Source organism: Cyprinodon tularosa, unplaced genomic scaffold (genome assembly GCF_016077235.1).
Source record: "Cyprinodon tularosa strain WSP-4 unplaced genomic scaffold, ASM1607723v1 ctg106, whole genome shotgun sequence".
Lineage (NCBI taxonomy): Eukaryota > Metazoa > Chordata > Actinopteri > Cyprinodontiformes > Cyprinodontidae > Cyprinodon > Cyprinodon tularosa.
Genome location: NW_024037849.1, coordinates 1688178 through 1749125, shown reverse-complemented (window position 1 = coordinate 1749125; position 60948 = coordinate 1688178). Strand labels below are relative to the sequence as shown.

Below are 60948 nucleotides of genomic sequence, written 5' to 3'. Positions count from 1 at the left end.
ATTATATTCTCTCTTTTCAACTTACATTATTCTTTTTGCATAAGAATAAGCACGGTTAAAATTCTTAACATGGTGTGTTGATAATAATTTGTAGAGTAATTGTAATTGTAAGTAAAAAAATAATCAAATGATTTTTTTAAACACATTTTGAAATGATTTTATTAAGATTTTAATATTATTTATATTTATAAAAGTATTATTTCTTTATGATAATAATTGCTTTTAATACCTATTTCGTCCTATTCTATTTGTTATGTCGTTAAGGCTTTTATTTTGGAAACAAACCCAAAGAATTTCAGCAGTCTTGATTCTTTCTTCTGTATGGCAGCCGAGCAGAGGAAGGAGGTGATGGAGCAGGGAGTAGGAGGAGGAAGAGGAGGGTTGGAGTGAAGCGACCAGTGGCAGGTCTGACGGTGATGGTGATGATGATGGGGATGTGAGTCAGACGGCTGAGGATTCGGGATGCTCACAGACGCTCCAGACTAAGCGAGCCCTCCACACACATCCAACCCGCAGATAATCTCAGAGGATCCGGCGGTGACACGCACGGTGAGTTCCGCAAACATCACACCCGCACCGCAGGACACGCACCAGAAAAACCCATCCATCATCCCCTGGCAGGTGGACTGACAGCAGCCGGGGACGGAGCTCCACACGTTGGGTTTTAAACACCGGCTTGTTGCTAATTTGGTTTTTTTGTGCTCGTCTTTGGGAGCGCGTGCGTGTTTATATAATAGCAGTAGGTGCACGTGTCCAGCTGTGCGCGTGCAAGAGCCATCCTTACTATAGAGCGCAGTCACAGAGATTAACATGATGTAAGGAGATAATGAGCCTGTGGAGCTGCAGCTGATTGAAACAGAGAACAAAGCAGCCTGTCAGTGTGCGCGCATGCGTGCGTGAGGGTGTGTGTTTGTGTGTGTGAAGGCAGTGACATTTTTAAAACCGTGGAATACCAGCAGTTTCCTGTAAATGTCCCTGTTAAAAGCGGAGAACAGGAAATGAAAATGTGCTATATTTGCAATGCTTAAAATGTTCTGTCAATTACACTGTTCTAATGACATCAATATGGAAGCAGGAGGCAGAAAACAAAACTATGAAAAAGCACAAAAAATTCTCTTTTAAACTTTTACATATCATTTATACACACACAAAAAAAAAAAAGCAAGAAAAACACCCATCTGGCCTAAAATCCTTTCTGTTGAAAGACAATAAAGCCTTTTAAATTCTCAGCAGCTGCTGATTTTCCCCACCTGCAAATTTCTATTGAGGGTGAAGTAGGAGTAAAGGCTTCTAATATGTTGCAGGCATCAGAGATCAAAACCTCCAAGTCAACCCAAGATCCATCTATCCTGTATTTTCCTTATATGCAATCTGGTTAGTTTTATCACAAGTCCAAAAGGAAGACCTTCTGGTGACACTAAGTCTTTCATTATAAACCTAGCGCGTTCTCAAGGCTAGAAAGAACATACATTTCTCCGAGTTCTGGATACTCCAAAGTCTCTTCCCAAACATCCTTGGAATGTTTCCAGGACGCATCATAATGCGATGCCTGAAGCACGTCCGTTGACTACCTTTGTTGGGGAGAGGCATCAGCATCTCTACTCTGCTACAACCTCCTTGATGAGGGACCTTCTCATCTTATTTCTAAAACTGAGCCCTGCCATCGCTGTAAGTCTCTACAAATAGAGAACCTACCTTTTTTGACTCAGCTCTTTCAACACTTCAACAGACTGGAGGAGAAGGCTAATTACTGCAGATGAAACCCAAATGTATCTGGACATCCCAACCAAGGTGCCAATATGCTTGAGCAACACTTCATGGAGGGAGTTGTCTACCTTTTTTTACAGTCCAGAATATGGTCCAATATGTATGATAGGGCCAGCATGTCAAGCTAAAAAGAATACCTTCAGGGTCTGGGTGCTGCTTTACACCTGACTGTAAATCTGGAAAGCCCATTAAACCTCAGACTGGTATCTCCACACCCCATTCCATGGAAATCTTTAGGGGACATGTTCATAAATTACCTCAAGATCCACAACACCCACATGGACTGGACATTTAAACCTTAATGGCATCTGTGTGCAAATCCATAAGAGTAAAGAACTGGGCCAATATGTATGATGAGCTGGAAAATCAATTGGAGAAGAATACCTTTAGGGTCTGGAGGCAGCTTTATTGAACCTTAGCAATTGGAAAAACAGAGCCAACCAGTGAGTCCCAACATGCTGCAGGGTAGGATGTAAAAAGTGACAAAGCAGGTTGGAGGAGGGGGTTTGATTTACAGCATCTGCAAACATTTGGACATAGGTACCACCATCTGATCTGATACTGGACTCAATGGTGAACAGTTACATGGTCACTGGATACTTTTAGATACCACTTATACCAGATACCACTATATAAAGGATACCCTTTATATATCACTTTATAATAGTATTACAGTTTTCTTGCTTTTAGAGCGTATTTGATCGTTAAAATATATACATCTAAAAAGGGCGATAGTGGCATTGGATGCAGGGGTTTGTCCTTTCTCTGTTGCTGTGTCCTTGGCCAAGACACCCCACTCGCTTTGCCCGCTGATGATGGTCAGAGGGCCCGGTTGCGCGTGTTTGCGGCAGCTTTGCTTCTGTCAGTGTGCCCCAGGGCAGCTGTGGCCACAATGTAGTTTGCCATCGTCAAAGTCAATTGAATTACTCTTTCTATATATATATATATATATATATTTAGAGTACATATATATATATAAGTACAGGTCATTTACCATTTATAAACCAAAATGTACTTAACCACATAGCAGGGAATAAAAACATTAAATATGTAAATTGTTGTAATAATGGGGAGGCACCCTACTGTATGTGCAGTTTTCATTAGTTTCATTAGTTTTCATTAAATGGTTGTTTGTAGTTTGAAGAGTGTTCTTTGTTTACTTGATTATCTAGATTTTTTTGCCAATCTTTCAAATGCACACACACACACAAAAAAACAACTTCACACCGAAAAGTTTGGAGGTTACCTGAACTTAAGGTCTGTGGACTTAATACCTAAACCTAAATAAATGCCTGTAGTTTATCCTCTCCCCTGAGGGCTAACCCTAATCCTAACAAATGGAGAAACCCAAACATAAGGTAAGGGGATTAAATATGATTTTATTAAATTCCTATTGGACTGACTTCCGGGTTGCATTTCCAGTACAGTTCGTAAGAATGGCTGCACCCTGCTCTTGTAATACAGTACTCTTTTAGTAATGTGGTAGAACCAGAAGTACAACAACACTGCCTGGTGGAACTTTGGACTGTTTTCTCCAGAATTTCAAGGTTTTTAATAAACATTTAATCTGATGTCTGTGAAGATTTTCTTTTCAGAGAGGGAAAGGTTTAAAAAATGAATCAGCTAGAACTATTATCTCACCTTGGCTGACATTAAAGAGCTAAAATAAACCTCCAAACTGCATCATTTCAAAACACTACACACAAAAAGGGATGGAAGCTTCCACTTTCTGAGGGTGTGAACTATCTACTGCTTGTTTCCTGTTTCATGGTAGAGAGCTGGGATATTACATAACTTGTGCTAATTACTTGTACTAAAAATAAGCTGTGAATAAATTTCTTGTTAGATTGTTTTGATGAACTGAATATTATTTTTATTGTTTTTTAAACATTCATTTAAGTAAGAAATTTTGATAATGACATCAATTTGTAAGTCTAAGGTTTGAAATACACCATCCAAGTTCATAAAAGAATAGACTATACATACACCTAACTTTCAGATGAATAAAATCAAAATGACCATATTTTCTTTTCAGACAGTTTCTGTTGATAATTTTTTTTTTTTTAGAATAGAAACCCACATTCAACCAGAACTTTAGTGATGATTTTCCCCTGCATTCAATAATCAGAGGCAATGAGCCGTTTATTTGATTGGTTGAGGTTTTGTAGCACAAGGCGCTCTAGTAAATGGAACATTGAAAGGATAAAAAAATGTAAAAATTTAAATCTGGACTTGTCAGGTTAAGAAGCTGTGGAATGATCTGGAATTGGCTGTTCATCAGAAATCGTTAATGATGAATGAGATCATTTCTGCAACTTCTACATTTTTCTTAGGTTGTCTTCGTTGTAAGGTTGATGATCAAAAACATTTAATATGACAAGAAAATTGCAACCAGAAGAAATTTGTGAAGGGGGAATCATTCTTACCGTTTGTCGTTTTTGACAAAATCTTATAAGGTTGGATAAATGGATGAATTTGACTATGTGTTGATGGTGCAGACAAATTTGATACATATACAGAATACAGGATCTACAGTTGTATACAATATAAAACAAACAATATGCTATATACTATATATAGTATATAGCTATGTACCATAGCCATAGCTATGTATAGCTACATAAGAGACACTGAAAGGGCAGAGCTAATTGTTCGGATGCGCTGGGGTTTAGCAGGTGCATGGTCGACAGTGGCTGCTAGCATGGCCAAGCTTGGCCATGCCTTATTGAGTCATGCAAAGTGACCAGAGGGATGCTAATAGATATGCCATGGACAGATCTTTAGATGTGGACAATTCCTTCCCCTGCTTCACTTTGTTACGATGCCCACCCGCGGGGGCTACCGGGCAATCCACATTGGCTTCTTGTCAGCTTACTTTACACAACAATAAACTAGGGATGCACGATATAATCGGCCCCCTATCGGTATCAGCCTGTATCGGCCTTAAAACCGAATATCGGAGTTTCTAAAGTCTAAAAAAAAAAATACTACTTCTTCTTCCTCAAAAACTTCTTTTTTACAGACTTAAAAACTTCTAAAGACGAGGGAAAAAATATTGATACATTAAAATATCACAATATCTTCATATGCTGATATATTGCCATTTAAAAACACCATATCAATCTCTTTACTAATTAAATATTGCTATATGTCATCGTTATGCTACGAAATCCCCCGAAAATTCACGAAATTTTGCCATATTTTTATATGTTGATATATTGACGCGGTATCGATCTATTTTACTAACAAAATCTCACAATAATTTGCAAAATATCACGAGAGTTTGTAACAGAACGATGAAATTTCACGAGATTTTAAAAAGTAAAATAGATCGATACCGCATTTTTAAAAATCAATTTGACATCAGCATATGAAAATATATTTGAGTATATTATTTTTCAAATTGTCAGTAATGGATAACAAAACTGCGATTTTCAATGACTACTTATTTTTGTCCAGTTTTAACATCGGTATCGATATCGGTTATCGGCTACATGAGTTTTAAAATATCGGCATATCGGATATCGGCCAAAATCCCAATATCGTGCATCCCTACAATAAACACATAAACTGATTGAAAGTCATCAAACCCCAACATTTTTAAACTCTTAATGCTTTCCCTAATATTGCCAGACCAACAACATCTGTTGATGTCCGTTTTAGAATGCTGAGGCATCTCCAGTGTCTAGCAGCTTAGCAGGTCAGGCCTGCAGCAGGGAAACTATTGGTCTTTCCTTTCAGATACTCCACACGTCCAGTCTCTGGTACAGTTATAGTGTCCTATAAAATTAGAGAGACATGTTGCAGAATGTCTGATTTAGCAAGAATTAGTTCAGAGAGGTCTACGTACCCTTTGAGCGGTCTGTAGATTATGGTCCTTGGCTTGTATGCCCTTCATCGATGAGGTCTCTCTACAAAGTTAGCATCTACTGGAGGGAGATTTATGCCAAAGAGAATTGCATGTACCTGTTTAAGTGTCTTTTGATGATTTTGTGAGAGGAGGATCTGAAGCAATTTGAAAAGGAGACAAAACATTTTTTCTCCATCATTGTTCAAAGTTAACCAGCCTAGACATAGTTTCTCAATGTCCAAAATTAATATCATTGCTTATGTCATAGCAGTGCTGAATTAGCCATGCCCAAAGCTGGTGCTGCTGAGGTGGTGGAGGACAAGAGGACTCACTATGCAGCACTGTTGCCAACTTCTAAATAAGAAGAATCGATATTGGCTTCCTAAAATAGTTGCCGGAATTCAAAAGATAAACCCATCACCCAAATTTGCACATTTTGCTATGCCTTGATCCAGGCTTTAGGAGGAAATATCTGTGTTGGTAAGACAGAAAGTTATTAAAACATTCATTTAAAAGCACAAATGACTTCTATAAAATGTAAAGGATGATACTTTCCCTTAAACTAAACAACATAAACCAATTTTGTTACATTATCCCACATTGTAAGGCAGGGATCTGTGGCTATTTGCACATGTGTCAACGGAAAAACTGAGAGGAGTCGGTCACTTCTCTACTCTGAGAGCTGGCAAAGGGTTTACTCTCATGTTGTTGCCAAAGTCTCCAATAACAGAAAAAGTTGGTAGATTTGTCACCAGTCCTTTTTGTTTCCAGTCACTTTTAGAGGGGTCTAAAAAGTGGCTAAATATAGCAACATATGGGAAAGTTCATAACAGTGTTACGAAGATTGTTGAAGCTTTCAAGTTGTACTTATACATCCAAACACAGGTTAATATGATGTAAACCTGTATCAATGATGTAGGTATGTGCCAGCATGTAACGTTTTAACCAAATCGGAAATTCAACTGCAATAGCCACCGTTAAACCCCTTTAAGCATATTAATATTGGCAGGTTTGGTAGTAATATATATCACTAAAACTGTTACATAAAAAATGGACTGTAACTTTAAAATGTATACTTTTAATTTGAATGGTTTATTTTTTGACCTAGTTTTGTTTGTAAATGAGTGATCTTTTTTTCACTGCTTTATTCCATTGCTGCTTTGAATTTCTGTTATTATGGCCCTAATGTCCTTCTAAATAAACTTTTAATTCCCTCTTTCCTGCTTAAATCAAGTACAAAGGATAGATAAAGAAAATGTTTAATTACATACACAGATCCGTTAAAGCCAAATTGGATCCTATTTAAAGGATATTTCTGAAAGGTTGAAGCATTAAAATAAAGTAAATGTAAGGGTTAATTGGGATGTGCGTCTGTAGCTCCGGTTATGCTGGTTTAGTCGACGGTGTTTTCCCTGCCGCCTGCCTCCGCACAGGAAGTGACGTCACCCAATGTGGGCAGGCAGGTAGCCACGGCAACGGGGCCTGCTGGTGATGAAATGTCTGCGCTGTTCTCAGTGCATAAATCTCTCTGCAGTCCATCTCTGTCGCCTTCAGTGCCTCCTCAGAGGGCAGTAACCACGGCGACGGAGCTACCGTCTCCCTCTCTCTCTCTTACACACACACACACACACCACATTGTAATGCTGCCAGGACTGTAAACACTCAGGATGCTATCAGGGGCAGGTGTGTGTTTTTGTGTCTGCAGGGAATGATCACTGAGCTGCTGATTGGTGTGAGTCTGTGGAGCAGATAAGGAGGTTGGTGACGTCAGCAAGAGAGAATTCAGAGCCTGGCCTGACAGACGGCACCAAAGACTGCTCCCAACTTGACTTTAACCCATAGATTTCACTTAACCCCAAATGTGATTCCATTCTTTCTGTTCACCAACCATAACTTATGGATCTGTTTGTAGAAACATTTCATAGTTATTCAATCTGTCCAGCTCCTCTCCTCTCATCCTCACTGAGAGCCACCTTTGCAGACACTTGCAAAAGTGCTTTTACTTTAACACATACTTTAAGACTTAGCTTGATTTATGTTTGTACTTTATCCTGGCCAATATAACATACGAATTTGCTTTAAACTAAACATGAGGTCTTTAACAAGGGTCCTTGGAATCCCCTGTTCAGATATGGATCTGCTATAACACACCTCAAATTATTTAATTCTCTCCTCGGCTGACACAAGGGGCTGCAGAGGCTGTTTATCACCCTTTTATTCAAGTTCAGTGTGTGGATGTAGGGAACCAATTTAAACCTGCAGAACATTGGGTCCTTGAGAACTAGAATCGAGACCTCTTATCTAAACCATTCCGTTGTAGCTTCGTCTGTATGTTTAAGGCTGTTTGAAGGTTAACCTCCTCCCCAGTCTCAGCTTATTTGCAGCTAATAACAGATTTTGTTTAGGGATTTTTCAGTGTCTAGCTTCATTAATTTTCACATCACCTGTTCCTGGATACCCAAAGCATGACTCTGCCAGCACCAACTTCCCTCTTATAGATGACATGTTAAAGATAAAGATCCTCTTTGCATTTTTCTTTACATAACATACTGCACGTAAAACAAATAAATTGTGTAATTTTTGCAGAACCGCTTCTACAAGTTTACTCTCTCCTGCATGGCTTGTCGTGAAAAAAAAAACCTGCAATTCATTTCAATTCAACTCGGTTTATCCATATAGCGTGAATTCACAACACATGTCATCTCAATAGAGACTATTCAACCAGATTATACAGTCAGATTGATTCAAAGTTTTCTAAGGAAAACCAGCTGATTGCATCGACCCATTGACTCCAAGGCAATCCCTCACACTAAGCAGGCTTGTATTGGAGAGGACAGTGGAGAGGAAAAACTCCCTTTTAACAGGAAGAAACCTCCAGCAGAACCAGGCTCAGTGTGAGCAGCCATCTGCCAAGGCCGACTGGGGTTCAAGGAGACAGAAGCAGACATACAGAAAGAAGCATAGATAAAAACAGGACTTCTGATGGCTTTGACCTTTTTTACAAAAGCCAAATCTATAGAGTGTGTGACTGATAGCTGTTGAAGTATTCCCCCAACTAACCCATCAATCTTTGCAGGATCTCTTTAACCTATCACTGGCCTTCTGATAACGACTTCTAGTCCATATCATGTTACAGTAGGTCTGCATATGTTCCATCCTATCTCCATATGCAACTTATGTAAGGGATATTATTATATTACTGTATACCTATGACCTCACTGCATAAACGATCCAGAAATAAGTACAAAATGTCTTTCATATTTTAAATTAAGTGTATTTACCCTTAATTTGAGCAGGTAATAAAAATGATCTGCCAATGGAATAAGTTGTTTTTACTCTTGAAATAAGATAATTAGATGATATGCACTTCAAATAATACAATTAGATTTTTTTTTCTTATTTTAAGTGTAAATTGTCCAATGGCAAAGTGTCTCACTTACCTCCTAAATTCAAGACAAATTTCTTTTCAGTATTGGCTCTTTATGTTTTGGTCTTCATTACACTGTTTGTTTCCTGGGTGGTCATTGTTCACTCTCTTATTGATTCTGAAGGCAATCAGTTGCTCCAGGCTGTAATTGGAGTTAATCAAATAAGGGAGAGGAGAATAAATAAGCACAAAACAATAAAAAACATAAGACATTTTCCTCTTACGTTCGTGAGATGTTGAATTTAATTTGTGTGCATTAACTCATAATTAATTGCATTGAAGTCTGTTGGATGTGATGTAAAATAAAAAAACTTGTATAACTTTTCCAGGTTATTGTAAAATTTTAAAAAGCCCAGAAATTACGTTTTATGAAAAAAGTATCGAAGAATTACAAAAATATGAAATACCCTTGCTGAATAATCAGTTCTGTGTGTTTATCTTGGTTCTTTAGCATAAAGGTGACTGTTCCAGAGTGACAGGAGGACTTCAGAATGCCTGAGCAGAGTAACGACTACAGGGTGGTGGTGTTTGGAGCTGGTGGGGTTGGGAAGAGTTCGCTCGTTCTTCGATTTGTTAAAGGCACCTTCAGAGACACCTATATCCCCACAGTGGAGGACACCTACAGACAGGTGAGACACACGCAGCACATCTGGTTGTTTGCTCTAAAAATAGCTTAAATAGAACTCTGTCCCCTTGGAGGCAAATGTATAAAGACATGATGGCTCATTTTAAGCTAAACACAATAGTAATATAAACAGCATCACTTCCCTTATGATTAACTTCCTGATAATAAGTTAGGTTTCATTCTGATTGAGTCCACAGGGCTCAAAAAAATTGAAGATCTGCAAAAACCTAATGTGACAAAGAGATGGTGTATATTTCAAAAGGGACAACACGCTGTAAAGAACATGTCAGTATTGTTTATTTAGTGCCATAGTGCCTTAGGCTACCACATAAAATACTATAAATATAAATGCATAGAAATTTGCAAGATACTACAAGCACAAAATTAACATTTTAAAACCAGATTATACAAAACATACTAGGTAGCATACTGAAAAATACTAAAAATGTCATAAAACACAGTAAGAACAGTTTATTGAAATACAGTGAAATACAATACGTTACAAAGCAGATATAAGAATCCCATAATAAGTGGCTGTACAACTGAATATCCTGGAGTCATGAATTAAAGCCACTGGAGAATGATTTGAAAGACAAATACTGTATGTTCTTATGATTTCTGGTATTTCCATCCAGTCATGAGAGGCTTTCGCTGAAAATTAGTTCTGACATAATGTACTTGATCTAAGAGATTTTCAGGACCAGACAGAGTTTTGAATCATGATCATTTTTACCCAACTACACAGATGATGTTTGGTTAGAATATTGCAGTACTTATATCATACATGTTTTTTTTTTTTACTTACTCAAGATCTTTATCATTTGTTTGTGCAATATCTCTATCGACTTCAGGGTCTATGAGTTAGCTGAGTACGTTTTAATGCTTGACCTAAATGAAACAGATTTCTGTCACCTCTGCAGGTGATAAGCTGTGACAAGAGCGTCTGCACGCTGCAGATCACAGACACCACAGGAAGTCACCAGTTCCCCGCCATGCAGCGACTGTCAATCTCCAAAGGCCACGCCTTCATCCTGGTCTTCTCCATCACCAGTCGCCAGTCCCTGGAGGAGCTCAAACCCATCTACCAACAGGTCTGAGATACGAGTTTATTCTGCAAGTACAGTCAGCACATTTTAAAGGGATTTAGTTGTCAAGGAAAATCTTTTCAGCAAGATTTAATTAACCATATTATGATGTTTTCTTAGTGACCTCCACAACAATTGCCATGAGTCCCAGATTATAACAAAAGCATAATTAATTAATTCACCAGATTGCATTCTTAGAATAAAATAAAATTATATTTTCATCCTTTATTCAGACTTGTTAATATTTGCATATTTGATTCTACTTTCTCCAAATCATTGAAATAGTTAAAAATATAAATTGCACAGATTTGGTGATTTGGAAACTCTTTTTCTTGTTATTAATTAAAAAATCTTTTTTACAAAAACATCAAGAGTAATGGTAGAAGATGCCTTAATGAATAATCAGGGGTCAGCAGATTCCTACAACCAGTTTTAATAGTTTTTCAATTTCTTTCCCTAAGAGATTTTTTTTTTTTTTTATCGATAAAATGTAACATTAAAGATTAGAAATACTTTCAATAAGGTTTTTAGATCAAAAAAAGTTTTCACTTACAGATTAACTATGTCTATACCAACTGTAATATAATTTATGAAGCATATCACAGATTCATCTGAGAGCAGCAACAGTTTCAGAGAACAGATAACAAAGAAAACCACAAAGTTTGAAGTTTGTGTTTGATTATCCCTGTTATACTCTCTCTGCAGATTCTGGCAATCAAAGGGAGCGTGGATTCTATTCCTATCATGCTCGTGGGCAACAAAAGCGATGAAACAGCCCAGCGCGAGGTGGAGACGAAGGTGGGTGAGGCTCAGGCCACATCCTGGAAGTGTGCCTTCATGGAGACGTCGGCGAAGACAAACACCAACGTCAAAGAACTCTTCCAAGAGCTGCTGGCGCTGGAGAAGAAGCGGGACATGAGCCTGAGCATTGACGGGAAACGCTCAGGGAAACAGAAACGAGCCGACAAGCTGAAGGGAAAGTGCAGCGTCATGTAGAGCAAGAGAGCAGCAGTGGATGCAGAGGACTCGCTGTGGATAGATCTACAGATTAGGCAGTCCACATTACATGTTCCTGAACCAGGAAGCCCAGATAAACAAAATGCCTGTAACCTACTGAGGCAGTACAACCTGGAACTTTTACACCAGGCCAGAACTTGACTGTATTTGTGGTCTGTACATATTCCTGTAAAGCCTGATTAGCTCCACTGTAAACAACAACTGTAAATAACCTTGAGACTAATTTTATTTTGAAATCTGGACTTTAAAATCTCGTAACACTAGAGTTTCGATGGTTTCTAAATTGTGCTGGACCTGGAAATACTTTAGGATGATTTAATTTGGTGTTTGTCCTTCCTTCTGATAGTAATGATTTGGTAGATCGGATATAAAGCATGCACTATTATCAAGGCTTAAACTGCACTCTGGGCTGAAAGCTGCTTCTAAGTCATTACTGACCGTAACTCATTTGTATGCTTTTATCTCTTCTCTGGTGGCTTGCAGCACTGGAAGAAAAAGGGAGTTCAGATGCAACACAGAAACTCTTTCTGGGGAAAACTCAGCACCATAAACGGGACCAGATGTTTAAAGTTGGGTCTCTAGTTTGGAACACCAAAGGCCACAATAGAACATTTATAACCTGTTTTTTCATTCCTGGGAAAATGGAAAAAGTAGTTTATTTACAGTAGGGTTGGTCATCATTTCAATTTAAATTATTCCGATTCCTTGTTTTGATTCCAGTTCCTATCGATTCTGGATTCTTAGTCCTTAGAAGAAGAGTCATAAAGGTTTACATGTTATAGATTAGTAACCTACGGTAACTAAATGGAATGAAATGGTATGAACTTCTCAATGAAATTTAATGATTGAACATCTAACTTAGTTATTTTCAGCCAATATAAAAATATCAGACCTATAAACTATAAAATAAATCTTCCCAATTTAACTTAGTTAAATTATCACATGGAGCTTTATTGTTGAAAACATCAATCTACTCAACTGGATGAGGAAGTAGTGATGTTTTACACAGGAAGGATCAAATTTCACACTCCATCATTAAGTTAGGGGGATTTGTTATATAAAAGAGATTCCAAATAAACTAAAATAAGCAATCAAATTTATGATTTAAATCATTTAGAAGATTGGCAGCTCTAGATTAAAGGGGTTTTCATTATTTTGAGAATAAGTATGAAACAAAGCGGGTATGTTTTTTAAGATTTAATGTAAAGTATAAAATAGGATCCACTCTCTCCCTGCAGAAGATACGCCATAAATTAAGAGGAGGAACAAATTCTGCCAGGGACCTTACTTTAAAAACCTGTCGCAGCAAGTCAATGGCGAGTATGGCTGTGTTTAATCGTGTCAGTTGTGCGCCCTTCTTTGGATAATATAATCCCATCGCCCCTGTCACACATAGCCGACTGGTCATTTCTTTAAACCACAGTTTCGAATGCTGCTACACAAACAGGTGAATGTACATGCACTGCACACACTTCTTTGCTGATATTAGCCTGCTTTTATTTCCAGGCGGTGGACTGGGCATCAAAACTGGGAATCGAAAAAGAGAAAAAAGAAAATTTTAATGATTCAGGGAGAATTGAAATGTTAAAACTTGTACTGTTCTCATGTCTCAGCCCAAATCTAATTTTAGGAAACACCTGCTGATTCATTGTTGATGCTTCTGATGTTCTCTCAGGTGGAAGACGGACATTCTTCTACTTTAGCCATGTCTCTGTTCCTCACACCTAACAATAAAAACCTACTGTCCTCTTCTGCATGAATTTGCACTCTGCAAAGCCTTGCTAATGAAGTAAATGTTTGATTTTGGTGTGCAAAAACAAAGATGCATTTCAAAGTTTAGAACATTTTGGATTCCCCCCTTTTTATGTATGAAGTCATATGTTATTAAATTCTACCAGATTTTTGTTAAAAATTAAACAAAGTGCATTAAATAGCTGCTACTTAGTTTTTTGATGTTTACAGACTACAGAAAAAGTTAAGTTCGTTTTTTTTTATGTGCTGGTGAAGATTCTCAGTTATCCAGGTCTGAGACGTTCCGGAGAGTTGAAAAGCAATCCACTGGACTTTTTTTTCCAAGTTTGAAGACGTTTAGCTTTTTCCCAAATAGTGTTAAATCTGAGGCTTTATAGAGCAGCCTTGTTTTTGTTTAAAGCCTTATTTTTCTAAACAAAAAGGCTTTGTTGGGCCACTCTATAAAGCCTCAAATTCAACACTATGTCTGGCAATTTGAATTGAAAAAGCTTCCTGGATGAGAAGCAAACGTCTTCAAATTCGGAGACAAAGTCCAGTGGATTGCTTTTTTAAACTTTTTTGGAATCTTTTTTTCTTTATGGTTTCAATAAAGTAAAACCTTTTCTGTATCTGACGTACTCATCATTACGATTCATTTGATCAAGGAGATGTTATAAATGCTTGTTGATGCAATCTATATTCATGATTTCCCCTCCTAAATTTCATTTTGTTTTCCAGAAGGACAGAATGAGATATTAACTTTGTGCTTCAGAGGGAATTTGGAAATATGCTGTTTGATGCAGAATGAACCGATTGCCATGTTGGTTCTGTTAAGTGAAAACATTAAAAAGGTAATTCAATAAGGAATGGTGCAGTTTGAATTCGTTCACAGTAGTAGTGTTACATTTATGGAAGGATGTTTCAAACCAAAGCTGAATTGTAGTTTTAGCAGTGTGTTATTTAAGCATCTGAGTGTCAAACATCAAGCCTGACCGAGGCTCAGTTATGCTTGACTCATGTGTTTTATTTTAAGGCTGTAGTTCAGGTTTTGGCTTACATCATCCATGCACATGTCATCCTAAAGTGTCACGTTTTAACCTGAGTGATACCTTTTAGACTTAGACTAATTTTATTGTCATCTTATACACAGAATGTATACAAACAAACAAAATTTTGATGCATACAGCTTTTTAACAGTGAGTCAGCTTAGCAGAGAGATGAACATTTCCATGTCTAAAGTGGAGCAGTGATCAGAATGTAAACAGTGTAGGAGAAAAGGAAAACCATTTTAAAGTCATGGTGCAAAAGGCATTATATGGAAATGTTCAGTGCAGTGCAAAAAAATAAATAAGGTGCAAAATGTAGTTGAACATTGAGCTGTGTCCTATTTAGAGGGATTATAAAGAAATTTGCCACATTGGTAGTGTTGGTAGTGTGCTGGGGAAGATTCTCAGTCATCTAGGTCATTGTCATTCCAAAAAAGATAAAGCCAAAACAAGACTTGTTTAGGCTACTCTATAAAGCTTGGAACCCAACGATATTTCTGACATTTTGAAATGAAAAAGCTTCCTGGATGGGAACCAAAGCCTCTTCAAATTTCCAAATTTTTTGAATCACATTCGTAGTGGAAATATGAGGTTTTCAAGTGTGATGCAGAGTCTTAATTAGAGTTTCAACAGTTCAATTGTCTGATGGCATTGGGTAAAAAGCTGTTGCAGAATCTGCTGGGCCTGCAACGACTGCTGAGAAGCCTCTTCCCAGAGGGCAGCAGGGAGAACAGTCCATGGTGGGGGTGTGAGGGGTTGCTTTCAGTGGTTGGAAAGAATAATTGTAATCACATAGGTCACTAATGGGGTATAAAACCTAAATGCTGTGATGTTCTCCACAAATCCTAGTCTAAAATATATTACTAAGTTTCAGTTTATCCAATCTTTTTTATCTTGAGTGGAAACAAATATTCTAGAATGAGTCATCCACAACTGGACTGTTCTTTAAACAACAGAACAATGTATTGTGTAATCAATAGCTGTCCTTCACTTCCACAGCCTTTGCTACCGCTTTACAGATTTTCTATTTTATCTAATATAAAAACTTATTGAAGCACAAATAAAAGGATACTCTTGATCTTGGACAACTCTTCAGGCAAACATATGTATCCATACTGTCTACATCATATTGTGTTTGAAGTATTCTGCCTTTAGCCATATTAAAAATGGCCTCCATTTAAGAAGCGGGAACTATGAGTTTCAATTTCTTTTCAGTCCTATCAGAAGTTTTGTTGCCAATTTTAATATTAACTCTAAATTTCTTTATAAACACACAGACATTCACTAATTAAGAATGTGATGTGTTTACTGGAATCCAACTGGGTTGAAGACTCTGTAAAGCAATCATCGTGTTGAAAATAGACTGATACAGCTGATCACGTAATTTTTATCTGTATGTTATGGCCATAAAAATTATCCAGGAGCAATACGGAACATTATTAAATTTAAATCAGTTCTGAATATAGAAAGCTTCTCAGTCCACCTTTGCACCAAGAAACAGACCAATACATAATTTTGCTGCCATCTTGTGGATAAAACATCACATTACAGCTTTCCTTTGATCTGTCAAAGAAACAGACCATCACTGACTTCCAAAAAATCCTGGAAAGTGGACCTTATCAATAGCTCTCCAGGGTTTCTATAACTTTTCTGCTGATGTAGTTAAAGTTCTGATTTTAATTCAGTTTATCTTTAATATTGAATTATTCTCAGTACTGACATCTGCTATTTTTCCACCCTTGAAATAAATGTTATTGCAATATTTGAATATATAAGAGGAGACCACAAACTATTTTCTTTTCACTATTGTTTTTTCTTACTGTTTATTAGGGCTTATGTGTAATGTTTTTTCCCTTTTTTTCAACCTTTTTTCACATCAATTTTTTTTCTACAAAACAGTCTTTATTGTTAACATTATTCATAGTTAAATGTTTGACAAATGGTATTGTATATTTATGGTTAACAATAGTGTATTTTTCCCACTATTTTCTTTTGAACAATTATTTGCTTCACAAATCATTGGACTGTATAATGTTAGAATTGCACAGATTGTTTTTAATGGTCTGATCTCTTTTACTTAAGATGCATATCATCATTTTAATTAGAGTGATAGGTTTGGATTACAGTGAAACATGGGAATTTAAAGTTATCTTGTTTACCTTCTTCCAATTTGGCATTTTTTCCAGTAAAACTGAAAACGAAACAGATCTCAACTAAAAGCTTTTTTCTGTCTGAGCGAATTACGAAAAAAATAAAAATAAAAAAAATAAAAAAAACAGACATAAAAACACCCTTTTAAAGTTGAAGTTTTATAACCTTTTTTATTTTGATTGATTTAATAATTTTTTAATTAATTATTTCTGGGTTTGTGAAGTATGTTTGACACCCTCAGAGGACCAAACAGGAAATGCGTGTTTGGGGCAGAACAGGATAGGAAATAATGCAAAACGGCATCCATAAATCCATAAATGCTAATCCTAAACAATAAACAATACATCAACATTTATATGTTTTTTACAGATACTTCATTCAGTAATAACCAACTTGCAGTTTGTTTAATTCCCATGATAAAGGGAGATTAAATCTCCTTTCAATTTTACAGTTTTAACTGTTTTCTTACATATCTTATGTTTTTAGGGTAAACAGATTTTTTACACTCGATCTAGATCTAAATAATTGTGGAACCTGTTAAAGATTGCATTATTATTAATTGCTTTGAGAGAAAACCAGTTTCCTAGTCTTGGAGATCATGGAAATAAAACCATGAAGCGATCAGCAGACAGGTGGCAGTTTAGCAGTGGAACCATGTGTTCAAAGAACAGAAGACAATCTATGAAAAAAGATCACAATAAAATGTGTCTCTGTTCAGGTGAATTAGGTCAGAATAAACATGGGACATCACCTGCATGGTCACAAAACACACGGCTGGACACAAACTGTGCCCAGGGGACGCTGACGTGAAAGTGACGGATCCATCCTGCAGAGATGATGCAACACCTGCAGGTAGATAACAGGGTCTGCAAGCATGAGTGGGTGTGATTCATGTTTGTCCTTGTTTGTGTTCAGATGGTTGTCCAGGACACTGAACTCAAACAAATCCTGGACAAAACAGAGAGACGGTGTACATGATCAACAGACTGAGTCACACAGAAGAGAGAGAGGTTAACTCAGAGCAAACCCCAGCAGCAGGTAGGTTTCCAGAGGTAACAATACTTGAGAACTCTGACTTTCCATTATTTGGTATCCTAATTTCAAGACCCCTCCAGAGCCCAACAAAGAAGTTTGAGCAGGTTTTGACAATGCAACAAATGCCTAAATTGTCTGTTTTTTTTTTTTGTAAGTTGCTGTTTGACATAAATGACTGAAACAGGCAGAGGTAACCATGATTAGCTGGATATTTGAAGATAATATTTTCTCCCCCTAATGGTGTTTTGGGCATATGCGGGTATGTGAAAAAGTCAGCAAGAAATTGAGAAAAATAGGAAAAAGAGAAACAGTGATTTAGTGGTGAGAATAACAACTTGGACAAACCAAACAAGGTAAGGAAATGTCCTGGGGTCACCAAGGCTTCTTCAGGTGTGTATTTAAACAACAAGAACATTCTAGGTTAAAGTCCCAGCAGGGATCTTTCTGTGTGGATTATATGTGTTCTACTGGTACATTTCTACTCCAGCCTGCTCCTCCTGTGAAAACATGGGTGTATGTTTACTTGGATATGTCCTCCTGTCTAGCTGTATGCAGTAGTTTTAAGGATGAAGTAAGTATAAAATCACAGCAAGGATCTAAAACAGAGCAGAACCCTTCTAAATAATGGTTTTCATTTTTTTCAAATGATAAAATATTGAAGTAAATTCCTATTATGGAAAAAGAAAGTGGTTTGGCATTTTGCAAGAATAATTTATACTTTTCTCTACCCACTAATATCTAGTTTACTCTGCCCCTTTGGCTGAGGAAGTCGGTATGGTGCTTCTTATTGGTTTCTTTTAGCCTCAAGCATCTTTTTTGAGGAAAGATTTCGCTACTTCTTATCAGAAGAAAGATGTTTGAGGGGTTTCTAGCAATTAAAGCCTGTTCCAGGTAACCTTACAGCAATCGCTGAGAGTTTTCAGTGAGTCCTTGGTCAGACTTAAAACGGTTTTTGTGTATTATCATCTTCCAGCATGAGTTTTTGCCACAGCTTCATTATTTTAACAAATACATCCTGACCCCTTCAGCCTCTGATCTAAAGCAGAAGTCATAACTGATTCTATGACGGTGAGCTGGTCAGATCCTACTGCAACATGCCCCAAGTCATGACATTTCCACCTCCATGCTTCACAGTTGGTTCTTTACCTAGAAAACTGCATTTAGTTTACGTCAAACATGCCCTCCTTTCAGGATTTAATAAGCCAGTTTTAGATTCCCATATTCAACATTATTCTGGAAGTCCTGGTATTTGTCTAAACTCTATACCTGATTTATAAATGTGAGCATTCTCTTTTTAATTGTATGAGCATCCACTCTTATATCAACAGAGAGAAGTGCCTGCTGTAATCCTCATACTGTCGGTATGACCATGGGGCCCACTCTCACTTCAACCATCAGAAGCTCTAAACTTAATATCTGAGGATAAAAAAAAAAAAACTCCTTAAAAATGTTGATTGAGGATGTTATAGTTATGAGCAACTGATATGGTGCACCTGCGTGTCATTTTATGAATTTCAGGTGGGAATTAATGCTGCAAATAATGTATTCATCATTGAATTATGATAGAATTCAAATGTATTATTATTTAATACTATCTTTAGTTTTGAGGAGCAATAAATAATGATGACATTGAGCGCATAGCAGCTAAGTTTACAGTACATTTCTTACTTATTGCTCTTTTTAACTCTAGTTAAGATATCCCTTAGACATATATATGCAGTGCTTTGTCAAAGTATTCAGCCCCCTTGAACTGCCTTTATTAGCATCTAAAGGTTCAGGTCTGAATCCATCATGATACCAAGATTTTTGCCAAAATCTGTGGTTTCTACTGATTGGTTTCTGTATTGGCTGCAGCTAAGTGCTAACTCTCCATTTCTCTTTCTTTGATTGTAAGATTGGTACCTCAGTTTTTTGGTTCCATTGGAGAAAATCATGCCACATTCACATGTTGATCTGTTCTAAGCATCTATCCAACACTCTGATTGGTTCATAGTCACCTGGTAACATTGTGATGTATAGCTGTGTTTCATCTGAACAGTTATGGTAACTGATGTTGTTGTTTGCTATAATCTGAGCTAAGGGGGCAGGTAGATATTGAATCAGAGGGGCCCCAGAATTGAGCTTTGAGGATCCCTGCTTGGGATTTTTCTTGTGTCTGAGTTAACGTTTCCTAACAATAAGATTGATCCTAGTCAAGTGCTGCACCAGAGAGGTCGATTTTATAGACTATTTTATAAAATTAAGTGATCAGCTCTGTGAAATGCTGCACTGAGGTCCAAAAGTACCAGCACTGTTGTTCAGCCACAGTCTTGTGAAGAGCCACAAGTGTCCCTCCTCGTCTGACCGTTTTTACCATCTACTTACGACCCCTTAGACTGCACATTATTACAGTTGTTATGATTATGATGATGATTATTATCATTATTATTATCATCATTACTATTATTATGAATGAACAAACACAGAGTAATAAGGGCTTGACTTTGTTCTCTGTACACAAATGCTGGATATATATCCTGTTTGTCCTTTTTATAATTATTCTTTTTTTCCCAACTCCAATTCGACCAATGTTTCTTTAACCAATAGTTATTTACAATTTAATTCTTTATTTAAACCAACCTCCTGGTCAGTATGTAGCATCCATGACACTAAGAAAATAGGAACAGATAAACGTAAAATAAAAAATCCACAGATGAATGCAATACAAAATCTATACATATATATCGTTACATGTATTAAAACAAAAAACACACATCTTGTATTATTGATTACATGGTGTAAACATAAAAGAAGAGAGGAAATAAATGTATCAAATTTTAGGGAATCCTGTAGGACCAAAACACGGTACAGGTTTTACAAAAGAAGTGAGAAAAAATATCCTCTGTTATGTGAATGCAAATGTGATGCAATGCCATTTATACAAAAAGGAATAGTGGCAAAGCCTAAAAACATAGAACATGATAATCTAAATTTAGTCAAAGACATTGTCTGGAGAATTTCTGTCACACAGTCTAAAATATGTGTCAATTAATGATGTTCCTCATGGTATATTTCTCCTCTTAAAAAATCTTTTTTGTAACATTCAAAATTTTTAAATAATCAATTTACGTACATGGAGAAAAGAAACAGAAACCTGCAATGGCAAAGGGATGCAAACAGCATGCACATGCACATTAAGCAAAAATTAGAATAGAAAACCAAAAAATGCAGCAAAGGCAAAATTAAAATAATACAGAAAACACATGCAAAATAAATAAAAAAAAAGTCTTGCAAAGGAGAAATGTTGTAATCACAGTTAAGTGGAAATGCCTGGTAAACACAGAATGGACAAAAACAGAGATGTGAAAAAGATCTAAGAGCTGTGTCCAAATTCATCCCAACATCAAACACTCTTTTGATGTTTAACAGATTAGGGTTCTGGGGCTTTTTCAGCTGAATCAATTAAACTGTTTATTCAAATCTAACATTTATTTGCTGAGAGTAAAACCCTCTGCATAACTTCCCTCCACTGAGATAGTGACTCATACATCAAACTGTACAGTTCTTCCATTAACAAACTTGTTTTTCAGATCCAGGTTAGCATTAGGATAAATATTAGGCATCATGGGTTTAGTGGAATTTGCTATCCAGGGTCAGAATATCAGGTTAGCAACTCTTCATTTGGTAACACAAACAAACACAGTCTTCATTACCCACATTAAAACTATCTGCTTTCATTGCACTTTACACAAACACACTGTGTCCTTCTGCCTCACACCCATTACAGGAATTCTGCATCCTTCTCATTTTCCCATCGCCTGATACATCAAAGAGCTCCTCTGATTGGTCCTCTGCTCAGGCTCCCCTGCAGCTAATCAGCTTGCGCTGTGGTGGTGGGACGCAGTATCTTGCCATGTGTCTGACTGCCGGGAAGCGTAAGGGATATACGAGCATCATCTCCTCCTCCTCTCTGTTTCCGGGAAGTGTATATGTGTGTGTGTCTTCCCTGCAGCATCACGATTCATCACATTGTTTTTGCTGTCAGCTGCTGAGTCATAATCTCATGATTTTATTGTGACTCTTCTTCTGAATTATTTTTTTTATTGCAGTTGACCTTAAAGCAGATGAAGAGACAAACCCACATCAGGGCTGCAGCAGTTGATGAGAATATGATTGATTATTAGATGTGTCATGCTTTGGTGATTACATCTGATAATTGGCAACACAGATTTAATAACCACATGCTTGCTGCCAAAGTTCTGTGCATTTCTGTTTCCATGTGCAAAGTGGGATTTGTCAACTTTTGGAAGATGTTACAGTTCCACCATCCATCTTCCATATCTGCCTTAAACAGTGTTGAAAAGTAACAAAGTACATTGACTTGAGTACTTACGTACTATTTTTTGAGTATCTTTGCTTTACTTGAGTTATCTTTTCTTTCTTTCTTTTTTTGGGGGTGGGGGGGACTTATAAGTTTCACTTCACTACATTTCAAAGTCAAATATTGTACTTTCTAATCACCTGGTTACTTGTTACTTTTTACTCAGTGAGTATAGTACTCACTGAGCTAAACTTCGGTAGACGTTTGACCCAGTTGTAGTTGTAGTTGAGTAAGATTTGACCACCAGTATCAATACTTTTACTGAAGTACTACTGTTGAATACTTTTAAGACCTGCCCTGGACAACCTGCTGCCAAGAGGGAACACTTATTAAAAGCGTGCAAGAGCGTGCACAAGCCCATTTCTCCTCGTGCATGCTCTGTTAAATGTTGCTGTTTGCATCGCTCATACAAGGTTACTTTCCAAAAGAAGATTTGCAGTTTTTCTACTATGTCAGACTCACCACCAGTAAGTGAAAATAGGAATGAGCACTTAGAACGGCCTTACGTAAACATATCACCAGAATATTGACAATTAGGGGGACCCCTTATTTTGTTGATCCACCCAGAAAAAGAACATCCCAGAAGTCAGTCCTCTCCTTTCCCTGAATTCTGACCAATTTCCTGCTTTTCTCCTTTTGGCAGAAACCCTTGTATCATTTATGCTCAGTTGACGCCTCCCAAGGTTATGATCTCCTTTCTGATATTATAGGTTTGGATCTTATTGCTCCCTCACCTGACTGTCCACCTTCCAAAATTTTCCTGTTCCTCAAACACAATCTCAGGGTCCACAGACTTTGATTTACTGACCTCTTTCTGGACCTCCTTCTTATCAATTTACTACTATATCTTTGTTTATTTCCTATCTTCTTATCTCTTCTCGTCATTACCAAACAGAGCAAGACCAGAAACTTAGAAGACCCATTAGCTATATTTGGATTTTTATAAAGCTTTATGTTATGCCCTGAATTTTTGCCACTTTCGAGTCCATTTACAAATTCCTTCATAATAATATATACGTTATAATTGTCATGATGGGTTCACTGGTGTGACCCAATAATGCAGAACACCACTGAGACGGAAACTGGAGTAAAAGGTTTAACAGAGTTTATTGTCACAAGCACGGAGAGAATGACTGGTTCTGGTTCAGGCCTGGGAAACTGGTTCACCGGAGTCTGCGTGAGAGACAGTTCAGTTAGTGTTGCGCATAGGAGTTTGATTCTCGACAGTTTCAGATTTGTACCTTGAGAGTTCTTGGTTAAAGCCTTGAGAGGGAAACTGTTGGGTCCGGAGATGGTTTGTTCAGCAGAGTCCGTAAGCTGCTTCAGCGTCTTACTTCTTAAGAGTGAGCAAACCTTGACTTTGAGTTTCCAGCTCTTGGTCCAGAGCTGCATGGAAGTTCAGAGAGAGGCTTCAGGTTTGGCTCAGAGGGCAGGCTCGGCAGGATAAGCTCTTCCTGAGCTTCACAGGAGAAAAACTGGTTTCCTGGAAGACAGAGACAAAAGTTAAAATCCAGTCTGGATTCAAAAGTCAACAAAGGTTCACAGAAATACTAGGCTTAGGTGCTAACCAACTGGATCAACACTGCGGCGTTGAGGCAAGGTCTGAAGACAGCTTAAAGGAGAATTCCGGTTTTGAACACTTTTAGCCCATTTTCTGTAGTGTCCAGGATGAAATCGAATGATCGACACCAAAATGTTGAGGCGGCGTTGTACTCCGACGTCGAGGTGCTAACGTCTCTGTTAAACACTTTAAAAAACTCTGAAAATGGAATACGAAAGGTGGATTCTTGATTCTCGACGTCGGAGTACACAGAGTGAAGCGAAAAGACTACAACTGTGTAAACAGGCCCCATTTCCGTTTCCGGTGGCAGGGGAATATTGACTATTCCAACAGAACTCAATGGGATTTACAAAATGCTAAATAAAACACTACAGGAACGTTTTTTCTTTACGAAACTTTTTTTGGAACGTCATTGAACAGCGCTGACGACCTGGTGAGTAGCATATTTTAAAAAAAGAACGTTTAAGGTTGTTTTAAGGACATTATCGGACATGCACAATGGAAGCCAATCTAAAGCAGCCAGGGGGGATTCTGCATGAGCCAAAAAGCAGAGACAGGACCAATTGTCAAAATTTTGGTGTCGATCATTCGATTTCATCCTGGACACTACAGAAAATGGGCTAAAAGTGTTAAAAACCGGAATTCTCCTTTAAGTACTGTGGATCCTCTAATGATGGAATGAGCTCCAGCTGTGCAGGAGGCTCGACTCAGGAGGATCCACGGCGGACTCTGCTGGAGGAAGGTGGTACTTCTCCAGCTCCCAACAATAATCATCTGATTAATAGATAAAGCAACTGTTTAACATATCAAAATTACAATCCAGAATTCTCTATAATTTCATGAGTTCTTACAACAATAACTGGTAAACTTTGTTATGATCTAATTCAAGCGTGATTAACATAAAATAAATTAGACCAGAAATTCCATGCCCATTAATACAAATAATGACCCAGCTTAGTTTAGTTGAACCCAAAACAAAAAAACTGTCCCATTTTACTAAATTTGATTGAGCTCGTTATTAATAGTCCATTAAAAAGTCCAGTTTAACTCAATTCATTCCCAAAATACAGAATAAGCTCATCAAGCCCAACTTATTCTTATTGAAGTGTAACCCAAGTTCAGTTAGGTTTACAAATAATTAATATAAATCAATAAATTTACAGAATATTTATGATTAGGTTTGGTTTAGCACCAATTTGACTTTAATCAGATCAAAAAAAAGTTTTATTTTCACTTTCATCCAGGTACTGTTTAGTTCAACCAATATCTGACCCAGTTTGGTAAAATTTTTGATGAGAAATTGAAGAAAGATGTGTCAAAAGAAATCTTTTTCTGTTGTATTCTCCAGATAATAAGGGTTTATAACAAAAATTTAAAGAAAACAAGGCTGGCATAACATTGATTTTCCAATTTAAATGTATATTTTAACCATGCTCTTATGTATGGAAGCCCGTTTCCGGCTTCCATAGTATGGAAGCCCGTTTCCGCCACTCTGTAAAAAAAAAAAAAAAAAAAAAACTATCTCAATATAATGAGATAGTAACTCAATATAATGAGATAGTATCTCATTATAATGAGATAGTATCTCAATATAATGAGATAGTATCTCAATATAATGAGATAGTATCTCAATATAATGAGATAGTATCTCAATATAATGAGATAGTAACTCAATATAATGAGATAGTAACTCAATATATTGAGATAGTTTTTTTTTATTTTTTACCAATTTTTTAAGTTAAAATTGAGTATTTTTGGTCAATAGCTCCCAGGTCATGTGACCTATTGATGCAAAATCAGTGTGAAATTGTTCTACTAGTCTCTGTAGATGGGGCACACTCATTTGATTTTCATTTTAACTCTTTTTTTTATTTTTTAAGCAATTTTTTAAGTTAAAATTGAGTATTTTTGGTCAATAGCTCCCAGATCATGTGACCTATTGACGCAAAATCACTTGGAAATTGTTCTACTAGTCTCTGTAGATGGGGCACACTCATTTGATTTTCATTTTAACTCTTTTTTTTTATTTTTTACCAATTTTTTAAGTTAAAATTGAGTATTTTTCGTCGATAGCTCCCAGGTCATGTGACCTATTGACCCAAAATCAGTGTGAAATTGTTCTACTAGTCTCTGTAGATGGGGCACACTCATTTATATTTTCTTTGTATCTTTGTATCACACAAACTACATACTACAATCTCAAGGGAATACAGGAAGGTCAGGCTCAGTACTGCCAGTAATTATTTCACGTCTGTTAATCTCAGCTCATGGCACCCAGTGCAGGAATCTATTTAGGCTAAAAAATGAATTAATGATCTGAACGGAACATTGGTGAATATTACCTTATTTTTCTAATTATTAAACATTGTGTTACATTGTTATTTACTATAAGGTGACTATGCCCTTTTAATAAAGCAAATTATTTTTTAGAGATGTTGCTTTGAGGGCTGCACGGTGGTGCAGTTTGTAGCACTGTTGCCTTGCAGCAACAAGTTTATGGGTTCAATTCCAGACCAAGGGTCCTTCTGCATGGAGCTTGCAGTTTCTCCTGGTGCAGGTGTGGGTTCTCTCTGGGGACTCTGGCTTCCTCCCACAGTCTAAACATATGACTGTTAGGTTAATTGTCATCTCTAAATTATCCTTAGGTGTGAGTGGATGTTTCTGTGATGGACTGGCGCCCTGTAGGATGTGCCCCACCTTTTGCCCATAGAGTGCTGGTTATAAGCACTAGCCCAACCATGACCCTGATGGAGTAAGCAGAAGAAGATGGATAGATAGATAGATAGATAGATAGATAGATAGATAGATAGATAGATAGATAGATAGATAGATAGATAGATAGATAGATAGATGATAGTCTAATCAACCTAAATTATGTCAATATTAATTTAGAAAATAGATTCTCATTTGTCCTAATCAAAGTATTGACTTATATCCAATTAAGATGCTGCGTGACCTTAAAAACTCTGTGAATGAATTGATATAACTCAAAAACAATGTATTATCGTTGTTTTCTGTATTTTTTAGATTATCTTGGTCTTATATAAATAGAAGGGGAAAAAAATGCAATAAGAGACTATTATTTTTCAAAGTATATTCTGTATTGGAGTTTTGTTATTCCAGAGACATTATAAGACCAACCTCTTTTTTTCTGTAAAGTTCAGTTTGGGCTGCTGTTGCCAGCGCTGCTGTTTTTAATTAAAATGAGATAGTAACTCAATATATTGAGATCGTTTTTTTTTTATTTTTTACCAATTTTTTAAGTTAAAATTGAGTATTTTTGGTCAATAGCTCCCAGGTCATGTGACCTATTGACCCAAAATCAGTGTGAAATTGTTCTACTAGTCTCTGTAGATGGGGCACACTCATTTATTTTTCATTTTAACTCTTTTTTTATTTTTTACCAATTTTTTAAGTTAAAATTGAGTATTTTTCGTCGATAGCTCCCAGGTCATGTGACCTATTGACCCAAAATCAGTGTGAAATTGTTCTACTAGTCTCTGTAGATGGGGCACACTCATTTATTTTTCATTTTAACTCTTTTTTTATTTTTTACCAATTTTTTTAAGTTAAAATTTAGTATTTTTGGTCAATAGCTCCCAGGTCATGTGACCTATTGACCCAAAATCAGTGTGAATTGTTGGGTCCCCCCTTACATGGGCCCACCACCCGCGAGAGGGGCCATAAGGGTCGTATGCAATGTGTGTTGGCCGGGGGAGGGGACCCTGGTGGTCCGATCCTCGGCTGCAGAAGCTGGCTCTTGGGATGTGGAATGTCACCTCGCTGGTGGGAAGGGACCGGAGCTAGTGTGTGAGGCTGAGAGGTTCCGGCTAGAAATAGTCTGTCTCACCTCGACGTATGGTTCTGGTTCTGGAACCAGTGTCCTTGAGAGGGGCTGGACATACTTCCACTCTGGAGTTGCCCACAGTGAGAGGCGCTGGGCAGGAGTGGGTATACTTGTTGCCCCCCATCTCGGCGCCTGTACGTTGGGGTTCATCCCGGTGAACGAGAGGGCTCCGCCTAAGGGTGGGGGGACGGGTTCTGACTGTTGTCTGTGCTAACGGGCCGAACAACAGTTCAGATTACCCACCCTTCTTGGAGTCCTTAGAGGGAGAACTGGAGGGTGCCCCTCCTGGGGACTCCCTTGTTCTGCTGGGAGACTTCAACGCTCATGTGGGCAATGACAGTGAGACCTGGAGGGGCATGGTTGGGAGGAATGGTCGCCCCGATCTGAACTCGAGTGGTGTTCTGTTGTTGGACTTCTGTGCTCGTCATGGATTGTCCATAACGAACACCATGTTCAAGCATAAGGGTGTCCATATGTGGTAAAAAATAAAAAAAGAGTTAAAATGCAAAACAAATGAGTGTGCCCCATCTACAGAGACTAGTAGAACAATTTCACACTGATTTTGGGTCAATAGGTCACATGACCTGGGAGCTATTGACCAAAAATACTCAATTTTAACTTAAAAAATTGGTAAAAAATAAAAAAAGAGTTAAAATGAAAAACAAATGAGTGTGCCCCATCTACAGAGACTAGTAGAACAATTTCAAACAGATTTTGGGTCAATAGGTCACATGACCTGGGAGCTATTGACCAAAAATACTCAATTTTAACTTAAAAAATTGGTAAAAAAAAAAAACTATCTCAATATAATGAGATACTATCTCATTATATTGAGTTACTATCTCATTATATTGAGATACTATCTCATTATAATGAGATACTATCTCATTATAATGAGATACTATCTCATTATATTGAGTTACTATCTCATTATATTGAGATAGTTTTTTTTTTTTTTTTTACAGAGTGGCGGAAACGGGCTTCCATACTTATGTAGACAGGTCTTCCCCAGCCAAAAAAACAAAAAACAAACAACAAATTTCTTTACAACTAATTTAAAAAATCAATAAGGCAAGATTTTATTCAAAAATAATAATAAAAAAAAGATTATATCAGAAACAAAATCAAGAAACAAATCTGTTATGAGCTAGAAGATGATTTCCTGTAAGTGACCACCAGATGACATCAAAGATCAACAATATGATCTGTTTCCTTAGAGCTGGAGGTGCAGCTGAGTGAGCAGCAGTTGTTTTGTAGACGTTACATGAGTCACAGACAGACAGCCAAACCCGACTCACGTGTCTGCTTCACTGACCTCCTCACTGTCTGTAAATCTCAGCCTTTCTCTCATCGTGTTTTTAGTCACTGCTCAGTTTTAGACCTTGATGTTTCCAAATGACACGTCTTGTTTTCCCCAAGACAATCCCTTGACTCATACAGTGTATTTTTAGAACTTTTGCACTATTTGGAGAACATTTATAGAAAATAGGGACTGTATATGCCACATGATTAAGAATACATACACTGCAGGCCTGGAAAGATTTTTTTTTTAATTTAAGATGGAAAACCTATGATGACTTCTAGGAACAAGATAATTTGGTTTCAGTTTAGCAGTGTTTATGACTCAAATGTTTTTTTCTATATATAAAATGGACTGGAAGCTGGCATTTGAGCCTCACCTGCAGTGAGTGCATAACATAGTGCACATTAAAGTCAAACCACTGTGATTATGTAGTGTGTAAGAAGGATATTTTTTTTACAGTCTTCCAATCAGAGAATGTTTTATGCACATGTGTTGTCTGGGGGTGATAGATATATGCTGAGTCATGCTGTTGTCCAACTCTCTTTTTCCAGAACCACTTGCTGACTTTTACCCCATTTTTTTTGCTCTCAGAGGCTTTTTGGTTTGTCATCTCCGTTGTTTTTCTCTAATTTCCCTGGTCTCAGCACCTTTTACTACTACTTTATTTGAGTAAATCAGCAGTTCAGACGAATACTTATTTTACCACCTGTTATTTTGCTCTGTTAGCAGCAGATAAAACAACCTTTTTTTGTCCAACTTGCAGTGATTCATCACATAAAAAAACAGGAGTACTTCCTTCCGTTGCCTGGCTGGAGTAGAGTGCTCTGTTAACCTTGATGTTTGCCACTCTAGCTGGGTTTATGCTTATGCATCTATCATGCAAGCATACCAGACAATCCAGCCTGTAAAAATGCATGAGGGGTGTGTGAGTCATACCAACATAGACTGTAGGTGTCAGTGCTGCAAAACTGGCACCTCTGCAATGCAGTTTAATGCTTTTAAAAACAGGTATTTAACTCCAGCCCCGTAGTCTCATAATTAGGTCATTAGAAGGATTCTTGTGAAATTTAGTGGATGGGGAGGTGATTCTGTCAATCTACCTCCAGTTTATGTACTCTGTATGTAAAAGCATAATCCCTGTTTACTTTCTAGATTAAAATCCCGGATCTTGAATGCCAGTGATGCAAAATGATTTTAGCATTAACTCAGGAGGCTCTGACTGTTGACACATTAAAATCCAGCTTAAATATGAATAGAGGCACATACGTCAGTGAGATTTGTAGATCAAAGGACACTAAACGGACTGTTAAGCACGTTAGTGTCAGCATCATGCTGTGGAATTGTTTCATTACCACTGGTGCATTGCCCAGTTTCCCATCATATCAATAGCTAGATGGCTGAAACTTTAACCCGGTTAACTGATACCGAAAAGAAAGTGCAAGCAAATTTCTCAAATGATAAAACAAGCTAATGTTAAGCTTCTCAGATAGCACCAACAATACATGGATTGAAAATTTGTGAACATTGCTCAAAAGCTGTATTTTCAACAAGCAACCAGCTTCTTTAAATAAACTTATAATTGTGCAAAGAAATACATCCAACTGCTTGAAACTTTCTAATGGCTACCAAAACTAACCAGAGAGCTTGTATCTTCCTTGGACACTGCCAGGAAGGACGTTCTCATTTCACCATATCAGATTATCGATAACTTCATGCACCGAGTGATGGTTTTACCTAAAAACAATAACATTTTGTTTTTAATGTTAATCTGAATGACATGGTCCTGGAAGTACATTTAGATCCATTGGAACATCTCTGCAAAATATGAATCTAGCTGAGGAATGCAAATCAGGGCATTTCAGGAATTGTGTTTTGCCCCACAAAAGATGAATATTATTTGTTGTTCATCTGATTTTATAATAGATGATAAGTGTGGAACCAAGAAGACTGAATATTAAATTGAATAAAAACACCCTTATTCTCTACAATTCATGCCTGAATGGATGTTAGTTTGCTAGTTAAACTGAGCAGGAAATGGTACAGTAAAACCTAGAAAAGTTTAGAAATGATTACAAATGATCTCTCTTCAACATGTAAGTTGCCTTATATTTAATCAGGACTGTTTATAACTTTAAAACTGTATTTCACCTTTTAATGTATCGTTTCTAACTGTACATGGACAAAAGTAATCAAAGAGTTTTTCAAATTGTATTTTTATTTGTAAAAAAAAACTAAACAAAAAAAAAAACTGTAAAAAGTTGTTGCTGAATCTAAGTTGTTCTCAGAAGATAGACTAAATAAACTAAATCTTTGCAAGAAGTGATATGAGTCAGATAAAAAAGGAACATCTGAGAACAACATGCCACATCAGGATTATAGTTTTTATACATAAAAGCACTTCCAGAAAGACAATGTGAAACTGCAATGAAGATATGAAAGAGAACAAACAAAACTCCAGGAAGAAAAGTTCTGAGCAGAACAAAAAAAGAAACAAGATTATGCATTTTTATATTTGGAATGAGTCACTTTAAGGGAAAATCAAAGAAAACAAAATGTAGGAAGACAACTCCAACAGACATAACTGTAACTGAATTTACAGTATGAGTTTATAATTTATTATCACATTTTTTATTTTGAGAAGATTGATCAGAAGCAGCGCTAATCTCGTTGCTCCTGCTATTCTCTTGCAGGGGAACACTGATGTAGTCATGCTTCTCCTAAAAAAGGGCAGATTCAACTGCAGTAGTATCCTTTTTAGGCAGGGACATTTTGTGTTTCCTATGAAATCCAAGTGAAATCATGTTGCTGCTTTCCACTTGTCTTGGGAACAGTGAGTGAGATGTGATCTAATCTAGGATCATTCTGTGTGTGCATTAAGAGAAACAGTTGGAACTGCAGTAGTTCACTGAGCATAGAGTCTCTGATGTATCTGAACAGACCCCGGCGCAGTTCATGGGAGTCAAACAGAGCAGCGAGAGTTTCCCAGAACCCTGTGAAAGGAAGAAACTCTGTTGCTGCAGGGCAAAAACTTTCTGTTCTTTGAGTTCAGCAGAAACAACAAGTCATACAACCTGAACAATCCCAGAAGTGGTTGAACCTGTAATGGTAAACCAATGAACCTGAAAAACCTTAGACAGGGAGGCTAAGGCAGGAATACAGAGAAAAATAAACTACAAAATAGTGGAAAAGTAAACATTATTTGCATATTCTATCCTGCATATGTAATTCATTCATTGTCCTCCAGAATGTCTAAAGTGGGTTAATGAGCAGCTAAAGTTTATGATTTTATTGCCTGCACATTTTAACATCATACGTTGAAGCATGTATTTCCATCCCTTGTCCTCAGGACTCACTAAACTGCATGTTTGAGGTGTTTCCCTGCTTCCACACCTAAAGGAATGGATGACTAACAAGCTTTTGCATCACTTGATGTCATTCGGAGGTGTTTTACTTTTGGAACCAAAAGGCCATCGGTTGTGTGGCTGAAAACAAGACATTCTTTTCAAGCTACTAGACAAGAGTCTGTGTGAATGGAGAAAAACATCAAAGGTTAAAATGTCACCTCTTTGAGGCCTTTCATAGTCCAGTTCTCAAGAAACAGAGTCCTGCTACTTTGAGATATCTCCTTGCCTTACCCTTCCTAATTCAACCATTGAGGTCATAAGAACTGGACTACATAACAAGGAGGTTCCTTTTAGCCATTAGATCCAAGTGTCTGAACCCAGAGGAACATCCTAAAGGTGCAGCATAGCAGCTCTCAAGGAATAAAAAAAGAGATTCATCATAATTCATGAATTTTTAAAAGCTAAATAAACTTGACCAGAAGTCAGACAGAGGAACAGTAAAGTGGAACAAGAGCTTTCTGGATTGGCTCTTCATGGCATGGTGGGAATTACCAAACTGCCTACAAAGGTTTCTTTTTGCCAGTCTGTGTAACCTGATTTTTTTTTTAGACCAGGGGTGTCTTATTGTAAGTCAGTCCTGAAGGACCACTGTCCTGCAAGTTTTAGATGATTCTCTGCTTTATCACATCCAATTCAAATGGTTGCAGTTAAGCAAAAGCCTTTGAATCTGCCGTCAATGGAAATCAGATGTGTCAAAGTGAAGAAACATATAAAAAATACAGGACACCGACTGTTGAGGACGGACCTTGAATACCTTTGCTTGATAAATCTATTCTCTGAGACACCTGAAAGAGATAAATAAGTTGTTTTTAAACCTCTGTTGAGCTGAATGATCGTTGAGGTGTGTTAGAGAAGGGATGCATAATTTGATTTAACACACCTTGATCATACAAATGAATTACATCCTCAGTATACAGATCCTTCAGAGTTCTGATTATTATCTGTTTGATTCAAGTTTCTTAACGCAGGAACATCTCTAAAAGTGTCCCTCGGGGAGAACAGTTGCCAATTTCTTATCTAAAGTAGTAGATACTCTGTGCTACACAAGGGTTGAAGAAAGTTAAAGTTAGCCAACTACCTATAATCCTTCCTCTCTAAAATCCAGGAAGTCCATATGTAGGATAGCCACAACATTTCAATTAAATAGGATGAACTGCATGCTAAGAAATGTTGTATGTTTACACATGACAGCATGTAGCTATTTTGTTGAGTTAAAGTTGGTTCACTCTCAGAATTTACATAATATTAAAGCTCTGAATTGAACCCTCATATGATTTCTGAACTATTTATTTAAATTAAACTTAGTATTAACCTTCATGGTCTCCTGTTTTGCAGCTTTTTTTTAATGAAAAGCAAAGTATTATAATAACAACATAGATTTTCAGGTTTTCAGAGAGATGCTTTATGTTGCAAACGCACATGTCTTGTATAATTTGTAAGATTCATTTGAGCTGAAGAAAACAGTAGAGCAAATTCTCTGCAGATGAAAGGCCAAAATTAAGGGTTAGTTCCTGAGAAAAATACAGATACATCCACTCTGAGGCTTTTATAGTTCTCTATCCCTGATGTTAATGGGAGTATGCTCTTTGCTGTATTACAAGGGTCTATCTTACAAAAGAACCCGTAATAACTGCTCCCTCACATAAAGTTAGTTTCAATGTAAGCTTCAATTTTCAGCAGAATAAAAAAAGAAAACATACAGTCTGGGGGAAAAAAAACACAAATTCTCAAGAAAAATGCAAAATGAAGCCGAGATCTTTTGTTTTGTTTTTTACAGAAGTGTCTCTGTTCAGGATGTGAACGGTGGTGAAGAGTGGAGAAACCAGAAACATCTCGACTGAAACCTCAGAGGGGAAGCCCCGCCTGGCCTCCCACCACCACGTTCTTCTGCTGCTGTGGGAAAATAAAGACCACATGACTCAGAGAAACTGACGCAGAAACATCTTGCCATGATGGTAAAGCTAAGGGGATTGCATTTGAGTCAATGAGTCGATACAATCAACTGGTTTTCCTTAGATAGAAAACTTGAATCAATTTGACTGTATGATCTGGGGAACTGTAAAGTGTCTTGAGGTGACACGTGTTGTGAATTGGAGCTATATAAATAAACTGAACTGAATTGAATTAAAGCTGATAAAATCAGCTTTGTAAAATAAATCTTGTTTTAGCTGGCATTGCAACATCAAAATCAGGTTTTTGTTACTTTTATTTTAACCTTTAATGTTCACTTTGTTGTAGCTTTCTAATAAAATTGAAAAAGGCTTCAGATTTAGTGGAGGTTTTTCATTCACACTATGACAACAAAAAGCTGTTTGGTTTTCTTTAAGGTCATTGATATGTATAAATGTGACAACATTTCATTGCTTTTCAACAGCATTTTTGAGCTGAACACTGAAGGACCTTGGCTTATAGGTGATATAAAAAAAGAGAGCATTGGGTATTTATCTTGTCAAAAGAATAAGACTGACTCAGTTCAGCAAAATCATTAAGTGATTCTTGAAAAGAGCAAACTGTAGGGAACATAGCAAATCAAAACAACAGTAAACAGAATGCATTCATACCGACCCATGCATTTTTAGGGCTGCACCAGAACCAGAATCTATATGTGATACAACACCCTTAGATTATGAAGAAAAAGGACATGTTTTATAATAACCATGCTGATGATAATGTTCATTGACAGAATTTCATTTGGTCTTAAGCAGTGATGGAGCCTAGGTGGAGGTTCAACTGAAGAAACTGATTGCTCTCCTATATCCACCTATAACAACCAATCAGCTTGGAACCACACCTCCACGAAAGCCAATTGGAATCCAAAGTTCATCTTAAAAGGCCTCCAATACGCACTGTCTGCTCCTGTGCGCAGGCGGCAGATGCGCTGTGTGACTTCATTCAGATGACACCGATTCAACCCACCTCCAGCCCCTCCTCCACTATCGTAGCTAAAGCTTCATCAGAGTGTCATTCCTGCCAGACTTTTACTGTGTTTCCCGTCTCATCTTAACCGATCCGGCAGAAGACCGACATGTTGAGCCTGGTTTTGCCAGAGGTTTCTTTCCAACGGGGAATTTTTCCTCTCCACTGTTGCTTCATGCTTGCTCATCATGGACAGGTTCTCTAAACCTGTGTTATCCAACTGGACTTCCATCTTCCAGGTCCCTGAGTGAAGCTCTAGTATCAGCTTCTGCAATCCACTGGATCTCCCCATAAAGCTCAGCATACCGTCTCTCTAACCAGCAGTCTACAGACTGACCAACTGCATTTATCTCTACTCCACCACCAGTTTCAGGCCAGGGGGGAAACAGCCCTATTCTTTGCTCCTGTTCATGCATATCTATCAAAATTAAGCACTATGTTTCCTGCCGAGGTCTGAGTGCCAAAGACAAAGTAATTGTATCAATAAATTTCTCCTGATTGTCTTTTCTCTTGGTGTGCGTTTTTCAGATTGAATTATTTTCGTAAACGATGACGAAATTATTTTGTTGATGCTCTTTTTTTTTCATGATGACAACAAAAACTGAGGAGCTATGACGACTCCTAGGTGTGAGTTTTTGTCAACGAGACGAGACTACATATCAATGTTAGCGGTCGGTCTGTCAGACATTTAAAATGCATCATTGTGCTGTAATCTGCTAAGCAGTATCAGCCATGCTGCTGCGTCCTCTTTGGTCATGCAGCCCACCTGGCGTGCAGTTGTAAACATTCTGCATGACCACAGATGGACCATGGCAGCAGTGGCTGGGGTGAAAATAAACCGGAATGGTTCGTTACTGCATACTCAACTCTGAAAAACTCTGCTCTTCCAGCTGTGTTTGTGTAGAAATCCGTCTTTGCGTGCGCATAGCTCAGAGTCTGCACTTTATGCTCCACACTGATGGTTCACTCTCAGCAGTGCGACTCTTTCTGCTCTTGCTACTTAATAAACTAGATGATCATCCTTTGCCAAATGTAAAAAAACCTTTAGTCTAACTATCAAGATTTTATTTCTTCCAGCTCACAAGAGATCATGCAAAACTTTCTTTATTTCTACCAAAAGGAATCCCTAAATTATATCCAAAGAAAAATTTTTATTGCATAATGTTTATTTTTGGATAAAGACCCAGATGAAAAGGTACATAGCTCTTAGAAACAAGGACAATATGAGAGAAAAATTCAATCTATGTGAATATTTCAACATTTTAGTAACATATTGAAATTTAGGTCCGGGTTGCAATGGCATTACAAGGCAATTCTGAGGCTCTCTGTGTAATTTTGTTTTATATCAGTCTCCTGTGAATTCAAATCTACTTTGACCCCTCAGAAGTGGTAACCAAGTGACAAATTCTTAGAAATAAGGCCAAAATTACCAAAGAAGAAAGAAGAATGTTTATGTTCTTTGCTTTTTTGAAGCACTGAAGATTTTATTGATCTGTATGAAATGCATAATTCATAATATCAGGAAGTGTTTGCTTTCGGATGGAAAACATGTTTGTCCAAAATCATTCCTTTATTGTGCATTTTGTAAACTTGTCTGTCTGCTATATTAACCAATATGATGTGTTGAACTAGATATGCTAATTTCAAAACTTTTGTGAGACACTTTTTTATTTGAATTCTAAAAATTAAAGTTTTCTGTCCAACAGCAATTATGAACTGCATGGCAGCATTCTATACGTAGCAACTGTAGTATCTAGGCTAGAGCAGTCAGTCTGGTAAAGAACCTGGTTGTCATCCAAAATTATAAAGGTTAACTGTTTTATGAACTGCATTACAAAACTGACTAAAACTAATCTAAAACCTTTTTAAATTTAGTCGACTAAAAACCAACTAAAACTAAAAATAATTTTGGTCCTGAAGACTAAACCTAAGATGAAATCTAAGATGGCTGCAAAAAATAACACTGGTCCTAAACTGGGTTTTGCTTGATTCAAGTACAATCCCAAAATCACAACTAATCACAACTTCAGCAGCTTTTATACTCTATGTGGCATTACATGATCCTTCACCATCATGTAGCCTCCCGATGTCTTGTTATTCTGTTATATTTTCAGCACTGCAAATCATGACCGGCTGTGGAAATGTAAAACTGGAATCTTCCCATTTATTTAAGGAACAGTTCATTGGTTGTTCCTGACTGTCTGAACATGTTTCCTTCTTTCTGAAGGTGGGAGTCAAAGTAAGATGGTTGAAACTTGAATAGAATTGACAGCTCCAGCAAAGCAAAATTCCCTTAAAACACATTAAATGGTATTGTGGTAGGGACAACTCCGGAAATGTTCCAGTGAGCCCAAATGGAAATTTTTATTCGAGCCCTAAAAGTCGGGTGTGTGGCAGGAAACACCTGCTCTAAATAACTAACAATTCTGCCAAGAAGTCTGGTGTGACAATGGGCCAGAAATAAAGAATTTGCTCTTTCATGGCTCCTAAAGGGGAAATGAACAAAAATACCAGCACCATTAACACACGGGTGTCTAATCCAGGTTCAGAAAGCAAAAAGAATACACATAGATTAGTTTCAACTGTTTGCATTTCCAGCTCCACAGCATAGATGGGGACTAATGTTTAAACCAGTGGATCTCAAAGGGCTGCTTTCCAAATTTTATACGCCATTCTGCTTTGACAAACCTGAGTCAAATATGACTGCAAGTGACATAGTTTGGCCATTTGAATAAATGATGGAGGGCAAGGGACACATCTAAAGGGTTGCAGAACACGGAGCCTCCAGGATTTGAGTTGGAGGTGTTAGAATCACAGAGTTATGTGAACAAATGTTAACTTTTTGGAGCTGGATTTACCAACTTCAGCATTCACATGTGTTTGCATGACAGTAAGCATGATATCGATTCTAAAAAAACTTGCATTATACGTTTTTATTTTTTTGCTTGTAATTCTGTCTCCAAAAAAACGTCTTCAGATAAACTTGTAAAAGTCCCAAACTGCTAATGCTGCATTTAAGTACAAGCTTAGGAAATATGCCTTGAATTTTCCTGCTTTATTAAATTAATGAAATGTAATTTTGTACGAAAGTCTGTTTAATGAGCTGATAGGTGATTGTGTCATTTTCAGCCATTTTGGAAATTATTCCTTTATTTGTTTGAAGGTGCTGGCAGCAAGTGATGTATCTACAAAACCTGAACCAAGTCTTAGAGACATAAAGATGCAGCTGATAGCAACATGATAAGATGCATACAGTATGAGCCACTAAGAGGGTTACAGCTTTGAGATTTTCATTTCATATATTCTGCTTCTTTCCCACACGTTTTAGTAAGTCTCCCTCAGATCCTCCTCCTCCTCTGCGTGTGGGGATGTGAATCCCACACACTCCCTCTAAACATCTGAGTAACGTTGTTCATATAAATCCCTTACCACACACTCTCTCTTTCACACACACAAACACACATAGGATAACCTCTGCACTGTCATAGTACACTGAGTCATCTGTCTCATAATGGAGCAGTCATCATATGATGACGTAACACAAGGGAAACAAGACACTACAGTAATAGGAAAAAAGAGATATAATATAATAATGCAGCTAAGCACAAAAAATACAGAGAGCAACCAGTGTGCAAGCAGGATGAAGAAAACATGGATCTCTGACAGAAATACAACACTAGCTGCCATAATTGTAATTGGGAAAATAGGTTTGTTAAATGCTGAAAACGTTTTTAAACTTAGTTTGCAAAACTGCAATGAAAACACTTGCTTTTGTGAGCAGATCATCTTAAAGCAATGGATGCTCCCTTCAAACGTCCTTCTATATTTTCTCACTATAATTATCTTCATCTGCAACTCTTTTTTTGTGTCTGAGCTTTGGACCAAACTGACTGCAGAATCAGGTGCTGAACATTTTTTATTAATTTTCATTGTATTTTGTTGAGAGAGAACAAATTTCAAACAAATTCTTTTCGAGTTGAGTTGCATGACAGATTGTGTTTGCAAAAAGATTTTGTTGACACATTTCTAAAACATGATAAAAGCTCTGAAGTTAAAACAAGTGCTGCTTTTTTTTAAACAACAAGATTACCAAAGCCCTTGTATTATTTATCTATTGGGGAAAATGAGTGTTGAAGAAGATGGACATCAGAGTAAGAAGGTGGGTCAAGGTTGAGGAAGAAATTTCAATATCTATCGAAATGCTGCTAGAACTTTGTGCTTGGCAGAGTTCGTTAAAATACGTTGTTCACTCCTTTGTCAGTAATTACAGATAACTAGATAAGTGGTGTCAAAATTCAGTCTATCTCTAAAGACAGTTTACATTTAACGTAACAACAGAACACTACCCTTGAGGACAAGAGTTTAATTCCTGCAGGGAAGATCGTTTGGTTTGATTCATCATCTTCTTTCCCAATCAACACTTTATGCTTGCAATGTAGTTCTTTAGCTCCTCACATCTAAGTTCTTCAGCCACCGTGTCTGAGAATTTGCTGATTGACGCTTCATTATATAGTTGAATTTAGCAAAAAAAAAAAAAAAAAGAAGGAAAGAGTTCCCAAAAGAATTGCACTGTGGGGTAAAGAGGTTTGTCCTACACTGTGAGCATGTTGGATAGCAGGACTGTTACAAACGGGCGAGTTTCATTGTTCTGGAAGCCTAGAGTGGTAAATAATTTGGGCTACCCCATATTCTACTTTCTGTTGGATTATTTACTTATGCACCTGTAGCGGTCTTTAAAGTGCTGAATAAAAATTAAACTTTTACTGCTCGACGCGCCACATCAACCAATCGGAGAAGCTGATCTCTGAGCTGGCAGGGAGACAGACAGCACTGCTGATGCAGATCAATATGATCACTCCCCTGAAACTGTTTATTAACACCTAAATTAACTTAAAAAGTCAAAACCAGCTGGCAAAATATGTTCTATTTTATTAATCTGGTGCCTACAGTTTGAATTACGTATGTGAAAAACTCCTTCCAACCACCGCAAATGATAGTGGAAAACTGCAAAGAGGCAACCGGGCCAGAGGCTACCACTGAACGACATTCCTATTGACAGCACACCGCCGGTGTATGGGGTCTGAGCAGCTCTGACAGAGAGATAATATTTGAAGGCAAGATCATAATCTTGATGAACTCACTGCGCATGTGAAGGTTTAAGGTAAGCTCCTTCCAACTCTCATCAGACTAATTTTTGACCTTGCAGCTAGAGCAGCAAAGATGCAGAAGAAAGCATGCTTCAGACGCGCATCAGAGCTAAACTTGTAAAAGCATCAAAAAGTAAAAAGCACACGTGTTTTTGCTGCTCCTGCTGCTTGCGGTCTGAACATAGCATAAGATTTATCTCAGACTAGCTTTACACAGACTGTGTTCCATGTCCGACACATAATCTTTTGTAAAATTTACCAGATCCTCTTTACTCTCACACGACCTTCCTGTCTGGCTTATCTGTTTTCTATTTTTAGAAATGTACGCATTTTTCTCGAACATCCATAAAAAAAAATTCTTGATTCATATTTTTCAACAGAGGAGGGCTGTACATCATGCTATGGCATTGCAGAGCCTGTGGAGGTCATTGCATCGACTAGAATGGCTTCTATTTGCAATAAATAAAAATATGCAAAGATGATCTAGTCTATAAATGAGACTTTATACCAACTTGTGCTTTCACTCTTCCTTTCTCATCATTGAAATTAAGATAACTTTTGCGAGAAGAAAACCTGGATTCAACTTAAAAGGTTGAAAAAAAAACCCGAAATAGTTATCCCTAAAGCTAGTTTACTGCCCTGATGTGAATGTATTTGAACAATTTCTCACCGATGATGAATACTAATTGTTTTCTTAAACTAAATACGCCTGCCATTCATCTTGGTGAAAGTTTTTTTTAATACAAAACATTTAAACTCACAAAAGACATGTCTCAGATATCATTGAGAACCGTTCCTTCATCTTGTTTGCCACGGGATGATGCAAAACTATACAAGAAGCTGATCTCTGCAGAAACCACCTTAAAATCTTAAACCTTGTGATGTAGTGAAATGGTTTGTTTTATAAAGGATCTGGTTGGCACCAGAAACTCTGCACAGCTCAGATTACTTCAGGGTTCAGTCAGCATGTTAATGTGAGGAGAAGAGGAGAGGAGAGGAGAAAGCTGCTGTGCTGCACAGCAGAGACATTAAAAACAAATAGAGTCCATTCATTTATGCAAGGAAAGCATCTGACCTGCTCAACTGGGTGCGTTTAGGTCAGAACAAAAACCTGTGTCACTGTGTCCTCACCAAGTAGAAAAAAGATCATACTGATGTAATTACCATTTTCCCTCCTGCAGTAAGTGGTTTGGAAAAAGGTTTCACAGCGTCTAAGCTGCAAATAAAAAGTTGATCAGGCTTTACAAGTCAAGCTGGCCTGAACTGAGATAAATCGTTGCTGATGGTTTCTGTTTTGCAGATTCTGCACAGACATCTGATGGCTCAACAAAGAGAGCGTGACGTAAACAGGAATATTAAGTATGGAGCGTCTGCAGAGAACAAACTGTTGCTGTTCCCAAATGACCTTCTTCCTGTCTGAGCTACCCGGCCTGCTGGGTAGAAACATGTTCTGCTTAGCGAGGCACGCCTTTGTAAAGAACAATGAGACCAAAGGAACATACTATTTGTAACATCTGGAATTTGCAGAACTTCAGGCAGGAATAAAGCTGTCTCTGCCAGACCAAGCTTAACAAACCGGTAGTTCAATATGTTCCTACCAATCTAACCCATTTATGCAGAGCTTTTTTGTATTACTAATTTTAGCAGTATAAATAAGGTGATTCTCACTGAAGTGACCGGGTGATCATATACCAACTGCAGGATTACTCTCATGCTTTGTACTTTACATTCTTACATCTTTTAATTTGATCTCATATCCATTGCATTCATTGTTGTTTTGATTTTCTTATTATCTTATTGATTGATAGACATGATATCACTATTTAGAGGATCTGATAGCTGATTATTGCCTCCCTGGATGCAATCTTTGCAGTAGAAGCTAAACGTTATCATTGTAAAAAACTGCAGTTAAAGAGCCTGCAGGACAAAAATCATCAACCACTTAAGAAAACTGTGCACAGAGTCTAAGTGTCCTCAGAAAATGGGCTTGTTGAATTTAATTACAGGGGTTGGTGCTAATCAGGTGATCCAGATGTGAACTTCAGGACCCGGAATGACCTCTGCTGGATGAGCAGGAAAAGTGTCTCCATGTAAGGAAACCAGGCAGCGCATGACTGTGGCTCATGACTGCTGTGTTCTGCATTGTTTGAATTCTGTAGTAGGACTCGTGTTTATCAGTGTGATGTCATCTTACTCTACCGTGTGATTGTCCACGTACATGCTATTCTCTAACTGGTGGCCAGTAAGTGAACTAAATGGAGTAGAAGGAATTTTGAAAGGGAAAATAGACCAGACAGTGCATTTGAAACAGCTTGGATCATTTCGATTTTCTGAACATTTATTTACAAATCATTACAAAATATCAGATGCAATTTAACAACAAGTATTCTTTGGGGAACTCATATATGCAGGATTGTCAACTATATACTGATAGTGGAGTGGTGCTAAATACAAGATTTTAACTGCATTCATAAAGTGTTTTTGTCATATGAGTGCACATCTGACTTTTGAGCAGATTTCATATTTTGATGATAGTCTGCCTGTCAGTGAGACCCACAGGTTGGTCACTGAGTCTAACCAGCTTCGAGGCCTTGCAGACTGAGGATGTGCAGCTGATGTGCTACAGTTAGTTGCTGCTGAACAACAATGGAAAATATTTCTGGCATTTGAATGTTTCCACACTCCACTGACCTGACTGCACTCTGCTGTTTTCACTAGACTCGTAGTCATGCTGAGCAACCTTCGCTGGAAAAAGACAGAATCTGGAGTTGAACGCTGTTGGATGCCATGGAATTTTATTAACAAACATGTCCAACAGAAACTGTGGAAACTTTTAAGTTTCAGAGTTTTCAGTCAAAGGAAAGCGAAACTCCAGCTGCAGGGAAGTGAGAGGTGCATAGAACCCTGTCCCTCTCTCTGGGTCACCCTCAGTAGATGTTTGGATGTTTCCATCCTGTTCTTGAGCAGTCTAGAAAATAGAGAGGCCTTTTAAGTATAGAAACAGAAGGCAATAAAAACAAATAAAACAACAAAAAATAAAACTAATGAGCTATAAAAAATGCTCTTAAATTTGTGGTTATAGAGGTAATGCTAGGTTCAAGACACCATAATAACAATAATAAACCTGACACAGAAATATTACAAAAAATATAAAAAAATTAATTAGAAAACTAGGGGATTGGCAGGTCTGGTGTCAGGTTTTATTTGCATGGTTGGTCAAACGCTAATCTAATGCTGGTGTTCATGGGCCTAATTTAGAAGACATATCCTTTACAGAAGTAAATATGAAATATTTACTTTAAGTTTGCTAAGTCATCACTTTCAATTACATAAAAGATTGACTACAAAATAGCCCTTGGCGATTAAAACAATGGACACAGTCAAGCAATGAGAAGAAAGTCAAATCATTGGTAGTTCCTCTTTTAAAGCCTGTTAGTGTGAACAAAGCATTTGTGCAACCGACCAATTAATCAGTGAGTCAATCAATCAATCAATCAATCAATCAATCAATCAATCAATCAATCAATCAATCAATCAATCAATCAATCAATCAATCAATCAATCACACGACATGTGTGGAAACTGCATAACATGACTAATCAGCTTAATGCAAGACAAAATATCACCCTTTATGAACTCCATCCGCTACTATTTAAGCTGATACATGCTAAAACATCACATGCTCTGTGTTGGGATCTGATCTTGGAGTCAGAGACTCCAACAACTGCCTGATTTCATTATAACCATAAAATATTTCCATTGTCTGTCTGCAAGTTTACCAAGATATATCCTATCAGATCGTGTCCTCTAGGTGCTTAACTTACACACAGGAGATTGACGTAAACATCCTCCAACAAAAACATAAGCTTGTGTCACTTTAGGGGGAAATTGTTTACAGATTTCAGTTGCAAGTAAAGATAAATGGCTTCAATACTGGGAAAACTGAGGGAGGGATTTGTTGTGGATGTTTTTCTCATGTATTTCACTGGAAAAACTCAATGGGAAAATATAACTTCCCCAGAGGTCCACAGACTCAAATCCTTTCCAAACCTTTGGACAACTCTCCATCCCCTCCTCCACCTCCTCCCATCTCCCCACACAAACACACCTCCCGTGCTGCATGTTGGTTTCTTTCATGGCGTTAGATTTATTCCCACTAACGTCAGCAGCAGGAGGAGGAGGTCATCACAGTGTTTGCACAAAAGAGGGAGGAGAGGACATAAATGAAGGAAGCTATTAGTGAGAGAAGTGGTGGGAAACAGGAGTATAATGAGGAAATAAAAAAAAAAAAAAGATAAAGCGTGACGATGAGGAGGAGGTGATAAAAGATCCAGGAGAGCATTCATAGAAAGAAAATCAATGAGAATAAAAGAGACAAACATAAAGAAAAGAGCCTAAGGAAAGTCTGATCAAAAAGCAAAAAATAAATACAAAAAATAAAGAAACCTGACTCAGGAGGAAAACATTTCCTTCATTAAATTGCAAAAGGAAACTTTAAAAAACAAATTGTTGTACCATTAACAGGATGCATAGAAAAACAAATTCTATGACAAATGTTCAGTTCTTTCAAGCCTGTAAACAATAAAACCATTTTTTCTTATGCATAAATCATCAGATGCAAATAATTCACCAAAACATTCATGTCTCATACTCAGATGGGTTATGATGGCGGCCTCTCCCTGTTAAAACAGAGCATTGCTTTGCACCTTCACTGCACGCATGCTAAGTCTTAGGGGTTTCTAGGCAGCATGGTTAACCAAGAATCAAAAGGACCTCTGTCCTCACATGTCTTCTCTAACGGGTCGCAGCAGAAAGCACATTCATGTCCCTATATCCAGTGTTATGGAATCCTTTCACAAATGATGCAGATAACCACCAAAATTTAATTGGTTCTAAATTGGGCTAAAACATACCTGTGGTTTGAATTTTGAAGCAATCTGTCCATAACTTTTCTGTAATCTTGCTAATCAACAAACCGATGCTATCAAAATAATTTCTTCCTTGGTAGAGATAACCGAAATACACATATGTCATAAAAGCCCCTTAAAATAGTTCACTGTCATTTTAAGTTTTTTTTTCTAATTGGCATAGTGCGTTTGTCATCCTATGAGATTTTTTTTTAACATCTATGTATCTTTCTCGTGTCAGTCTGCTTTTCTGATATTTCTGCTACATATGAAAAGGCAGTTTAAAAAAAAAAGTTGGTGTCATTCGCATCTATTTCTTTATTTGATACTGGATAAGTATTAAAATTTTCTACTGTTGTTTTAGCACAACAAAATCCAACAAAATCTCAGCTCAGTTAAGAGGATTGCATTGCCTGAATGCTGTCTCCTTCACTCCCTCTGTGTCTTGGCTCTTGTTTGTGACATGGAGAACCAAACATGGCAGCACTCATAACACAGTGAGGTATGAGTCTTCTGATTTTGAAAAAAATTACCAGACAAAAACAAGTCCAGTCTTCAAGAGTGGAAATTACAGTTTTTCCATTTGTATGAAGCAGCCAAACAATTTAGAGCACCTGACCTATTGTGGCATTTCAGACACCAAGCTGGTTTGCATCTGGCATCAGAATAGACAGGTTGCATACATGTATTATAAACCTGTGTTTGTTTGCCCTGCAACCTTTTGCATTATTTGTATGGATGTAGGAGTGTCAGAATGATTCTTTGTTGGTTGGGGGGGGTGAGGCTTTTGGGTGTTCTTGGCTGGTATTTCATTATGTATTTCAGAGCTGTTGAGAATAATAGAGACCTGACTACTCACTACTAAAAGGCAGTGAATATCTTATCAGGTCCTGTAGGCTGCACACAGATAGAATAGCAACAGTAAGATCATTGCAAAACAATCCCACCACCACCTCCCATTGCCAATATCCTGCCTGCATCTCTGTCACCACCATCCCACCCAATGTAGACAGCCCACAGTAGACCAAGGAAGTGGGCAGTAGCCTCAGGACAGTAACATAGCCAGTGCTCCCTAACTAACACCAGCACTCTACAGTACGACAGGCACCACACCAACTGGACCTCACCCTTATAACCTCAGCAGAGTCCCAAACAGTTGTCACAGCTGTAGTTCCCACTGAAACAGTGCAGCAAGAACAAACGAGAGCCATGCACAAGTCCTCAGCTAGAAAAACAGGTCAGTCCTCAGAGGTGTGAAGTCAGTTATATGGCTGATTGAGCAGGTCAATTTTCACACCTTTTTATGTCTGAAAGCGCTCGTTCAGCCACCGCTCCCACCACCTGCAGGTTACTGGTTGCACTACTAAACATGACTGCTGCTACCGTTTAACACTCCACTAATGCTTCTCCTCCTACTACCACTCCTACATGGGTTTTACTCACTGATTATGTTCACAGCTTGGGATGAAAATGATTTTAAGACCTACTTCATGCCAACTGATGAAGAGGCAATGAGCTCGGTTGGGGTGCTGGTCTCTGACCGGCTGGTGAAGCTGATGTGATTCATCTTGAGGGAGCAGGAATTAACATCTTACTAACCGCAGGTCAGCACATTGACATAATAATCAATGCAGTCCTGGTACTTTAGTGAAATTTTCATATGCTGTGCAATAATTATTTTTCCTTTCCCTCAAATTATGATTAGAGACTAACTCATAACTGTAATGTTAATAAAAAAAAAAATCATACCTCCAAAGAGATTATTGCATAAATAAGTATATTAAGGGGTAGGTATTCCATTAATTTGGCGACAAAAAATTAAATTTGTCATTTTTTCAAGTTAGGAAATCTTTAGTGAAATCCAAACTTTACTCTGAGTACTTATAAACTGGCACCAAAAGTCTGAATCAAGTAAAAATGGTCCTCGTGCCATAACATGTTCCTAACATACAGTATTTGTATTTGTTTTTTGGTATTTTTTTTTACTTTACAAGATGATAAAAAGCTGATAAGTATGTTTAGGTTCATATTTCTTGTCTCCCTGAGGTGTAAAGAGAGTAGTCCATCTAAATCTGAGGAAGACAAGAAAATATCAGAGCCATGATGATCTTAATATTTAAAAAAACGTGCTTTTATTTACATTCATTGCAACACTGAGTACGCTTAAAACTACTGGAACTGTGACAAAAGAGACCTTGGTGAAGTTTATTTTGCATCCACAGAGAGGAGGAAAGTAAAGGATGTTAAAAATAACTTCAAAACTCACTCTTATGCATTGAAAAGTGTCATCTTTAGATGACGGCATTTACATTGAAACCATGGTCACCATCTAGATCTTAACAATTTTTTTTAATTATTGTTGAAGGATACCAGGAAAGAGCTGTTTCTGTCCTCCAAAGACAAACATAAGCAAACTCTCATGAGACTTGAACTTGATCATATAAGATTTAGCTCATGGTACCAAAGCCTTCAGGTATGTTTGCTAAAGAAAATTATTTGAAAGAGATATAAATACCTGAAAGAACAAACATCTTGTTTACTAATAAAGAAGTGTGAAAGATATGTAATGCTGTGGGCCTATTTTTCTTTCAAAAACCTTTCCAGAATACCTTTCATCTAAAATAGGTATTTATAGATCTTTTAAAAGTTATTTAAAAGATGTAAATAATTGACATGGACTTGGTTCACCAGATTGAAATCTGATACCAAGCCAGTGGGTCTACAGAAAGATCAGTGTGTTAGTGTGTGCATGAATGGGTGAATAAATGTAGTGTAAAGCGCTTTGGTCAAGTCTCTTGAATTGAATAAAGGCGCTATATAAGTACATGCCATTTACCATTTACAAAGAGTATATGAGAGAGCCTTTAGGCAAAGACAGTAATGACATGTAATCAGTATAAACAATTAGGTCACTGGATGTATGATTGTCAAAATGTTTCACACATTAAAACTATATTGTCTCACACTCGAACAAAGTGACGTCGAGACATGCAGTGGTTGTAAATGTTCCTTTTACTTTCCCGTTTCTTCTGGAAATACAAACAGCATTCATATATCCGACGTGCATCGCACTATGGCTGCTATGAACTACTGAGCTTCTTCAAGAACAGAAAACTTTGGACCCATGGCTGCCCTAAATGCCTGTTCTAAACAAATCCCTTTCTAAACTCATTTCACTATCAGCCAGAAAGGTTACCAATATGCTCTTATGAATGTTCACCTTAACATTAACAATGAAACAGTGCTTTTTAATTAAAAAAATGAATAAATAAATAAATATTATTAGGAGAGAGAATATAATATTTTAATGGAAGGGGGGGGGGGGGGGGGGTCATTGATCTAAAGTCCCATCTGATCCCCCACAATATTATTTAATATGTCTAGAAGAACTGTGATGGTTACATGAGTTGCAGTGTCTTCAGAAAGCAAGGACTGTAAGTGGTTTAGCAGAAACCCCACCTCCACTGTAATGTTGTCTGGATCTAATGAAACCCAAATGCCGATGTGTGTCTTTTTGTCAGAGGCGTGAAGCCGCAGGAGGACAGTGTGAGAACTTCTTACCTGACCTGGTCCTCATCAGCGGGAGGGTCAGAAGTAACACTGCCTCGTTTTCATTCTTCGCTTCGTCCAATCGCACAAACACACGCTGACCTGTGCTGAACCGTTCCCAGTCACACTTCAGGTGTTTGAATCAACATGAAGGCTAAAGTTCTCACACTCTCAGATCTGGTGGCCCTGAGAACAAACTCTTCCTCAGACTTCAAACTGGTCGATTCAACAAAGAAAGAATCTGGAACCTTTCAACATGAACCAGCTGAGAAAGCTCAACCTGAGTGATGCTGATTAGATCAAACAAATGAAGAACTGCAATCAAAATTATTTGAAACAGCTGAATCAGCTTTTTAACTGAGGAGGTAAAGACCGAATAATTATTACAGCATTAATAAAAAAGATTTATAGGGATTAAAAGTGAAATGTCACATTTCACAGACTTTAAGTCTTTAGTTTTTATTTGAAAATGAATCTGATTATTCCTGCGCTCACAAATACATTTGCTGCAGATTATTTCTAAATAACAATAAAGTTTTTTTTTTTTAAGGGTGGAGGAGCTATTAGTTAAAATGGTACTTAAGTGTAGGTGGATTTTGTTAGGATGCACACTGTTTTTCTTTTTTTTTTTAGCAGATGAGTTTCAGGGATTCTCAGCTGGTCAGACATGAAAGTTTGACTCTAACACACCCTAATCTCCCCGTTTTTGTGGAGGGGTAGAATTGGCCTGACCTCCCCCATGCTGATGCCTTTGAAACCACATCCAGTAACAACAGAAATCCCATATGCAACAGAGAAAATGATCCAGAATATTTGCAGAACAAAATATATGAATGATTTCTAGATCCTAGATGTCTTTAAAGACTCCTAAAAGTGGGATTTTAGATCATTAAAAAGGTAATTTAATTAATTTGATTTAACTACATGTTGTGTAATGTCATTTGATTTCTTTTCCATAACTGAAAAATGAAAAATGAATGGCAAAGGAAAGCATAATGAACATAAATAATTTACTATTTGATGTATAAAATAAAAAGAAATGCAAGCTTGAAAAACATATTTTCATCCAAATGTACATTTAGATTATATATTTATAGAAGGTTTGTTTAAACTGATATATATATAAAAAAAATCATTGTGATCAGACAAAAAATACATAAAAATCTTTAAGATAAAAAAGACAAGCAAATAAATAGATGAACAGAGTCAATTAAATGTAAATCACTTTGGGTTCTAGATGGTGACTATCAAGCACTACATGAGTTCAGACCATTTACCAAGCCATACGTTATTGATACATTGAAATCAACTACATTTCAAATGTAACAAAAATGCATTAAAATATTGTACATGTAATGTACATTATTTTGGTTAAACCATTTTTTTCCCCAAATACATCAGGACTAGGTAAAAAGATAACATTCTTAAATACTGTATAAAAAGGGAACAAACAAATAAAACATTTTGTTTTACCCTGATTCTGTTTGGGTGATTTTGGTTTTGCTGTGGCTGCTTGCCACTCTCTGCTCTGCTCACTTTGTTAATTATAGAAAGCAGATTGCCCTGAACCTCAGTCAATCTCATTTCTCCCAGCTGTAATCAATACCTGCCTCTCTGTCATTTTCTGCCAGAGTGTCTCTTTGCCTTCATAGAAAGCTTCATTTCAGTTTTTTTGTGATATTATGTTATCTGTCTCTGTTTTCTATTATCTTACTGCCTACAATGGATTCTCATCGCCACCTGTCTGTGGTCACAATGTGGACCACTGCTTCTATCTGTCCTCAGCTTAATCAGCCATCATCTGCCTTTCCTGCCTTCTACCAGCTTGCTGAACTCACCCGCATGCAATAGACCTTTGAAGCACAAAACCGTGTGTTGGTTGAATATCAGGTTCTCAGAAGCCTCTCATTATACATTCAATCTTAACAAGTTGATGCATTCACTTGTCTTTTAAAAAACCTAATATTGCTTTTTACCCAATAGATCCAAAGGTCCCTTATTTATAAATAGTTTTCCTTCTTTGTCCTTCTTGATTATGACTGAAAGCATCTCTGCCGCTGCTAACGTGAATGTGGTCAAAAGTAACTTCGAACATAAATCATGCAGAGATTTTGACTGTAACAACAACCAAACTGTGGTTGAGGACCTTTGAAGGTCATTTTTGCTCAAGACTGAAAGGATATGGACATGAAATCTACAGTTTCCCGTAACTTTCTGTCTGTTTGTTTGACCTTTTAGTAATTTGTAGTCAGAGCAGTAGCTCAGTTTTGAAGACGGATGAATGTGGTCACTGCTGTGTGCACTGTTGTGGGCTAAAGTGGTCGTCTCCCTGCCTCGGAGCTGCTAGTTTCTTCCTTTTCCATCAGGGCTTCTGTAATTACTGATGTGCAGCAGTTAAAATCTCCCCCCAGATTCCCGCTCCTTGTCTCTGCTTTTGATCAGAATGTCCAGCTCTTTCTGGGAACATCGAGCCTCCCACAGGGCTCCTCTGTCCCTTCAACTTAGCGCTAATGTGAAGCCTGAAGAAAGAAAGTGAAAAAAACAGCAAAAGCCAAAAAAAGTCAATGTAGCATTTCTCTGAAGTCAGGGCAGGAGCTGTGCAGAAAAAAATAAAACATACGGATCTAAGAATTTATCTGACACTTGTATAACTTCTTCCGAAAACTGAAGAAATGACTGTAATGCCCTACTAATGTAGTTGAAGATAATAATTGGGTCCTTTTTAAACATAAACTTAAAGACTTTTTATTGAGAGGTCAGTCATGTGAACATTAATAATCTAACTGACCTGGTTTTATTTCTTTGATGTTTTAATGTGTAATTTGCTCTGTTGTTCTTGTGTACAGTCCCTGTGTTTTGTGTAAAAGCCTAACTGGGGACAGACATTGAGAATTAGCCTTAGCTAAAATGTTGTAGTGTGTGACATGATGCATGAAACATACTTGTCCCTATCAAATAAACGAATAAATAAATAAATAAAATTAGTAATAATTTCTTCAAAACAGAGAAAATGTTTTTCTTTTTTTTTTTTCTTATAAATGTTTACTTCTATCCTTATTACAAGGAAATTTGTTCTGTGTTTTACTTCTTACTTTTGGAGAAGAAAGGAAGGCAGACTTTCACCTCTGCTAAATATCACTGGATGGGTGCTCCTTGACCTCATTACAGTTTTTTGTTGCACTCAAATAAACCACAGTGCACCATAAACCCCTCCAGAAGTCAGCTTCAGCACTTGAACCTTTAGTTTGGTTCCCAGACCTCCGTTCTGACTTCCAGCTGAGAACTTTGAGATAGTCTGCCCTGCACAGAGGTCATGAACCAGGTAGTTAAATCTGATCTCTGGCCTATGAGTGTCTGCTTTAAGAGGCAGGAGGTTCTCACAGTCTGTGGCGTCACAGCTTCACACCTGCTGCACTGCAGTTCCTGAATGTTCTGACCTGCTGGAAATGCAGCTGCAAAGAGAAACAGACATGGACAAAACTTGACATAGGTCTAAATAATGAGGTGAATGAAAAGATTTTTCACTTATTATATGCATAATGTCATAGTAGCCAGTGGTTTCTTAGAACCTTTTTTTAAATTAAAGTGAGGAATGGTTTTCAACGATGTTAGGAACATCCCTACTTCAACCAGGGTCTCATATATACATATATCTTCAGAAATTGGCATTTCGTATAACTATACTCCAACCAGATACTTTGCAGCCACAGAAAAGCCTCGTAATGAATATTTATTCTTGACAGAATGGCAAGAGCAGATTTAAAACCGTTGGATTCTTGGTACAGGCCATGCTTGAAATCCTTTATCACTCATTGAAACATGTCCCTAAAATGTAGGCATATTTTCATCATTTCACAAAATTTAAGGAATTGTGTTAGGGATCATTGTCCCATTGGAAACCCCAGCAGTGTTCATGCCTCAACCAACAAATAGTCTTTAAGCTTAGGTAAAGTTAAGAAATTTTGAGTTAGTCTCTCTTTCCTCACTAATCCACGGCATGCCCAGCTGAATAATCCTGTAATGTGATGCTGCAACCGCACTTGAAAAGTATTATAGTGTCTTTGGATTTAAAAGCTTCCCCTTGACTGCCGCGCCTTGGTATTACAACCAAATAGCCCAATTTATTTACATTACATCTAGACTTACCTCTTGATTAGCAACATCTGAGCCCTTATTGGTTATTAAATAAAACACAAGTAACAAATAAGACATTGGTTATCCTTGCTCCAGCAGCATTTATTTTAATTCTTGTAAGACTGAGAACAGTGTCTGAGCAACACATCCCTCTGTATAAAGATTGTTCTCTGTCTGTTTTAACCGAGACAGAGAAAAACCCTGCTCTTTGCTCTCATCACAAGAGTTGACTCATTCCTCACCTATCTGGGGCGCAAAGAAACAGGTTAGAACTGAGTCTTCGGCTGTAGAAGACCGTGAATGTCTCTATCAGGTTACATTCCATCTGTTTTAGAACAAAACCTATTTAATGTATAAACATGATAAGACTGAACATAACCTAAAAGTTAAAGGCAGCCATAGGATTATAGAAGGCAATGTTCAATTGGTCATGAGTCTAAAGGACAAGAAAGGAAGAAATACATTTTACATTTGGTGAAACTAGTGTCACTGTGGAAAGTGACACTTATGAGATTTTTAGAAACACCTGAATCTGGATATGTATAATTCTGGCTCAAACAATCCAACATAAATTGAGAATTTGCACAAATTCTTATTTGTTACAGTTGGTTCTATATGTTGCAGTCATCATGCATCATATTAATAACTTTACTCCTCAAAATAGTATAAAAGTTTTATTGCTGATTTATATTTCCTATTTGAACAGCCCCTAATATATTTCCAAGAAGATAAAAACAGTTTTAGTGCCAATTTACTTGCTTAGTTGTCTAGAGTTGTAAAAATTTGTTGCATTAACAAAATCCTACTATTTGTATTGGTCATGACCATCCCTGCTGCTACTGTATCTCAATGAAATCACAGATTATTCAAACTCCATCAAGATGAATAATGTTTTTCTCATTCATCCTTTTGCCCAGCATCCCACACGGTTACCTTGACAACAACTCATGTGTGAATTATCACAAATCCTTATAAACACACGTTCAGTAAATATTTGCAGATCAGAAACCTGCAGTCAGATCATTATTATAAACAAATGATATGTTATTGTTACTTAAACTTTGCAAAGTGCAGACAAAATTGGGTTGTTCATCAATGGATGGCGAACCATGACAGCTAGGAGCAGCCGCAGGATGGAGCTGATGGCAAGCGGGGGATGATCTCTGTCTGCGGGTGCATTTTCTGAATGTGGGTGATGGTTTCTGTTTCAAGGGCTGTTAAAGAGGAAAAAGGACTGTCATGCAGTCTCACCACAACAATCAAAACATCATGATAAAAATTAGCTCTTGTCTGACACCTCATTTGTCCACACTTTAACTGTCTGATATGTGCATGCTAAAAAACGAAAAAATGTCTGAAGATCATGAAATTAGGAGCAAATTTTCGATAAACTGATCAAAGTTTTCTGCTTTTTTAGAACAGAAAACAAAATGTGCAAAAAGCAGCACATATTCTACATACTGCAATATATTACTGTCATTTGCATACTTGTGTGACATAATTGTTTTTCAAAAAGAGAGGAAAAGAGTGATAAATTACAATTGAATGCGATTCATATGACATAATAATCCTCTGGATGGCGCTGGCTAAAACACGATTAATATCTAGGATATAAATCAAAACAAAAAAATGCATCCGTTTAGTTTTGTACTCAGAGTTTCAGTTCCGGTTGTGGTTGGAGATGCAGCAGAGTCAGAGTGAAGCAGTGGAGAGTCAAAGTGACGTCTTAAGTGGAGTTCCTTCATTTACAACATGGCAGATCAAAGGTCGGAGTTTCCTGGTCTTATCTTATGCATCTTAATGGAGATGCAGGACTTCCAAACATGGTAATAGCGTTTAGAAATGCTTCTAAGATTCCACAAGGTTTGATTTAGGTTATTAAGTCTCTACAAAGTATGTATATGAAACATAAAAGATAATATGATTTGTACTTTTTGCTAATAGTTATTAATTTCTGCATTAGAGATATTTTGAAATCAAGAATTGAACATTTTGCAAACAGTCTGCATGAAAATAACTGTAACAAAATGTAGTTTGGTGACTTTAAAGTGGAAAAGGAACTGAAAAATAAAGACAAATGACATGAAGCTTTGAGCATGTAGATATTTCATATCAATAAATATTAGATATCTGCTATGTTAAATAGCAGTAAAAAAGAAAAACAAACAGCAATGGGAGTTTGACTTTTTTTCCCCTTTCAGGTTCAAGCGATATATAATAATCCTTTGTCTAAAACGAAAACAGAATTTCAAAACAATGAGGTTTCTGCATGTTGAAAGAGTTGAATTTGTGATATCATTCATGGTTTATCATAGTCAGGCCATGGCTAGCATTGGAGAAATCACCGTTGACAATAACCATGCTTTGTAACCGAATTAAAAACGGAACAGAAATAAAATGGGGAAGAAATGCAGCTGCTGCAAGAAACTGGAGCTTTATGACAACAGACCTGAAAGTAAAGGGGAAAAGTAATAATGAAGTAAAAAGTAAATCATGCAACTCATAAGGGAATCTCAAAACCACCATCTGGCATTATCTTTCTTCTCCTTTAGGATGATTTTTAAGGGAAACAACCATTTTGTCACAATATTTTACAAAAACTGGAGTAGATAATATCACTAGTGAAACTTTCATCTTATACAGTGATGGCTGGACTATTCCCTACAGTTTAAAATACAATAATCTGGTCTCAACATCAGACAAATGACAGTACATCTTAGATGGAAAGCAAACTATTGATGAGAACAATGCAAGAGAATCACACACTTCAATATCACAGTTTAAACTGAGCTGCAAAACCAGTTTTCTCTTCCAGCTGGGAATCACAGCAGCTTGTTCTGCACATTGCATGGGTAGAACTGTATTTTTGAGCAAAAATTTGAAAGGGACACCATTATTATCCACTTTTGCTCTTATAAATGTTGTCACTTGTTGGATCTCAGGTTTGTATAGAAAAACCCATCTGCTGCAGTAGGAGCTCCCAACAATGACTTTCCAGAAGGTTTGCATATTCGTTTCTCACTGTTCTAGCGATACATAGTTTTTGTTTGGTTCCTGGTGCTTTTGTTTAAGCCAGACGGCAGAAAAAAGCAATTTATGCAATTCATGCCAATTACCAGCTCTGTTCTTGTGATCAAGTGAAATAAAAGCTGAAATTCTCTCATCATTTTTGTTGCTATATTTGAAAACCGTGTTGCAAAGTATTGATCTGCTGCTCGATACATATAAACTAGAACAGAAAGCCTTAATTCGTATTTTCTAAAAGGAACACTGTACATTACCTTGATGGCAGATCAAGTAAAACCTTACTGCTTTGCCGGCAAAATTCATCCATCCATTTTCTATCATGCATAACCCAACCGGGGTTGCAAGAAGTGCTGGTGCCTATCTCCAGCTGTCTACGGGCGAGAGGCGATGTACACCCTGGACAAGTCGCCAGCCCATCACAGGGCAACACAGAGACAAACAGGATAAACAACCATTCACAAACACACCTACAGACAATTTAGAGAAACCAATTAACCTAAAAGTCATGTTTTTGGACTGTGGGAGAAAGCCGGAGTACATGCAAACTCCATGCAGAGAGGGCCGGGAGTCGAACCCGGATTTTCTTGCAACAAGGTGGCATTACTACCCACTGCCCCAATGAGCAGCCCACTTGTAAAATCAGCAAAAAAAAATAAAAAATACTAAAGGACTATTTGGCATTGTCTGCTTTCTTTTTGTTAAAAAGAAATGTGCAACTTATTTAAAAACATGCAGGAAATGTGTAACTCTTAATTAAATAGACAGGAAGGGATAAGCTGTGTTATCCCCTTTTATTCCATCCATCACGGCTATTGGGTAACATTGTGATTCTTCAAGCAATGCATTTTGCACCTGCTGCCAAAATCAGATTGTGTTTAGTTGCAGCTAAATGAGGCATGCTTGCATCATTCAATGAGCTCAGAAAGCAGTAAATATGACAGTAATTTATATCAAACAGATAAATAAACTGAGGCTGAAGATGACAAACAGATGCTCAGTGTTTAAAAGTTTTAAACACAAAATCCACAGATCAATCAGTTTTATGGATTGTAAGTGCAGAAAGAAGATCAAGTGTTATGTGGGACACTCTGCAAGTGTGTCTTTGTGTGTCTGCTTGTTTTCCGAGAGCGTCGCTCTAACTGGAAGTCACATGAATCTGTAGAGAATCCCCACTTCCTCCCTCTCTCTGTCCTTATATGGTCGCATTTCGTCTGACGGATGGTTACTCCCCCTGCAGGACAGATAATAATTGTGACTCCCCCCTTCTTCTCCTCCTCCCGTCCTGTTCTTTCTTTTTCACGTGAAGTCTTTGCTCTGCAGCAGCATGTTCCTGCTATCAACTGACAAGGCAAAATAAAACTTCCTGTTTCGATTATGTGGAAAACTATAAGAGAACAATCAGAAATGTGTTTGTTAAAACATTGTGCTGATTCTTCTGAATTAGACTAGCGAGGAAGCATGATCCAAAGCCTTCTTAAAAAATGCTGTTATCAAATAAAGGAACATCTGTGTCAGTCGCATCATCAGAGCAGATTAAGGCTTCGTAGCTAAATTTGTGAGAACATGAGATGACAGATTAAAAAAAAAAGAAAGTCAGGCAGTCAGTTGATATGGAGCTAATGTATAACATCTCCAGAGAAATGAAACAACAATTAATTTTTTTTTTTTTTTTTTTGTACTGAGTGTAAATAAATGAGTTGGTTGCATCAGTAGCAACCTTGACCCGCTGCACTGGAACTTCCCTAACCTCAGTGCTGGATGGTGATTCTGTTATTTTATGATCTTCTAATCATGATTTCCATGTATAGTCATAAAGAAGCTAAGGCCACTATATAAAGCAACCGCTTGTAAAGTTACCTTTAAACAGCAATATTTCAATAGCTGTCATCAGTATGACCTTTATCACTCTTTCAGATATCTGCTGAGGAGTTGGAGCCCAACTTTGTGTGTTTGTGTTTGTGTGTGTAAACTGGTGTGTGTGCATGGTTATATGTCTATGTGTTGCCCTGATCTAATGATCTGTCCAATGTGCACCCTGCCTTTTGCCCATAGACTGCTGGGAATAGCACCTGATAATTAATTGATTGACCCTGACAGATAAGTGGCAGAAGGTGGATGCATGGAGAAATCAGGAGAAGTCAATAACTGCATGATATCCAGGCCTCTAGGCTACACATAAGTCTAAATTCTTGTCCACATTGTTGTAAAAGACTTGTAGTCAATGCAGATGTAACTTAACTTCTTTTGAAGCAGTGGAGCCATACTTTGCTCTACAAAGTAGTTGTCTGAACAAAAAGGAACTGTCCTATGTGCAGATGGTCCAAAATGCAGCAGCTATGGTGCTTACACACACCAACAGAAAGGCCATATTATACCAATTTTAAATCCTCTCCATTTGCTCTCAGTGTTTTTTGCCTTCATTTTAAATTTTTGGTGCATACCTTTAAAGATCTCTATGGCCAGGTTTCCTCGTGCGTTAGAGCTCTGTTGTGTCCCTATATCCCTTCTTGAAGGCTAAGGTGATTAGATAAGAATCATCTCATGGTCACTTTTACAAGTTTCAAGAACAGAAGTGATCGCTCCCTCTAGGCCATTGCACCAAGGCTCTGGAATGATCTCCTGGTCTCTTTATGTTCCCTTAATTCTGTGGAAGCTTTATGAAGTGAACTCAAACATCCCTTTCTCAAAGCTTTTTAACAAGTCCAGTGTGTTGTAGTTTTATTGTGACTATTATATAATAATGCATTTTATTGTTTTATCTTTGAATTCTGCAATGCACTTTGGTGCCCCAAATGTCTGTGAAATATGCTATATAAATAAACATTTACTTACTTACTATAACCTCTCTAATTAAGCCAAATAACTGCACTCTGATGCCTGTAGAGTCTGACACGCTGTCTATTTTTACCATATCTGCTAAACTGTAACTCTGACTTATGAGAATAGAATATTCTTCAATATTTTCTACTTGAATATATTTTCAAGTCTGTAGAATGTCCCTTAAAGACTGCTGTACAACATTATGTGCTAATCTACGGTAGTTGATGATTTATTTCTAATTTGACTTACATTATGTTAGCATGCTTCAAATCAGACTTGCTTTTAAGGAGGTAGTCAAATGATGGGTATTCAATGTAATACCAAATCAAAGTAATCCTGGTTACATCTCGTTAAACAGTAGCAAGGGTGGCATTTCTTTTTTCCATTTCTGCATAAGTTGTTGTGTGTAATAAGCTAATGCTAACTGTGAAATTAAAATGATTAGCATCCATAAATGTATTGTTTTATTCATTGACATAATAATATATGAAATATTACATGACTTTCTACAAGTCAGTATCTGCTTGCAACATCTGAGATGTAGACCCACAAAGCTGTAGTTACTCCTCCGCCCCCCATTTGACGTCCTTTGAATTTTTTAACTCTTTTGCGTCAGACAGTATGTCAAAGCAAGCTGTTAGATGGTGGTATATTTTATGAAGAGTGGGGGGCTTTGTATTGAGCCTTGGGGAACCCCTTCAAGATGGACGTAGATCTCTGTTCTTCCATGACAAACTGAAACACGACTGCATCATGATGCTTGAAGCCTCATGCTGCACGCGTAACTTTCCTCCCACTCTGCAGATGCAGAGCTTTCAGGCTGTGCTCACCAGCTTTCAGTTCCCTCTGTGGTCGGTGAGTCGGCGGGTGTGTGAAGCTTGGGGCGGAGAGTGGAGAGGGGGTGGGTGACGTCTGGGGAGGCTCCCCTGTGTGGGTCTGGACGTCAGTGGTCAGGCCCCTTTCTCATGGAGGTAGAAAAGTCATGTGTGTCTGTTTTTAAGTGAAATATTTGATATGATTTTAGAAAATTGTCGATATTTTAAGTGTCATTGCTTGCAGAAAGAAAGCAATATAAAAAAGCAAGACTTTCCACGTGGAAATTAGGGGTAAACCTCTAAATGTTTATTATGAGCCTCACATAAGATTATAATGTGCAAAAGTTTTAATTTACACCTCTTTTCTTTATATTTTCCCACAGAGCACCAGTTATTTCAAGGTATCTAGATGTTTATATTTAAACATTGCTTTTTGTCATTTTAACCACAGTATTTTGAACTGACAGCTTGCTGTGTTGCATGTGCTTTATAAATTCAGAGCATTTAGAGCACAAGAGGACACAAAAAAACACTGTCAACAGTAGATAAAAAGGGTAAAAATCAAGATATCTTCAAAATACAGAATAGTCCAGCTGCTTGTGCGGACAACAGCTAAAAAAAAAAAAAAAAAAAAAAAAAGACTTTTACACAATAGTGCAGATCTGTGTCTTTGGCATGTGGTCAAGTGTTGCAATCTGCAAGAATTTAAAACAGAAAAAAGGAATAAAAGCTTCTTTCATAGATAAAATAAAAAAAGACTGTTCTTGACAGTTACAACAAGTTCCTAAACAGGGACTTAGTGTCTCTCTGAAGCCTTAAATGGTTGTAAAAACTATTAACCACTTTGCTTGAGAGCTGCACTTGTGCATAGCTGTATTAAGCTTTGCAGGATGAGCTGAGTTAATTCTCTTTTTTCTTTGGGAACCGTTCATCATTCATAGTTAAACCTGACCACTTTAAAGCCCTCCTGCAGATTATTAAGTTTCCATATCTGGTTGAGTGATATTTATTGATGGGTGCGTCTTGTCTTGTGCCAATGATTTGCAAAACCTTTAAAAGAACACAATGTGATGTTCTAAAAACAGAAATGCCAAGAATTCGTATATGCCTCTAAAACCAGCTGACCATGCCTATCCAATCATGTCCTCTGCTCCTGATTTTTGTGTTTGTTCTCATTAACCCAAAGCCTTCTGCCTTCTTTTCGTGGAAGTTCGCTTCCTCCTATGGCTGCAGCCACTGCAACACATTAACCAGCCAATAACAATCACACGCAGGAGCTAAGTGTGTGTTTCCAAGAGATGTGTCAGCTGGGAGCTGTTAGTGTAGAGGCCTCAGTTACAGTTACCTCCACAGATAAGCAGCTCTGCAGAACACCATTAGGCTGACATGCAGAAACATGATCGTACTCTGAAAGGAACCAAACA

General features: G+C 37.4%; 1 protein-coding gene and 1 long non-coding RNA gene across 3 annotated transcripts; both read left to right on the top strand.

Annotated features, from left to right (window-relative positions):
- Nucleotides 1–297: 297 nt before the first annotated feature.
- On the top strand, nt 298–13572 carry LOC119784733 (GTP-binding protein Di-Ras1-like). The gene is made up of 4 exons (XM_038286937.1): nt 298–549; nt 9496–9673; nt 10590–10760; nt 11460–13572. Exons 2-4 carry the CDS (start codon nt 9536–9538, stop codon nt 11748–11750), a joined length of 600 nt encoding a protein of 199 aa, XP_038142865.1. The 5' UTR covers nt 298–549; nt 9496–9535; the 3' UTR covers nt 11751–13572.
- Nucleotides 13573–17608: 4036 nt separating this feature from the next.
- Nucleotides 17609–35043, top strand: LOC119784190. 2 transcript variants are annotated; one of them, XR_005280905.1, is made up of 3 exons: nt 17609–17737; nt 34003–34164; nt 34915–35043. It is a non-coding gene; the product is annotated as an uncharacterized LOC119784190 (long non-coding RNA). The 2 variants fall into 2 exon arrangements; XR_005280903.1 differs by having other exon boundaries at nt 33987–34164.
- Nucleotides 35044–60948: the final 25905 nt, after the last annotated feature.

Bases quoted from the DNA above. Each gene is read 5' to 3' on its own strand.
- LOC119784733 (XM_038286937.1), top strand. From the start codon at position 9,536: ATGCCTGAGCAGAGTAACGACTACAGGGTGGTGGTGTTTGGAGCTGGT. The intron at 9,674-10,589 runs GTGAGACACACG...TCACCTCTGCAG, and splicing joins TGGAGGACACCTACAGACAG to GTGATAAGCTGTGACAAGAG. The intron at 10,761-11,459 runs GTCTGAGATACG...CTCTCTCTGCAG, and splicing joins TCAAACCCATCTACCAACAG to ATTCTGGCAATCAAAGGGAG.